The sequence below is a fragment of the Calliphora vicina genome, chromosome 2, assembly GCF_958450345.1.
Source record: "Calliphora vicina chromosome 2, idCalVici1.1, whole genome shotgun sequence".
Taxonomy (NCBI): Eukaryota; Metazoa; Arthropoda; class Insecta; order Diptera; family Calliphoridae; genus Calliphora; species Calliphora vicina.
Window position 1 is genome coordinate 102604250 of NC_088781.1, and position 63872 is coordinate 102668121.

Sequence of the window (63872 nt, forward strand, 5' to 3'; positions counted from 1 at the left end):
ACTTTTTAATTCCTGTAGGGAATACACAAATTCAACATAACCTAAACAAAATTGTTTCTGCAGAAAAAAAAGATAAATAACTTTTTTTCTTGTTTTTTTTTTTGGTTTTTGTCATATTTGGTATCTATGCCTGAGCTTTGCGTGTTTATGCATGTCCATACATGTTGTTTTCTGTAGTTGTTTTTGCTTTATTACTCTCTGTTTATAAATCGTATATCGAAAAAAGGAATTGTGTCTCCAACATTCTGAGAACATTACTATCTGTTTTACCTCTCACTCTCTGTCCCCCCACAACCAGCCGACAACTATTTGAAAATGTTTCCGAACTCACAGGTGTTTTGATTCGTTTCATTTTAAAAGGGGGTTTTTCTTCCTGGGCTTGTTGACAGTTGTATTTTGGCTGAGTTGGAAAATGGAACACGACCAAAAAAACTATACAAAAAAAAAATAAACGAAAAAGTGAAAACGAAATAAAATCCCCATTTTCTGAAAGTTCTAAAATTCTCACAAGGATATTTCGTCCATGTGTGACAGTGAGTGTTGTGTATGTGTGTTAAATATCCTTGCTGTCATTATTAATATTTGTTTTATTGTTGTTTCACTTAGTTTGTGTGTAATTTTTGAGAGTTTTTCTTTGTTTCAAGTTGTGGGTTTTTCTATATTCGAGTTTTGGGTAAATGAACCTTAACTATTTATTGTTCCCAATTTTATTTATTTGCTTCTCCTCTTACATTATTGTTTTATTGTCAATTATTTACTATATTTTCATTTAATTTTTCAATTATTTTTTTGTATTACTTTGAGAATTAGTTAAGTATTAGCTGTGTGTGTGTTCTTCAATTTAAATTGAAGGTTGTTGTATCAAATTTAATAAATTTTTAATTAAATATTGTATGTATTATTAAATTTTGTTTTCAAGTGTGTGAGTAAGTGTTAAAAAGGAGTTGTGGAGTGGTTTGTGAAACAGCTGTTGATGATCTAATTTGTTTGTTTAAGGTGGGTATCTTTGTGTCCAGCCACTATTTGTTAAACTACCGCATTTCATTCTTCAATATAATCTCATTGAAATCCTCACTATATTTCCACAATTATTTAGCTTTGCGAGCTATCTTTTTATGATTCGACAAGATTTTAATTAAACAAGAATTGAAATGGTCTTATCTTAGGATCCGATCTTATAACCAGTATAGGGACGTATAAGACTTCTTTTTTATTACAGATTTTAGTTAGTTCATGCACTGCATAGTGCTCCTAATGAAACTAATCAATCAATTCTTCTAACAGCAAAAACCGCAAAAGGTTCAATAAGCATTTTTGTACATCGCAGATTTTCAGATTGCGATCAGTAATTCCTTCTTAAGCAGAAATGCGTGTGACGAGCAAATTATCGAATAGAAACAAGTAAGAGAGCTATATTCGGCAGTGCAGAATCTTATATACCCTTCACCAAATTATACCTCAAAATAATTTTTTTTAAATATTTTTAGGTAAACAAAATTTAAAAATGTTTGTTTTTCAAAACTTTTTTTTACAAAATTGTTTTTTATTTTTTTTTTTTGTCCAATTTTTTTAATATTTAAAAATCGTTTTTTATGACAAAAAAAATCGGGTTAAAAAATATCTTTCCCGATCTTGACCCATTGTAGGTCCAACTTACTATAGCCTTATATAAAACGTTGCAATGAACTTTTAAATATCTATCATTAGATAGATATCCACATTTTCTATATTAATGACTTAGTAATCCAGATATAGATAAAAAATAGGCGAAAAATCGAGGTTTTCCGGTTTTTTCCTTGTATCTCAACCATTTGTGGGCCGATCTCGATTTTGAATAGCAACCGAGCCGGAAGAATTAACGATATATTGATGTATCAATCATGTATATAAGTTATTTGGGGGCTACGGAAAGTTAATTTCAACTTTCGCTATCTATAATGATCCAGAATATATATACTTTGTGGGGTCGCAAATGAAAAATGTAGAAATTACAAACGGAATGACAAATTTATATGTACCCTTGCCACTTATGGTGAAGGCTATAATAACTTGGCAAAACTACAAGTTTCTGAAGGTAATAAAAGTTTAGATTAAAACATTCTTAAGTCCACATTTGTTAGACCCATTCGTATACAATTTCAATATATTCGTGAAAACCTTAGGACTTGAAGTCTGAGGAGTGTTATGTCCACTTAAGTGAACCAAATTTTACTTTATACGCTTTTGCATTAAGTTATCTTTCCGGATCATATACAAATTTTATATAGTCCGAAGAACATTTTTTTCTAGAAAAGAAAAAGAATGGGCTTTTTTGGGAAAAAGCTTAAAAAATACGGTCCAAGTTCCAACTTTGGATGTATATTACTTTTTATAGGGACGATATAACTGTTAGCAAGTTTTTTTATTTAGAATTTTATCTTTAATATAGCTAATATTTTAAAAATAAATTTCGACTCTCCGTAGGCCTGCCATATCTAAAAAACCATAAAAAGATCGAGCCAAATACATTTTTATTTAAAATTGCAATGGCTTATCGTATCAACTTAAAACGTCAGCTCAGGTATTTTTTTTTTCTACTTTAATGTTTTTTGTTAGTTTTTAGCTATCTAGGATAATATCGAACAGAAACAAATTAAAAGTTAGAAATCTTAGGTTATGGACCATTTTGGTCCATGCAAATTATTTCATTCTGCATATGAGTAAAAGTAAGAAAAAACAATTATGGCGTAGTGATATTTTCGCACCAAGATGAACAAATTGTTTTTCGATTCAATTTGGATACAAATATATTGAATATTATGTATTTGGCACCACATATGGGCTTAGAGCAATTGTAAATTCCCCGTTTTCTATTCAAAATTGTTATATAACCTCTTGTATATGGTACAATATCTGATGAAGATGCTTGTTGTTGAGTCAATAGCTCTGCTGCAAATGGATTTTTAGGTTTGTCTATCCTTTTCAACATGTATTCTTCTGATAGACACATAGCTAGCCGACATAAAAACTCAGGTCTTCTGCGATTTGAATCATTTGCAGCCCTTAAAGAATAAATTTCTGTATATAAAATAAATGCATTCAATTGGAGATATATCATCTATATTTGAAAATACAACATTTGGCCATTTATTTGTTTCTCTTTTCGTGTTGTAGTAGCTAATCATTTGATCAGCAGTATTAATGCCTCCTAAGATAGATAAAGGAAACGATTTTTACCGAAGCGATAAATAATGACAAAAAATTACAAATCCAAATGACCAAAAATTTAACCCATATTGGGCATGCTTTGCAGGCATATTCTGCCTGTTGATGAACATTTTCATGACAGTTATAAAACATTGAAAGAAGAGCTTTCCAATTGTTCCATAATTCGTTAATATGAGCAAACTTGTTACAACTTTTTTGTTGTCTTCTGCTGACAACATCATCAAAGCGGAAAGCACTTGTTATCATTTGACGACCAAAACTTACATCAAACAAACTATGCCTCAGCAATACAAAATTATTATGATAACCACTTTACGTATGCACAAGACCAAACATATTGTATATACCGATAAACCTCAGCAAGAAGTAGAACTCCAGTATATGCCCGCAATGTGGATTTTTCTAAATCTTTCCATTTGTTTTTAATTCGTTTTTTCAATGATTATTTATTCTAATCTACTTAGGAGGAAAAAAGAGCAGAAAAGTAGACCGAATATCATGGAATCAGGTCCCAGCAAAACGTGTTGGACCTGGTGGTAATTTATAATATTCTCTGATGAAGCTCCTATGTGACGTGGTAAAGGAATTTAAATCCATTGCATGTTGTTTTCGTAATGTATATATAGTTTTTTCACCATTTTCCATTTCACATTCACATTTGTCAATATCACTTTTAATATTTTCATCTAATGTGGAAGAAATTGAAATATCAGAGTCACTTTCACTTAGAATTTCAGCAATAGCATAGCTGTTCAAATTTCGTCGATTTTCCATTTTATTTCTATCCAAAGATTTCTGATTATAAATATTTAAAATGTTTGGTCAAAAGAGTTTTATGTCGAATTTCTTATGTAAACTACAAAGTGGACCAAAATGGTCCCTTACCTAAGATTCGTAAGTTTTTTTTTAACCTAACAGCAGGGTTAAAAAAAATAAATCATAGAGATAACCTACACATGTAAGATATACAAATTGTAGATCTTCTCAAGGACTATTTATGTTTAAAATTTCTGCTCATTCGGATCATAAATGGATTTTTGGGTTTTTTTTTTTAAATTGAAACCCGAGGTAACCGACTTTGAGGTCTACGCGCTGGCCCCCATTAGCGCTAGGAAGCTGAGAAAACGTAAATCAACTCGGCTCCAACCATGTGAGACATAACTGCCAAAAAGACGTAAGCGCCATGATTATCAACTTTCGTTTTTTGATAAACATCGATAGTTCTCGATCATTCGCATCATCTTACAAAATACCTTCGCAAAAACAATTTAGACATATGTACAATTTATTGTTTTTTCTACATATTTTGTGAACATGAAGTGGCGCTTACGTCTTTATTAGTTTTAACAAATTAATTAATATTAGTTTCTAAGGTTCAAAACGTTAATTTGAATTTTCGTGCACGAATATAATTTGAACAAAATAAAAAAAATTGAACATTAAGTTGTGTTTTTAATAAAATTGGAAGTGTGTAACTGTCATCGAAAAGGACGTAAGCGACATAAATACCCGTTATCTTGGAAATATATGAAATAAAATAAATGCAGTCAAATTGTAGTCAAATTGTGGAAAACTGGTTAATAGATGCTCGACATTCAAGAACACAATTCTATATCGTATAGACACCCCTAATTTATGTTAGTGCTGCTTGTCTATCAATATCAATAATAACTTGACCTCTTACTGGTTGAATTCTCAGCCTATAAAACACTACATTGGTCAGGAAAGACAGTCACACTCTTTATCGTCTTTGTAAATACCTAAAATGGACTTCACAAGGGAACAATCCAGCCCATTGTATAGAAGCCTGTATGGAAGAAAAGTCTGGGAGTGCTTTAATCAATATTGTGCAGAATTTCCACTAGATACTCAAGTTTATTTCTTTCCATGCGGACGTAAAATGTAAGGTTAATAGGAAACCAATTGATCATGACAAAAAAGGTATGGTAAAATCTCAACCTGTAAATCACTGCATTGGTCAGGAAATCTTAAATCTGTTCATGCACTATAAAATCCCCCACCCACACATTCCATATTTGAGCTATAAGAAAATATCTCAAATGTATTCTCCAAGGGATGAAACCATCCACATACAAACCCTGTATCGAAGGTAAGTCTGTGATTATCAGAGATTTCCACCAGACTCTCACATGTCCAAAGTTTACCTGGTTTCTTGCGGTCTTAGTTTCGAGTCTAATAGCAGGTGAAATGAAAAAACCAGTATGAAATCTGAAAAACATATTGGTTTTTGTTCCAACAATATTAAAGCCCCTACCACACACTCCTTTGCCTTTGACCCATTTCTGACGATTAAATATACTCTCTAGGGAGATATGTTCCATTTTGTAAATTCACCCCAACAAAGCGAAGATTCTGTCGAAGTGCTTAAATCAATATTGTCAGGCATTTCTGACAGACAGTCGATCCAATGATCAACAGGCAACATGTTTATCATCAGGGATGGTTATCTATCAATATCGGTCCGTATATCAACCCCGTATATTCAATAATAATTTAACCTCTTACAGGTTAAAATCCCAGCCTGTAAAACACTACATTTGTCAGGACATCGTCCGTTCGTGCCATTTTCATCGTCTTTGTTTATACCTAAAATGGACTCTCCAAGAAAACAATTAAGCCCAATAATCATAGTAGAGAAGCCTCTATCGAAGGAAAGGTGGAATTGCTGTAGGGTTCCTAATTTCCCGGACTTTTTTCTTTCCCGGGAGGAAATTAATAAATCGTTCATTCCCGGGAATTCCCGGGAATTGTTTAACACTAAATTAAACCAAAAATCAGAACATTTTTTTCGAATAAATTGAATTATAATTTTACCAGGGTTTTAAAAGAAGTATTTGGTTGTTGGTCCAGCCTTTATAAGGTTTCTAATTTAGTAGTGGCATTTGATCGGTATTGTTACAGTCGAAATTTTAATCAGTATGAAATCAATAAATTCTTTGTTTAATTAAAGAACATAAAAATTTCGACCATGTTAAATCTATAAAACTTGCGTAGTTAGAGAAATTTTTCAAATCTGATTGTAGATAAACAAATTTGAAGCACTATTATTTGAACCTATATTATCATTTTCTCTAAATATGACTAATAATCATTGAATATCCCTAAAAGTTGTAATGTTAGGCATCTTAATAATTCGTTTAAGAGCATAAACTTTAAATTTGATTCATTCTAAATAACAAAATTTTTCTGCTGTGTCTTGAGTTGAGTGACAAAATTTGGCTATTTCAACAGTAATACTTCTTTGCTAACTGATTGTCTGTTGCTAGAACCGAAAAAATCTATGGATATAATAGAATAATTCAATTAGACTCCCGCGTAGGAACCCTAGATTGCTGTAATAAATATTATCAGGGATTTCCACCAGACTCTCAAGCACATTCGCATGTCCGAAGTTTGCGGCTGTAGTTTTGAGTTTAATAGGAGATCTGATAAGATCAAGAAGAAGCCTATTGAGCATGGCAAAAAGATCTTTAATGACATGGTAAAATATCAGCCTGTAAAACACAGCATTGGTCAGGAAATCTGAAAGACACAGCCGCTTTTGTTCAAGCAATATTAAAGACCCTACCCACACACTCCTTTGTCTTTGAGTCATAGACTCTTCAGGAGGATATAGTTCCATTTTGTAAAGTAGCGATCAACATAGAGAAGACTCTGTCGCAGTGCTGTTATTAATATTGTCAAGAAAGTCTGCCAGACAGCCGAGCACAATCGCTGATCCGAAGTTCTACCGGTTATTTTGATCATAAGATCAATAGTTAATCAGATCTTCATGTCAAAATTACATGGATCATATAGCATTCTGTAATCATAACTACCAAAATCTGTAAGATTCCCTCAACAACCTACGATGGGTGGCTTTGAGAGGAGCCCTTCAACAAATAAGTGCAACATACATTATTATGGGCTTAACTACCATTTTGAAAACATATTTAAGATGGAATTTATTAGTGTTCGTGGAGTTAAATCAAATAAATAAATTGCCATGTCTGTCCGCCGAATGTTTGCCGCATTGCTGGACTCAATAAGTTTCACTTTATACAAGATCTTCAACATTAAATTAGACCAGCTACTGCTTAATGTTTATTATAATTTAATTAGATATTAAATAACTTAATTCAAATATTAAGTGTCTCATATTTATTTAATTTCTTTTTTAAAGCCCAATGGACAAAGAAAGTCAACAATTTCAAATGGCTGAATTTAATTCATGGTTAAGGGAACTTGCTAAATGTTTTAATTTAATCGAAATGAAACGACAAACTCCCAGTTGATAAAAATAATGATGATAGTAATGGGCTCTATGTGTATCCAGTGTAAACAATAATTTTCTAACAACTTTGTTAACATGAGACATGCATTTGAAACATGACGTCGATGGATGGCAATTAATTTGCAACTTTATACATATGAAACAGTGCATGTGTTTTTTTATTTCTTTTTTATTTCTCTTTCTCTCGACCGACACATTTCAACCGGAAACGTATAAATACAACGACTTGTGTATTCGTGCAATTGTTTTTCTAAAGTGAAAATTATACAGTTTCAATTTCATTCACTCGCTCATTCACTTTATTCTTTCATTCATACGACAATAAAACGGAATATGTTCGTATAATGAAATTATCCTTGCCAATGAAAATTTCCACATAAATGAAATGAAAAACAAAAACAAAAAAAAAGAAGAAATTGAACTCACTTATAAATACAAGAACGAGTGAGTGTTTTCCATGGAATGGTTTAAATTTAATTAACACACTACTGTTCGACCAGAATGTGTGGCAGTGACAGTGAATGTGGTAGTTGGAGACTTGGTTTGACACAAATTGCATTACGTTGTCCTACACAAGTAAATTGTTGTTTTTTCCAACGAATGTGTGGGTTGTTTAGCTAATATTATAGTATTCTAGTTACAGAAGCCCCTTTAATGCCAGGGATTTGAAAATTTATTTCTATAAAGTCAGTCAAATTTTTGTTAAGACTTAAAGTGAATGATAGTGAAATTAATATTGTCATACAAGCGTGTACTTTGAGTGTACATTTTACATGTGTTTTGTTTTTGTTAAAATGTTTGTTACAATAACAAAACACATGAAAAATTTACACTCAAAGTACACTCTTGTACGCACATAAAATTTTATGAAAATAAGCGAATTCACTTAATTGTGAATAAATTCGAAAATAATCAATCGATTTTTATGACTGATATCTCATTTTGTTCCTATTACATTTGGCTTTGCGATAAAGCAAAAAATCTAAACAATTTCTGTCGATTTCGATTTTTCATGATTTTTTTAAAACATAAAAACCGGATATTTTTACATAAAAAATATATTTTTTTCCTTCAATTTGTTATTATAACTCCGAAACTACTGAGCCGATTAAAACGCAATATACATGTAAAAATTTTGAAATGTTTTCAATATTCAATCAATTAAGTTAAATTTTGTAAAAATGAGCGAATTCACATAATTGTGAATAAATTCGAAAAGAATCAATCGATTTTTATCTTCGATACCTCATTTGTTCCTCTTATACTCGGCTTTGTGATAAAGTAATAAACCTCAACAAGTTCTGCCGTTTTCGATTTTTCATAAGTTTTTTAAAACAAAAAAACCGGATATTTTCACGTAAAAAATATATTTATACCCTACACCACCATAGTGAGGAGGGTATTATGCGTTTGTGCAGATGTTTGTAACGCCCAAAAATATTAGTCTAACACCGACCTTAAAGTATGCTGATCGACTTAGAATCACTTTCTGAGTCGATTAAACGATGTCCGTCCGTCTGGCTGGCTGTCCATATAAACCTTGTGCGCAGAGTACAGGTCGCAATTTTGAAGATATTTCGATCAAATTTGGTACATATTATTTTCGGCCCAAGGACCAAGCCTATTGAAACTGGCTGAAATCGGTCCATTATTTCACCTAGCCCCCATACAAATGTCCTTCCGAAATTGGACTTTATCGGTCATAAATGTTTAATTTATAAATGTATCTCCACAAATTGCGCTCCAAATAAGTTTTATATACACAAAATTCATGTCACCAAATTTTGTTACGATCGGTCCATAATTAGTCATAGCTCCCATATAGATCCGCTTCCGAAAATCACTTTAACGTGCATAAATCGCTTAAAAATGTTGGTAAACACATAAAATTCAACATAGTTAACTTTAATATAGACATAAATCACACGACCTAATTTCATGGTGATCGGTCCATAATTGGTCATAGCCCCCATATAAGGCCCACTTCAGAAAATCACTCAAAAATATATGTAAATTATTGAAATTTTAAAAGAAAAATATTTTTGCTCTTTTACTTAGTGTAGGGTATTATATGGTCGGGCTTGACCGACCATACCTTCTTACTTGTTTTTGCTTCAATTTGTTATTATAATTCCGAAACTTCTGAGCCGATTAAAACGCAATATATAAACAGATTAAAGGTTATGTAAATTTTAACTTTTCCGAGTTTACTTCAATAATATCGGACTAACCCTTTTTGAGTTATCATAAATTATGTGGAGAAACATCTAAAAATCTATCCATAGATTTGAAAAATTTTACCATTTTTGTACTTAGTTAACCATGATGCATCAAATCTATATAGTGGTTAGTGAAGCCTTTTTTTGCTGTTGACCTGTGTTATTATTGGGATTATATTGTCCCCTTAATAAAACAATAGTGTATAATTTTTTTGACATTTCGAAATAATTTTTTTTTTTAACTTTTTTATTTATTTCTTGAATCTGCCTATATCATTAGGCCTAACAATAAGTGATTAAATCTTATAACTAAAATTAAAACTAATTGCTCTCTAAAGAGAGCCTTGCTTGATGCATGGACCTCATCTTAGCGGGGTGGTAGATCTCTTCTACAAAGCCTTGATCTGGTTTGGCTCTGTGCGAGAAGCCGAGCAAGCGGATTTGGGTGGGATTGCAGTTTTAGTATATATTTACCGCGGACTTTCTTAAACTCATCCTTCAGTAGTGGCACTTTCAAGTCCCTGTGGATGATTCATTTCCGTCATGGTCCTAAGAATTTTCGACTGGGCCCTCTGTATAAGCTCAATACTGGAATTACTGGCCGTTCCCCACAATTGGATTCCATATGTCCAAATTGGTTTTAAAATGATTTTATACAGGGTGACTTTATAGTCCAGGCTTAACTTTGATTGATCACTTATTAACCAGTGAAGGCTAGATGCTTTTAAGTTCATGTGAAGTCTCTTGGTTTCTATATGACGGCGCCAAGTAAGTCTTCTATCTACAGTGGTGGCCAGGAATTTAAGACAAAAATTGTTTGCTAAATTCCATGTAATTGTCAATTATTTTTTCAAATATTTCCACAAATATGTATGCGTGAGGACTGTTTTAACACACAAGTGTGTTTTATTCGACTGTGTCAATTCATACATATTCACCATGAACACATAAAATTTTTCTACAACTTGACCAAAAATTTTTTTTTAAATAAACATATTTTCTCACATTTATATCATTATATTTTTATTATTATAAAATATTCGGACCAAATTTCGTATTTTTAGTTCCATTAGTTTCGGTCATATCATGTTATTAACAGCGGATGTTCGCTGAGGTGGGTCAACGTATTTCCACATATCTTTGTCCATATATGTTTTACCGATTTTTCCAAACATTTTTCAGAAACTAGAAACATTAATAATAAATTTCAGACCCTTAGAGGTCCTTTTATTTTGGCTCTATCGCACTTAAAATTCAGTTGATGAAAAAAATTCAAGTATTTGTCTTAAATTGGTGGCCACCACTGTATGTGAATACCAAGGTATGTATGTAACATAATCGGACTGAGGTATATTAACATTGTTAAGTGTGACAGGTGGACAGCATCCCCTCCTCAGTGTGAACGTAAAATGTTTGCTTTTTAACTCATTTACACGTATTCTCCATTTGTTTAACCATTGTTTCACACATCTTAGTATACTAGATGCTATATATGGGTTTTCATGCGAGCTAATAATTGCGGTGTCATCAGCAAATGTAGAAATAGTCAATTCATCGCTCTTAGGCAAATCAGAGATGTAAATCAAATAGAGGATAGGTCCAAGAACACTTTCTTGTGGCACGCTGCTCCAATCCTATATTCTCTTGTCACGTAATCATTGTACTTAACTGTAAATATACGGTCCGATAGATAAGATTCCAATAGTTTATGAGTAGATGGTGGCAGCAAACATTTTATGTTATATACCAGGCCTTTGTGCCATACTTTGTCGAAGGCTTGAGCGACATCCAAAAATATAGCTGAACAATATTTCTTTAATTCAAAGGATTTTCTTATCTCTCCGGTTATACGATTAACTTGTTCGATTGTTAAGTGGCGTTCCCGGAAACCAAATTGATTAACTGGAATTATATTTTTCTCATTTAAAAATGGTATGATTTTCTTTTGGAACACTTTTTCGAACAGTTTCGATAAGCAAGGAAGCAAGCTTATTGGTCTATAGGAAGATGGTACGGTCAAGTCCTTACCTGGCTTTGGTATCATTATTATCTGAGAAGTTTTCCAATTTTTCGGAAAAACTCGATGTTTAAAGATCGCATTAAATATTGTAGACAGCACAATTATTATTTCCAGGCAATTTTTTTAATATTATATTATCCTTGATTACTTCGTTAATGTCTTCTGGGCTTATATCTAATATGTCATCATTAGATAATGTTGACACAGGTGGCTCTTCAAGTTCAAAAACAGTTGTTGCCGAATTTACTATCAGTCCCTGAATACACCAAAACGGAAAATTCAACCAGAAAGTCAGAAATAAGATATAACAAGAGAGGGGTCATCTCCTGAGTGCTGGTCCAAGAAAAAAAAAATGAAGTTGATACATCTTCGTTTTTAGTTTTTTTTATAGTAGTACAGTTGTATAATGTTTCCCCCAAATGTTTCCAATCAAATTCCATGTTAGACGAGGTTCCTCTGTTGAGTACAAACACATGTTGTTGCATGGACATGTTTACAAATAATAATAATAAAAACGTCCGACAACTTATCAAGGACATTTGTTATGATTCCGTTTGGTTTTTTTTGTCTCCTTTTTTTCTGAATGATTTAACATTTGAAACGACACATACTTATATGAGCTCATGTAGATAATAAAAGAAACGATAGAATGACTCCAATCCTGATATGTTTTGAAACAAACACATTGACAGTGATTTAAAGTGTCAATGTCGACAATATATTCAAACATATTTAAGTATTTTTAAATACAGCACGAATAATAACTTTAGTACTAGGTTGAATCCATATTATAAATCTTAGAGAATTGACTCCCTTTCAGTTTTAAAAAAATCAAATGAATCTGACTAATCTCAAAATTATGTTTTTTGACAGATGAGTTACGTTTCCAACTTCAACCCAACTATAATGGTTCCTTAGAAAACTATACACAGTTGTTCTCCTCAGTTGCCTGATATTTTAAGCATTTCGTAATTGATTGCCTAAGATGGTTTATAATTGATACAAATTTACATCAGTGTAATGTTGAAGGAAGTTATTTTTCATCCAAAAAAAGTTACAGAATTCCGGATTCCTGTTCCTGGACTAGGATATTCTCAGGCGTAAGCCGTAATTCGTGATGGCGTTATGAACTTATTCGGTCAAATAAACTCTCCTATTTCGGAGGAAATTTAAAATAATCAAATCAAAATAAAATTTAAATTCAATTCATAAGCTTCAAGATTTTTTAATTCATGATGAATTCATTCAAGTTTTAATTTCATTCACATTTTGGGCAAAATTAATGCATTCAAAATATTACATTTCATTGCATAAGTGATTCAAAGATTCATTTAAAAACTAATCCTTCTTTTACAGCTCTTTTATTTGTGTACTCAGTACTCAATACTATCTATTTTGCAGATACTCAATGTCATAAAGTAACTACTCAATACAATTTTCAAAAATTATACAGATATCAGCTGTTTTCAGTAATATCCTAGCAGTTCTTGGTGACTGTCTAGTGATTTTACCTATCACTTAGGGTGACAACTATTTACATAGGTAGTGAGGTGACTAGCTATCTGCACGTCATAAGCAGAGGTCAATTGCTGAGTTACTGTCAGATAGCTCTAGATACACTCTAGATTACTTATAGGCAATTAAGTGACAAATGTCTTCACGTAACACAGTGGTATAGAAAAACAAGTAAGAGAGCTATATTCGGCTGTGCCGAATCTTATATACCCCTCACCAAATAATACTTCAAAATAAAAATTTGAAATATTTTTAGGTAAACAAAACTTATTTTTTTATCCAAAGATGTTTTTTTAAATTTTTGGAAAAAAAAAATTTTCGAATTGTTGTTTATAATTTTAATTTTTTTTTGGTTTTTTCCAATTTTTTTAGTAACCCAGCAAAAATTTTGTGAATTTTTGTAATGACAACTAGTTATTTCATGCATTCTTTTGTAAGGAGTGGTGGTTACCCAGCACATTATTTTATTTACTAGAATAAGTACTTATTTTTATGCAGGTTGGTAATGAACTTTTGCATTTAGCACAGCTATCTAGTGTGTTTGACTGGAAAAAGGGAGGTTAGTGGTTCGCCACCTGTCAAAGCCATTAATTTTTTTGTTCATATCATATTCATTTATATGTTGATGTTAAAACTATTGTTAACTTCCAATAAAATAACTCGTACATGGAGCAGTGAGTTAGCAGCTTGACTATCAAACACAAGCAAATAATGTGACTGTTCGATTCCCACACAAGGCAATATTTTTTGTGTGTTTTTTTTTAGCTACATATTCTTGTTGTGAATTTACTACTTATTTCTCAACTGATTGTAAGTACATTTGTAAGCTTGACCCCTGAATTTTTTAAAAATCTCGAACAACGGTAAGTAGTGTTTCAGTCAAATAATAAGTAGTTATCGCTTTGCTCCAATTATACTTGCTGGCTTACTATTTAAGTAAAGTTTTTGCTGGGAAATATTTAGCGAAAAAAACTTTTGGTGAAAAAAAATCGGCTTAAAAAATATTTTTTCCGACTTTGACCCATTGTAGGTCCAACTTACTATGGTATTTTATACGTCATTGCAAAGGTCTTTGAAATATCTATCATTAGATATCCATATTGTCTATACTAATCGAGGTTGTCCTGGTTTTTTCCTTATATCTCAGCCATTTGTGGACCGATTTTCTCAATTTTATATAGCAACGTAGCGGGAAGAGTTAGGGATATATTGATATATGAAAGTTATTTGGGAGCTTCGGAAAGTTGATTTCAACAGACAGAAAGACATGGCTTAATCCACTCCGTTATCTATAAGGATTCAGAATATATATACTTTATAGGGTCGGAAATGAAAAATGTAGAAATTACAAACGGAATGACAAACTTATTCGATTTTTTCTCTTGTTCGAACGTTTAAAATTAATCGAATTATTCGAATAATTTAATTTTTATTAAAAAAAAGTATTGACAATTCAAGTATTGACAATGTTAAAAAACCTTCGAAAACAAAGTCCATCATTAAATTTTTCGACGTAGTCATTACAAATGTCATCTTCAATATCACTTTCGACGACCGTTTCAAAATCATATTCGCAATCACTTTCAACACTACTTTAATCTAAGTTAATATTTTTTGATTATTTCGAAATCAATTCTAAAACCATTCCGCATTTTTTTTACTAAATAACAAAAATATTATTCCGTACCTTGTATTTTTATTGGTTCAAGTCGTAAATTAAACATTTTGAAAGACTTTTTTTTAGAATTTTAACTTCTTGCAGTAATATTTATACATATATTTATAGGTGGACATATCGGACCACTCATCTATTTGTCGAATATCAGAAACAATAAAATTATTTTAAGTCATTACCAGGGAAACCGGAAATATGCTCTAAAAAAAGCGTTTTAGGCGCTTTAAATATGCAGTAAAAACTTTAAAATATGCTCTTAAAATTTAAGCATATTTTTGCTCGTAAAAAAACAAACTTTTACATAATTTTTAACCAAAAAAAATTTACTTAAATTTTCAAATAAAAATCGTTGTCTATTGGATCTGAAAACATTTTTAAACATAGAAAATGTTCTTTCGACATCAACTAATGTTACAGGATCAAATTTAAAAGACAATATTTCTTTAACACTTAGAACGGTTAAGTTTGAATTAGAACTAAAATTTGATATTTAGATGGAGCTATTATTAAAATAGTGCTTATTTTATATTAAAACAAGTAAGAGAGCTATATTCGGCTGTGCCGAATCTTATATACCCTTCACCTAATTATACTTCAAAATAAAAAATTTTATTATTTTTAGGTGAAGAAAACTTTTTTTTCAGTTTTTTAATTTTTTGGATAAAAAAATTTTTCGAATTGTTATTTTAAATTTTAAAAAAAAATTTCTGTTTTCAATTTTGAATTTTAAACAAAGGAAGTAAAAACCTGTAACACAACAGCGAAAAATAAGTAAGACAAAATTTGTTTTTGATAAACTCATAATATGCTATTAAACAGTAAAATATGCTCTAAAAACGCAAAATATGACATAAATATGCTCCTAAAACAAATATATGCAAAAATATGTATTTAAGGGTAAAATATGCAAAAATATGCACTAACAAATCAATGCCAAAATTCTTAAATAGTTCTGAAACGTGTAAATATCTTATCCATGTGTTCATTAGACTCACCAGAAAAAACATGCATTTGCATATTTTGGTTTCCCTGGTCATTACATACTAATTTCAATTTGGAATTTTGGCCAAACATGTGATTTTCTCATCCATGTTTTGAGTTACAAAACATTTATTTTGAAAGATATTCCACTCGCATCCCACTAAGCCACCAAATAGGTCTAAAAGGAAAATATCCAAGCTTTCTTTTGAGCAAAAAAAAAATTTAAAAAAAAGTGAACAAAGTTTTTGATTTTGCAAAAAAAGTCAAAAATTTCATGTTTTGAGTTACTAAACATTTTTTTATAGATATCAAACTCGCATCCCACTAAGCGATCAAATAGGTCTTCAAGGAAAATATATAAGCTTTATTTTAAGAAAAAAAAGTCCCATTTTGAACAAAAAATTAAAAATGTTTTTGATTTTGGAAAAAAAGTATTAAAAATTTTTTATTTTTTTATTTTTTTTTTTAATTTTTTTTATTTTTTTTAGAAAGATTGAAGAAATAGCTATCTAATCTATTTGGGACACATTTTGCTAAGAATAGGTAATAAGTTACATGGATGAGAAAAATCACATGTTTGGCCGAAATGAAAAATTGTCTGAATTACTATCCAATTGGTCTAACCTTGGTGTAAATTTCACCCCGATCGGAAGACATCGATTTGAAAAGTGTGTTCACTTGACGTGAAATCCCCCATGTACATTTATTCATTTTATTCGATTATTCAACATAAAATTTGTTCGAAGGATTCGTATTCGAAAATGGTAATTTTTAACGTGTTCGAATAATTATTCGTAAGAAATAAGAACATTTCCTTGAGCTAAACTGATGAATATGCTTAAAGTCTCTATTGGAGAAAATCGGGAAATATTTGGACCCGCGGTTAACAAAAAATTGTGGTAGGGTGAGTAAATATTTTGAAAATTTAATTTTCAAATGCGAATATCTCCTAAGCTATAAGAGATAATTGATGAGATTGACGTAATTTTTTTTTTTTAAATCGGAATACAAATACTGTATAGTTTGTTAGATAAAAGCTCAAAAGAAATTATACCTTTGAGTAAAATATAAAACTTCCTTATGCACTTTGATAATAAACAAAAGCATAAGGTTGCAATTGTGTAGAAAATTAACTAATCAAATTAATTATATAAAAAACAAATACCAAAACGTTTAAGTTACTTCTTGTATTTGATGTGACTAAATTGGCTGGTTTTACCATTCATCTCATATTTTATGGACACTTTACACCCGCTATCTCACACATATACAAAGACAAAATGAACTGTTATTAATTTTTAAATTAATAAAAAAATATATTTCGTTGGAAATTATAATGTGTCCAAAATCAATAAAAATGAAAATTTATAACTGAAAATATTTTTGTGTAGGACGAATGAATTAATGTCAAGAAGAAGACCTTGATTATGGGAAAGTTAAGTTGCTACAGTAGAATATCAATTAATGACTTTTTATTTAAATCTAAATCATAGATCTTTAATATATGAAACCAATAAATATTTCCTACTTTTCATAATAAAAACAAGTAAGAGAGCAATATTCGGTTGTGCCGATTTGAATTATACTTCAAAATACAAATTTTAAATATTTTTAGGTAAACAAAATATATTTTTTTTTCCAAAGTTGTTTTTTAATTTTTGGTAATTTAAAAAAAAATTTTGGTGAAAAAAAAAATATTTTTTCCGATTTTAACCTATTGTAGGTCCAACTTACTATGGTTTTATATACGTCGTTGCAAAGGTCTTTGAAATATCTATCATTAGATATCCATATTGTCTATATTAATGACTTAGTAATCCAGATATACATATATGTCAAAAATCGAAATTTTCTCAGACATTTGTGGATCGATTTTGCTGATTTTAAATAGCAAACTTCTCGAAAGCATGTCTGACAGAAGTATTGAAGATTTGGATCCCGAAGATATCTGGGGTCTTCAGAAAATTGCTTTCAACAGACAGACGGACATGGCTTAATCGACTCCGCTATCTATAAGGATCCAGAATATATATACTTTATAGGGTTGGAAAATTATATTGTGGAAATTACAAACGGAATGACAAAGTTATATATACCCTTCTCACGAAGGTGAAGGGTATAAAAATCAGTTGAATAAGATGTATAATCAATAGTCGACTGTATTATTGTCATTGGTTTTGTCCATATAATTGTTTACTATGCACCATTCATAAATCTCCGCCTGCATATGAGCAGCCAGTCTGTCAGTCCTGTGTACTCGAATGTATCACATAAAACATTAATTAACAATTTTAAAAATGCAAAAGTTCTCTTGGGAACTCAAAAACTGTTTTATTCTGTTGTTATAAACAAAAATATATAAAAGTAAGTATGAGTGTTATATTCAGCTATGCCGAATCTTATATACCCACCACCAATATAATATGGGCACCGATTTTTGGACATTTTGTATAAAATACTTTTATATTTTTAACTAGCTGAACCCGGTCCGCGTTGCTGGCCCTTATAAAACATCGGTTTTATATTGCATCTCGATTTTAATATACAGTGTCGGACAAAACTAAAGTACGGACTTACCCTTAAAAAAAAAGAAACGAATGTATTTAAGGCCAATGGGATATTATATTCATGAATTCATCTTAAGGCCAGGGGATATAAAATGTTTCTTGTTTTTTATTTGGAGTAAAAATATATGAATTATTTGATGTGCCAACCACATAGAATTGACCGTATGAAAAACATGAATTTTCCAAATGTAAGCCAGAAATAGTCAATGATTGGCCTTGTCCTCTTTTTAATGGTTATAGCTAATGCAAGACGAAGCGGTAACTGGAGCAGCTTGAATTAAAATTTGTTCTACATTTTTCTTTATATGAAAACTTTTCTATTTCACCCTTTCTGGATCCGCGCCTGAGTTACGGAGAAGCATTATCGGTGATCCAACCTTCAATGTTTATACATTCCGGTTAGTTCCAATGAATTCAAAAATTCAGTTGGATAATTGACGGCTTGTTCTTCGTTTGTTCCTGTGTCAATCGATTTGTATTTCGTTGTTTCGCCAGGCAGTTTCAATTGAATTTGCTCATTGGGCTTGTGCCAAAATTGCACGTTCCCAAAGCCAATCCAAATTTTTTAGTTGGTTGTAAGACTTGGGAATACCTTGAATATTTATTTGCATTTGGCAGAGTTCGGCGGGAATGAAATCTCATTTGTGGCGAGATCAATTGGAATTTGTCCATTCCGATGTCCAACAATTGTTTTGAAAATGTTTCGGCGGAAGCAAATGCACACGCATGTTCGTCGATAGCTTTCGGCTTAAGTAGCTTAATTTCCAATGAAATAAATTTGAAGGAACTTTGCATCATCTTTCGGAAGCTGGAGCAATGATACAATTCTGTGGTATATTTGGCCTTGGACTTTACTGACGTTGTTTACGATATTAGTTGTCTCGAAGGACGTCATTTGAAAGCATGCGATGTACTTTCGAAGGAAGTGCTGAGAAGTCGGAGTGGCGCGGGAAATGTTACTTAGAAGAGGCTCAATAATTGGTGTCAGAAGAACTTTACCGTTCGAACAGCACATTCCCTGGGATTCCTTAGGGAACTGCAAAATGCTGCAATGTAAGCAAAGTTTGTTCATTATGCCAATCCTTGTGATTCCTGTATCATCATCCTTATTGTAATGAAATATCGATAACGTTAAATCGTTTATTTCCATTCGGGAGCAATTGGCTTCTAGACTTTCGATATACTGTTGGAGTGTCTCTGCAGCTCTCGATTGATGAAGATGCAATGCGTCGCATTTGCTGAAGCCGCTATTCGCGTTCTCTTTCCCTATCTTCTGCTCTACACGTAGATGCACTTTCGAGGTTTTTCTCAAGGCTTGATTCGCGTTCTATTTCTGTTTCCGCGTCTCTATTTCTGTTTCGCGTTTCGAAGCTGTTTCAGCTGCATAAATGAAAACATTTTTTTTTTTGGAATTTACGTTATTTTTTATTAAAATTGGAATGCTAAGAGTTACTCAAAATATTTATTTAAATAGATTTCACATTGAAATTTGTTATTCATTCACATTGTAATATGAAAGAGTAAACAAAATTGTTTTATCGCACGATATGAAAATTTGCTGTGTACCGGACATGTGCTGGAATGTATTCCTTTTTTCGCTTACCCCAATCATTCGCTCCAGAGTACACCACTGCGAATTCAAATTTTTAGAATGATGTTAAGCAACGAAATGAAAATTGTCATTGTTTGAACATTGGCAATGAAAAAAAAGGATTTATTTCTCGATTGACTTTACAGTGTTATCCGCTAGACTATTTTGAAGTTTCCCTGAAAATTTCACTAAAATCGGTCCAACCGTTTTTACGGAACATACATACACACATCCATTTTTATATATTTAGAAGATGATATATAGATTACATGAAAATATTTGAGGTCAATTTCACCTTGTAGAATTCATATAGATCCTTCCAATACTCTACTTTGGATTGGACCGTATTTGTTCTTTGTTCTATAACAAAGAATATTTTTGGGAAAATGTCACACCATAAATCCGACCCCTAGGCCCTATAATTATAAACTTATTCTTGGAAGTGGATCTTATGTGGGAGCTATGGCCAATTACGGACTGATCGTCACAAAATCCAGTAGTATGATTTTTTGCATTCGTTCAACTGATCTGTGTAAGATTTTACTTCGATATCGATATTTATAATAAAAATTTATTTTGGTTAATGTATTTTTTGAAAGTGGTTCTTTAGTGGGAGCTATGAAAAATTATGGACCGATCTTCACAAAATTTTGTATGACAATTTTAGTATTATTTATGTCGAATGATAGTGGTATTTATAAGAGATTTATTCGTATTCAAGTGATTTTAGGGAGCGGAAGTTATATGAGGTCAATTACTATTAGAGTTTTTCTATTAGGGAATTCCCGAGACGAGAAATCCCGGGAATACCGCAAAATTTTCAATCCCGAAATCCCGGGAAATTGTGCGAGAATTCCCGGGAATTATTTTCCGTAGTTTTAGGTGATGTTTTTTAACTAGACTTTCTCTAAAAGAAGCTTAAAGCTCGAAAATAAATGCAAAAGATTCATACAGCAAAAAAGATTTAACCCAAATAGACAATTAATAAGTTCATTATTCAAAGTATTCCAAAAACTCAGGTCTTCTATTCCGATCGAAAGTGGAATTATTTTAGTATTTAGCTTTTTCACAAAAAGTAAAATTACAATTTTTGAATTCCATTTAATATTATTGGGGTTTCTTCATGTTTTAATTAACATCTTTACAAATTTTTTGATTTAATAAGCAAAACATTGCCAATTCAAAATTAAAAAACTTATATTCTTTTAAATTTTCGCGAATTAATTGGAATCTAATGAAGGTAGAACAAAATCTAGTGGGTATTGATGCCATTCCGATACAAATGGGTGACAGTTCATCTCTTTGTATTAAATGGTTAACGGATTTTTATATTTGTTACCAATTATATTTTAAAACCCAAGAAAAAAATTGTATAAGCTGTTTAACGACGTCTACCTTCTTAAAATTTAATAATTTGCTCTAGGCCGGAATTCCCGGCATCCCGGGAAATTTCAAACTTAATCCCGATTTCCCGGGAAATGAAAAAGTGCGGGAAAAGAAAAACTCTAATTACTATAGCAATTATGGGCCGATCGCCATAAAATTTTGTAATACGATTTGTATACACATTAGGTCGATTTGTAACCTGTTGATGATATTTTTTAGAGATTTAAGTGCCATGGTAGGCGTTCATATTGTTCAGGTTACGATGATTTTCGTCAAACCACCCGAATGTGAACAAAAGAGCGTAATAGAGCGTAAAAATACACACATTTCATTCAGTTTCTTTATGTTGTTGTGGATATTTTATTTTTTACCCAAAAGAGCACACAAATTAAATGCCTCTTTTTGCCTACCAATGTTTAAGTGTATTTAAGTGATTTTCGGAAGTAGAATCGTTTTAGGCTTAACCGATTTTGCCCATTTTCACGGACGGACATAACAGATCACCTTAGAATTTTATAAGGACCCAGAATATATGTATATACGAGTACTTTTTGTTTCTACGACCAATATCGTTATGTTACAAACAGAATGACAAACGAATTTTTTTTTGTGGTGGGCATACAAGTTTGTACGGATATTTTTGTTGTCATCAAACACCTTCACGTATGTATGATTTAATATTATTTACCCGTATCCGTAGTAAGAATGTGTGGGTTGGTCAAGGTAAGGTTTTTTAGAAAATCAGAATTTTAAATTTCTTTGTAAATGTCGTTTGATGAATTTTGAGGGTCAAGATACATGGGTTGGATAATTAGATAGTGCTGTGAAATAATTAAATGGAAAATATATTATTATCGGTCTCCTTAATTTAAATATGTTCTAGATTCAAGAATCATCAAATTCCTATACATACATACTATAATAATGCATAGAATTTGCAAATTTCCTTCTAACTTCCTCTTGAATATTTCTTTAAACTGCAAAAAGTGTAAAAACAAGTAAGAGAGTTATATTCGGCTGTGACGAATCTTATAAACCCTTCACCAAAAAAAGTTGAAAAACTATTTTTGGTGAAAAATAAATTTGATACGAAAAACTAATTTGGTGGGTTAAAAAATATTTTTTTTTCGATTTTTATCCATTGTCAGTTTGAAATTATCTAGCGTTATATACAGTGAGCCGCAAAAGTGAGTATACACCAAAAATTATTGGATATTTTTTAAGATAATGAAAATTCTAAAATTTATCCATGATTAAAATTTTAAAGTTTCGGTTTGATAGAGATTGGCTTGAATAATATCTTTGGTTGTGAAAAATATAGATTTAAGTCGGACTATAATGATTTTCATGATCTTAAAAAATCAAAAAATTCGCTGCTGTTTACTCACTTTTGAGGCTCACTGTACTTTGTTGATAACATCTCCGTAATCTAGATATAGATAAAAACTCCATTTATGGGCCGATTTTTCGGATTTTATGGAATCCGTACCAGGAATATAGCCTACATTTTTATGTATCAATCATGTTTGTATGTTATTTAAGAAATTCGGAAAATTTATTTCAAAAGACATGACATAGCCATGTCTTTTGAAATAAATTTCGCTATCTATAACGATCCAGAATATATATTTTATGGTATTGCAAATGAAAAATGTTGAAACTACAAACGGATTGATATACTTATATATACGCTTACCACTCATGGTGAAGGATATAATATGGATGTGGTTAATTGTGTCGCATATGATCTAAAGTCTAAGGTGAAAATTAAATTTTTCAGCCAAGAAAACTAAAAATCCTCCTACTTATATCACCCAAGAAATAATTTAATTCATACGAAATTCAAACTATTCTGGAGAGAAATTAAAATAAATAAACTTTATTAAGAAATTATGATTGCTGAAACGATTTATGTAGTAATCCAGCTTTAGCAGTCTCTAAGTCCAATTTTGGCATACTCTCTCCAATATATCGGCCGGTATCTCACGAATAAATTCTTGAATATTTACAAAGAAATCGATGCATGCTCAACATTTTTCTTCATTATTGAAAGGTTTCAATAAATTCCCTATTTGAACTGGCTAAATGATCATTTATGAGCTCAAATCTGGTTGTTGAAAATATTACAAATTTAAAAACCAGAAATTTAAATCATGAGAGGAATGCAGGTATATAGTACATATGCCAAATCCATTTGATTTAAAACCAATGACCTTTAATATACAGTAGTTTCTTAGGAAATTACAATTTAAATTCCTAAAATATTCCATGTTTATCAGTCCATATTTTTCAAAAGTTTTCGTCTTTAATTCGACTTAATGCAGGACAGTGACACAGGTAATGTTCCAGCGTTCCAACCTGTTCCTCACGTCCTGCGTATCGTATTGTCAGATAGACCAATACGAGCCAGATGAGTATTGAACTCTATCTTTCTAGTTGACCTATTTAGATTCATCATCTGTTTGAAATTGAAATTTGGGCGTCTCGAAAATGATTTATATACCCGGCACCACCATAGTGGTGAAGGTATATTGGTCTAGTGCTGATGTTTGTAAAGTGCAAAAATATTGTCCCAATACCCACCTTAAAGTATACCAATCTTCTAAGCATCACTTCTGAGTCGATTAAGCGATGTCCATCCGTCCATCCATATAAACCTTGTTATCAAACTACAGGTGGCAATTTCAAATATAATTAAACAAAATTTGGTAAAAGCTCTTTTATTACCCCAAGGACGAAGCCTTGAATTTGGTTAGAATCGGTCCATTATTTCTCCTTCATACGATTGCCATATCTGAAAATAGTTAAGCTATCATAAATCTCCAAGTTATATAGATATCCAAACCAAATTCAGCAGAAATAAGTTTTATATAAGCCGAACTCGCTCACCAAATTTTTTGATTATCGGTCCACAATTAGTCATAGGTACCATATAGACCCACTTCCGAAAATCACTTTAATTAGCATAAATCTCTTAAAAATTTTGGTATTCAAATAAAATTTAATACAAATAATTATTTATATACAAAAGTCATGTCACTAAATTGTATAACGATCGGTCCATAATTAGTCATTGCTCCCATATAAAGGCCACATCCGAAAATCATTTTAATGAGTATAGATTTCTTAAAAAAGTTGCAATTTAAATATAAAATTCAACACAAATAGGTTTTATATATACAGAAGTCATGTCACATAATTTTATAGCGATTGGTCCATAATTAGATTGGTGTAGGGTATCATATGGTCGGGCTTGACAGACTATACTTTCTTACTTGTTTTAATATGTCGTAGTGGAACTTTTTTTCCTCAAGACAAAAGCTATGAAAAACTTGATTCTTAAAAATCGGCCATCCCTAATGCATACGATTGTTGTTGTTTTATGAAAGTGACATCATCTGTTTACAAATGACGATTGGTCTCAGACAATAACAAAGTTCATGACTCAAACGAAACGATTTACAAAAACCACACATATAGTCCAGGATCAACTTGAAAAATAATTAAGGGAAATACATAGGTACTTTGGAATAAACTTTTCTGTTTAGACGAACAAAAATCAGGTTGAGAAATTGCATTCTTATTATCCTTAACTCAAATTTTAAAACCTACATATAAGTAAAGTTATAAAACCAACAAAACAACTTAATTAAGAATATTTACTAATATTTTAATATGTTGTAGAATTTTCTAAATATCAACAGACAGACGTCATTAAAACTAAGATATTAATAACTTTTAGTTTAAGGTTACAAAGGACATTTACCTTTGACAACTTAATACAAAAATTCGTTAAATCTAAACGATATTCTATGACAATGTGTAAAAAAAAAAGTCCCAAAAAATTATTAAACAATTAAAACAGCAATAAAATCAAGCCGCAACTAAATATTGGAAATTTATTAGAAGACGTTCAATTGACACATCATCGTTAAAACCAATAATGACAATTCAGTTAAAAGAAACTAAAGTTGTAAAGAAATTGGAATATAAATTAATTTTTAATAAGTCCTTCAACACTTTTCATTTTATGGAAGAAAAAGTTAACTTTTTTTTTAAGTCAACTCATTCGTTGACGAGGTGTTGCAAGAATTTTTAAAACTAATTTTCCTTCACACTTATTGAGACAGTGGTATATTGCTTTAACGAATGGATGGGATCTGCTAGAATTGTAAATAGTGACCAATAACACTGTGCATCAAATTTCGAGTCATTAAATCTTTCCCGAATGAGACCAACGGGAAGTGATAGTAGCTCGTATTTTAAAGTTATGCGCCTTTAAAGTTCAGCTTTTTTGAGTAAAAATTTTTCATATATATTTAATTTTTAAAATTTAATTTGTATTTTTTTACATAGTTTATATAAAAATGAACTACATTATATAGTTCGAGGTCTTTTCTGCTCTGGTGGATGCTCTGTAGAACCAGAATTTGAAGTAGACATTTAAAGCAGTTTGTATGGTAATCCCTGACGTCATGTCAGGGCTCGAAGGTTTTGGAACTGGAACATTTTCCGAGTGTTGTATTGGGATTTGAGCACTTAAAACACTTTTATATATTTTACTCCTCGTTTTTCTTCTGTTCATACCAGTTACGGAATTCACACATGCGTAGCAATTTGAAGTCTTATGCCCATTAGGATCTATCCAGATCATCAGCACACCAAACGGCAACTTTGTAATCCTTTTGCTCATCCAACTCATTAGATTAGTATCACACTTTTTGCAAACAATCTTTGGAGCCCATGGCACATTTGATATAACTGGATGGTTGAAATATGTCTCATAAGCAGATATAAATTCTTCTGTAAACGAACCATGTTTTAACATTTGTGGTGTGAAATGGCCACAAATGTAACAAAAATTGTTTATATTGCAAGACATTTCACAAACTTTATTAAATTAAAAATATTTTTTTTAGTAATTAACTTTATTTAAAAACTTCTTTTCACTTTATTAACAAATAATGGTTCACAAATTCACAAAAAGTTGCACTATTATAACAGGTAACTACGATTTGATTTCAAAAAATTAAAACATCTTAATACTTTGTTCAGCAATAGTGCTGTAACATTCTACTACTTTTGATTACTCAATACTACTCAACACTTTTCGTTTGGGTACTCAATACTATTCGATAATTTTAACGGATTTTAAATTTAAAAACGATATATTTTTCTGCTTTTCGGTAATGTATTAGCAGACATCACTCCTTTTTAGAAACATTTTAGGTTTTCAAGATTATATCAATAAATATTTTGAACTTTTTAACTATTATTCCAGTTTTTTTAATAATATTTTATTCTGATTTGAAAATTGTTTACGCTAAGAGTTGCATTTCTAATATTGATTTGAGTTGTATTTATAGTAGAGATGCATTTTTTGCACCATAACCGTTAAATTTAAATAAATTAAATTGTAAAAATACAAGTCTAAAAGTATTGAGTAACTACTTTTGGGTATTGAGTACTCAAACAATATGCAAATACTCGATACACGATACCCACTACTCAATACTTTTACAGCAATATTCAGCAATTCTCCAAAAATTGGTTATTTGCTTATCTAAGTACCAAAAACTATAAAAATAAAAAAATAAATCTGCAAAAAGTGTTAAAATTAATAATTTTTAAGTATATTAGGACTAGAACATTCAACTAAAATTACTTTATATAAATATTGACTTACTTCAATAGATTATTCATAAAATATATATGAAAAATTTTTACTCAAAAAAGCTGAAATTTAAAGGCGAATAACTTTAAAACACGAGCTAACTTTTAAAAACCCTTTGGGGGTTTTGGTATACTAATTATCTACTTTCATTTCCCGTTGGTCTCATTCGGGAAAGATTTTCTTATTGCACAGTGTAATTAAGATTCTGGATGGATGTAATTTTATGTTAAGATAATCGGAATTAGCCTTCAAGGCAATTTAACGCCATAAGATTTTTATTATTTCCTAAGTTAATATTGTGACTTGCATAATCAAAAACATCTCCTTGGCCCCCCGCACACTGTGGTAAATCACAAATCTAGCTGGTCAAAATTAAAAAAAATGTCTGACAACATTCCTTCTGATCGTTTAATAAGCTTCTCAATACAATATGTAAATAAAATATTTTATTTTTTCAAGTAGATTTAAAGCAGTTTATTCCGCAAAGTTCCGCTGTAAAACAATATTTGGGTTAATTTTTCAAGTGTTCACTTTAAGGTAAATCAAAAACATCTTGCACATTTTTGCGACCGCCATACATTTTTTTCACTTTTCCAGTGTGACCTATACAAAGAAAAAAAGTACAAAAAATAAAACATTTCCTTTTTTCAAGTAGAGTTTAAGCTATTTATTCTGGATAGTTCCGGTGTAAAGCTATATTTGAGTTAATCTCTCAAGTGTTCATTTTAAGTTAAATCAAAAACATCTAGCGCATTCTTGCGACCGTTATACATTTTTTCACCTTTCCAGTATGTCCTCCAACCTTTCACGAAAGAATATTTTTGAAGAATGGGTAAAAACTTCCAAAATACATCGCAAAAAAAAGTTGGTTTTTTATAATCGTTTATATATTTGAACTCATTTTTTATATAATTCATAAGTGAGAAGTGAACCCAGCGCGATTTATTAATTTTGTCCAGTTAGATTTACGATCTACCACACTGTGATATTGTGAAGAAAATTATTTTGTAAATTTCCTTCAAATTTGTTTTAATTTTTGCCACGCTCTACTGTCAATTGTGACTTTTACAGTTAAAAATAGGTTGGATGGATAGATGTCGTTATATTGTTGTTCGTTTTGTTCTTTCATCGCAGTAGTCCGTTTAAACAAATACTTGGTTCAGTTAAACGTTTTTATTTACCTTGATTTAATCATTTGTTTATCAATTATTAATTAAGACCTTGACTAAAAAAAGCCATAAGTAAACACTGTTGTTAAACTATTAGTTGGCAATAATTTTGTAATGCTCCACTAAATACAAGTAAATAACAATAATTTTGAGAAATTTAAAGTGTTAATTAAGGGTTAAATATATATTTCAATCTCCTGCTGTGTAATTTAAAAGAATTTTAATGAACCAGCCATAAATGTTAGAATTATAATTACTGTGAAATAGTGGTTAACAAATGAAGAGCCGCAGAAAAAAAGGTACTTTTTGAAAATTTAAAAATTTTGGGAAATATATTTTTTCTAGGGGATTTCAACCCAAATATTATAAAAATACCAAAAAATCAATTTGTAAAAAAATTCGAAAAAGTTCTTTTTGTTCTGCGGCTCCTCAAATGTGGTCACAAATTCGTTTAAATTTCGCATGTCTGTAAGTTCTAAATCAATTTACACTATTTCAACTTCGGGTTTCTTTATACAATTTCTATTCCCGAAAAAGCTATTTACCAAGAATATAATCATGGTTGGGATATGGCATAAAGCTTTAAACATCAAGTTTAACCAAATATTCAGTTTAAGAATTGTGCATCACTGATTAGGAGCCAATATGAAAAGTGTGTAGTCTAGGAATCAGTGACGTAACAATCCACTAACTAAAAGAATAAAGGTAATATCAGTCATTTAATTCCGAATATTTCAGATGATGGCAAAATTAATTTATGGCTTGATTTGATTCACAAGTAATTCAAATTTGTCATAAATTTGGAAAATATTGTAGTAATTACAGTATCACAATAAAATTTGTACACAAATTATATGACTAAAGATAGGATCACACATGACAAATATTTGACGAAAAAGACGTAACCACTAAATAAAATACATTTGAATTCTATTATTTATTTCAAAAACTTATTTTACTTAGAATGATTCAAAATAAAACATTTAGTTTTATTTTATTTGATGCTGTTTGATCTTACAAAACACTTGTAAGAGTAAACACGTCAAACAAATTTGAGATAAAAAAAAGTGGTTACGCTTCTTTGAAATAGGTTTCATAGGCGGGAATATTTTTCGGGAAATTTTTGTTGGGAATTTCATTATATGTTTTCTACTTAAAGTTATAGCACACAGTGGTATGAGAAAAACAAGAGGGAAATAAATCTGTAACTTCTAAACCTTGACATACGTACGGAATGGTTGTCGAGTTTAAGTTTTGAATTTCGACCGCATGCGGCCCCAAAGTAGGACACCTCGGGTATGATTAATTTTTAAAACGACTATTTCTTCGGCTGTGTTCCGATTTCAAAACAATTACATCAATTAGCTATCAATTATCTCTTAGAACTTAGGAGATATTTGGATTTAAAAATTAAATTTTCAAAATTTTTACCCACCCTACTCCAGTTTTTTGATAACAGCGGGTCCAAATATTTCCCGATTTTCTCCATTTTTCTTTTATTGGACTAACAACAAATGTTTATGTCAAACAAAAAAAGAATTGTTTAAAAATCATGACTGACTCCAAAGTTATATACATTTGAATTTAAAAATTACAAAAAATGCAATTTTTCGCTAGTTTTTGGGAAAAAAGTACTTTTATTTTGTTTTTAAGTTATCTAAAAAATTTCCAATTTTAATTAGGAATTTATATTTTTTGAAAAGTTAACTTTGAGCGTGTGCCAAACGGTAGCAAAGTACTATGGTAAATTATAATTTTCCTATGGTGAGAAAATTTTATAATTCTGCTGTGCCAAATGAAAAATCTTTTGAATCTGATAAATTCTGACAACTGTCTAGAAAATTCAAAATACATACCAAGAATTTATACGATTTCCAGTCTGTTTAAATATGTTTGAGTTTTATTTAGGATTTACAAATTAAATAAACATAAAATAACACAAATTCACAACATATCTTATCATATTTTAGTTTGTATATGGGTTTAAAAAATTTTGAAAATTAATAACTTAAAAACTATTACTCGGAAAGATTTCGGGTGTTTCGCAGTTTAGAATACGACTGAACATCAGAAAAGATATACATTAGAGTGTACCAAACAATTTTTTTTTTTTGGAATTTCGGAACGCATACCCTCTAATTTTTTTATATATATAAAACTATAGTTAAATATGAAATTTTGTCTTTCTATCATGATTGCAACCCGTGCCGACTTGCGATTTAGTTTTGTGGTGCATTTACAAGGGGAAAAAATGCAATTTTTTCAGTTTTTGTAAAAATTTTGCAATTAAATAATTACTTTTGCAATTTAATTTAAAAGAATCGAAATGTGTACGTAATTGTCGTTCTAATAAGACATAATACACAAAAATTGGTTAAAAAATGTTAAAGTTATTCAAAAATCGCCAGGCCATTAACGTGTCTCAGGCCACTAGAGACTTGTATATGAGTTTTTGTCTTCGTAGGATACCGTTAACCTATTCGCAGGTATGACAAAAAAAATTATTTTTTTTAATGGCAGTTTCAAAACTCCAATTTCAATTTTTTCAAAAATTTGTTAAACAAATTTCAGATTTTTCATTACTTGGGGATTTATTGTCAACATAATAGGAAATAAAAATTTTAAAAAATTATGTCAATATCTCCTATAGTTTTTCCGTACCTGCGATTTAAATTTTGCGATTTTCGAGAAAAATCAATTTTTTGGCCATATTTTGGCGAATGAGCCGAATTTCCTTACTGTTATGATTTTTAAGTAAAAGCTATTCAGAATATTATAGTCCATGTAATTTTAAATATAGTGTGAAAGTTTTACTAAAATCGGAAAATGTCAACCATTAAATCAAGAAGGTCAAAGGTCAAATTTTTCAATATTTGGAATTTCTCATGGAAAAATAGCGAAATGTTATATATTTTTGGGCCGATTTTGATGAAACTTAAGAAAAATATAACATGAAGTCTAGTATTTATAATAACAGCACAAAAATTAAAATTAACCCTTAATAGCACTTGGGGTTAAAATTACCCCAAACTTCTAAAACCATTCAAAAATAGTCAATTTCAATAGTGCTGATGAAAATTTGATTTTTATAGGAAACAAACTAAATACTAAATTTTGTGGCGATCGGTCCATAATTAGTCATAGCTCCCATACAAAGCCCACTTCCGAAAATCATTTTAACGAGCACAAATCTCTAAAAAATGTTGGTACATTTTAAAATAAAACTGCTAAAAGAAAATTGTTGTCCCTAAATTATTAAGAATTAATTAATCTTTCAAACTGCATTGTTAGTTTTTTTCATTATCATAAAAATTTTAAAAGTTATAAAGCCTTATTTACAAAATTTATGGAAAAATTACTAAAAATTGTAATGTAGGGCACCTTAGTAAGTCGATTCATTGCGAAAACTAAAAATGTTTGCACAGAGAAATAAAGCATGGATATTTTTCTTTTAAACTGTGTCCTCAAAAGTAATGAAAATCGTGGGTCTTGGCAAAATTATAAAGAAAACTCAAAAAAGGCCGACAAACCCGATTTCTAAAACCTCGACCTCTAAACCTCTTCCGAAAAATCTCAAAAATATATAAGCTTTCAAATTATGCTTGAGCCCCAACAACATTTTTTTTTTGGGACACGCTAATATGCATTCTTCGAATTCCCGGAAGTTGAAATTTTTAGGTTAAAAATTTAAGCCCAAAGAGCTAGTGTCCCGAATTTATTCTATTTTGCTCTTTCTCCTTTTGTTTTCGAAACAAAATTGTTTTAAACTTCTAATTTTTCTGTTTTTTAAGAAGCTATGGAATTACCTTGTTTTTCTTTTTTAAAAAAATGCATGGACTTAGCAAGATATAATATAAAAACTTGCAAAGTCTAACTTTTAAATGAGAAACTATATCAAAATTTCGATCAGACAGAGTAGAATGATAGTAAATGAAACGTACTTTCTATTTTTGGTGTTAGTGGAGTTACCTAGTTTTTCCATACGACCAATTCACTTTGTGAGTCGATTTAACGAAGTCCTTCCGTCCATCTGGCTGTATCTGGCAAAAGTTTTGCGCAATTTACAGGTCGCCATTTTATAGATATTTCGATAAAATTTGGTACATGAGTTTTTTGACATAAGGACGAATTTTTGACATACGGACGAATCGGTCCATGACTTCACCTAACTATAAAGAAAAGTTTAAAAGTATAATTTTCGGAAATAATTTAAATAGTAATTCCGGAATAATTTACTCGAATAAGATTCTTGTATACGGAAATATTGATACATAAATTCCATGACGATCCATCTATTATTGGTAATGGCTCCAATTGACCCTGGATTTACTACATTTCTTAACCTACATCTAAGTCTCTTCCCATAATGGGGATCTAACTTTTCATAATTCTTATATATAGAAATACTTCTACTACTTACCCACTAGGTGTAGGGTATTATTTCTTACTTGTTTTATTTCGTCTGCAAAACAAGCAAATAAGTTTCTGTTAATAATTTCAATACGAATACAAAAATATTTACTAAACATTTTATTTTTAGTTTTTAATAAATTGCATATATTAATACAATAATGAATCTTAATGCTTGATATATATACTTATTTATTTATAATAATATTTAACAATTTTATATTATTCCCCTGAGTCTACACTAAATACTTGTACTCGCTCAAATACACTAAATAATAACATTTTAAATTTACATTATTTCAAATTAGAAAGCACTAAGAGACTTAAAATTTATAAAGACAAATGATTATTTAATTGATTAAAATTATTTTAAACCAACATATTTTTATTACCTACTATGGAAATTCGATATACTTATTTATTAAGCTAGATTAAATACATATATACATATAAAAATATATAAGCAGCCCTATTTGCAAAAGTTTTCAATTGAAACTAGGACTTTTGAAATACATAAGTAGGTAAAAAAGTATACAGTGGATGTTATCTAGGTCTCGAAGGAAATCTGATATATATTTTAAATAAATTGAGATTCATATTGTTAAATCAATTAACCTGCTCGTCTATACAGAAGATCCAATATTCCCAAGGGGGAAAGAGAGTGAACGTTTTTTCTCTTTACGATCATGTCCTTGTATTCATCAAGGAAAAATCACGATAGGGTGTTGGCAGATCGGAGATTGAAAGTGCGAGAGATTGTGGAAGCCATTGGCATCTCCCATGGGCTCAGTGGTTTCAATTTTGAATGATCACTTGAGTATGAGAAAGCTTTCCGCAAGATGGCTGCCGCATTTGCTCACTCGATTGACTATTTCCTGTTTTCAAACCTGAAGTAATGGCTCGGCGGAAAGAGATTTGACTCCAATGATGAAATCATCTCTCAAAAAATATTTATTTTGATGACCTCGTCAAATCTTATTTTTTGGAAGATTTAAAAAAATTGGAGAAACGAGTTTATATCCAAAAACATGTCTTTCATCATATATAAAACATCTTCAAATCATAATAATTTGCAAAACAGGGCTGAATTGACTAAATTAAAACTAAACTTAAGTTAACACTGAAAGCTATAACATTCCATTGAACATTTCTTAAACTCTTTAACTAATTTTTGGTAATATTTTCCGAACTCTTTGAGAAAGCTGGATTTGTGTGGCCCTCAAAATTGCCCAATACCATGGAAATGCCCGACGGTGTGTGTTTGATGCCGGTGCCAACATGTTTCTTGGTAATCGGTGGTGGCGCTGTGGTGGGTAAGATGAAGGTGGCATTGTTGAGACGTCGGTAGAGTATTGTCCTTAATTTGTAAATCGTAAATAAGGCCATGTAAACACAACAGCAGAGCAGTATAACACCCACCACAGTTAAACTAGAATTAACAGGTTTATTCCAATCAATCACATGATAAATATAAGGCTTCCCCTTTCTACAAAAAAACAAACAAAAAGAAAATATATTCAAAATATTGACAAAAATAAATGTAAATAAATTTGTGTGCTTTTGTAATAATGACAGAACAATGTTAATATATTTTGGCTACTTGTCACTTACTTGTTATGGCCTCCACATAATTGATAGATGACGGAGAAGAAAGCATAGAACAGGCCAAAACATACTGGCAGAAACATGTGTAAAAGTCTTAAAGGATGAGCAACAATCAGCAGATCGATAAACATGCAAATGGAATTGAAAGCATGTGTTAAAATGTTGGTAGCACTCAATGTATCTTCGCTGGCTGAAATTGGAAATATAAAAACAATTTAAACCTATAAATATTCACATTTAACTCTTTTTACCCACCATCATATAAAATGCCCCAATAGATAATTGTTATCACAATTGATACCACCAAAGTTGTGATATGTATGCCCCAGTAGATGCGGAACGGACTTCTTAAAGATTCCAAATTTAAAAGTTTGTCTAAAGAAACATAATTTAATTTATATCAAGTAAGTAAATACTATATTTATACTCACCCGCATATTCGGGATGAAAATGCCAAATTGTCACTAGAATAGCAGCGTATACATTTGTAATCATGCACAGCATGATGCCCCAATTTGTCATGTATATGAAATACAACCAAAAGTTTGAACTCTCATCTGGATCTAGCATGGACTCGATGACAACGGCAGTAAAAAATATAGCCAATAACCAACGATAAATTAAATATACAATACTTTTGGTGCGATTTTGCCACTGAAATGAAAGAAAAAATACTCTGAAATATAATAAAGGTAATATGAAAATGTCATAGTTTTATAACATAGCTATGGAGCATAGGAGTACAATAAGTCTTAGATTATCCAGATTATAGATAACTTTACATTCGTTTAAATTAGTATTGTGTTTAATAGTTCAATTCAATGACCGCTCTTTCCGCTGCTTTCCGTTTACTGGCCCCAGCTTTGGGATTTTATAACATGTGGCACAAAGTTGAAATTTTGATAAAAAAAAATGTCAAATTCCGAAGGGCGTATGGGCGACATATTCGAAAAATAAGACATGTTTTTTATACCAAAAAGTTCTCCGTTAAGTTACCTTACAGAAAACATAAAATTGTTATATGTTCTTAAAGAAAGTTTTTTTTTTTAAATAAAAAAGATCTAGGTCACCTTTTCGCCCAAAAAATAGCAAAACTCTATTATTTTTATTAATTTATATATAAGTTTGTCATTCCGTTTCTAATTTCCACAATATAATTTTCCGACCTTATAAAGTATATATATTCTGGATCCTTATATATAGCGGAGTCGATAAAGCCATGTCCATCTTTCTGTTGAAATCAATTTTCTGAAGACCCCAGATATCTTCGGGATCCAAATCTTCAATAATTCTGTCAGACATGTCCACAAATGGCTGAGATATGAGGAAAAAACCAGGACAACCTCGATTTTTTACCTATTTTTGACTTATATCTGGATTACTAAGTCATTAATATAGACAATATGGATATCTAATGATAGATATTTCAAAGGCCTTTGCAACGACGTCTATAAAAAATTTTAGAATTTAAAAAAAAAAATGTTTCCAAAAAATTAAAAAAACAACTTTGAAAAAAAATTAATTTTTTTAAATTAAAAATATTTAAAATTTATATTTTGAAGTATAATTTGGTGAAGAGTATTTAAAATTCGGCACAGCCGAATATAGCTCTCTTACTTGTTTAATTGAAAATCGTTTATTTTTGGATCAATAATTGATATTGCTATGAAATCGTTTGTATATTATCAGTAATTTAGTTGTCTAACTAACAAAAAAGTATGCCATTCGGTCCAAAAGTACGCCCTATATTTTAAAAAAAGTGGACCAAGAGGTTGGCCCACTTTTAAAATTTAAATTTTGAAATGCTTAAAACTCGGAAATTATAAGAGATAAATAGCACGCAAGCATGTTTTTTCAAGATCTAGAGGACTTTGAAATCTGTTGGGAAACAAAAAATGGCACGTATTTCAAAATTTTGCATGTGGAAGGTGACCTAATTTGAGCCCCCATAGCGCAGGCCCCTAAGAATTTATATTGCTCATTTTAATAAGTCAAACTCGAATACTCCTTGGCTAAGCTCACGTCCAATTTTATCCCGATCGGACCAGCCATTTAGAAATGCCAGATTTATTTCCAAAAAAATTTGATACTGCCCCATTGTGTGTTGTCATGATGGAATATTACGGATTCATGTCTAGCCGAATCTTCTGGGCTTTCGGCCAATGCTCACTTCAAACGAATCAGTTGCTTTCGGTACTGGTGCCATGTGATGGTCTGTCCAGATTTCAGCAGGTCATAATATATAGTACCCTTTTGATCACATAAAATACAGAGCATTACTTTAGCAAGTAGTCATTCCGTGCAAAATGAATTTCTTTTATGGCGTTCAAACATCATTTCCGACATGCAAAATCGTCTTTCAAGGTTTCTCGACTTCCATTCGTAAAGTACACAATTTCCCTGCTTTTGGATGAATCCTGTTGATCGCAATCGTTTTGAAATTGCTGGTTGAGTAGCTCCCAATGATCTATTGTAAATGCCACATTTTTAAGCTCAGAATAATATTTGATGGTGAAAATAAAAAACATGAAAATCACTAACCCCCATATTCTTAATATTGTAGAGAACTGTCAGTTTATCGTCACGATAAAAAAAATAACCAGAGATTGAGAAAATGGGGGTAAGACTGTTTTTTGCTATTTAGAGTTTCAAAATCAACAGGTACGTTCTTAAGGAAAAACTAACTACAAAATAACGGTACAGAATAGAAACGTTTCAGATCGCTAAATGATTTTATGAATATATTGATGTAATAGACATTTCAGAAAATAGCCATTTTGAGGACACAAATCGGCATATCGTAATATGACAATAAAAAATCGTTAAAATGCGGCCAATCAATTCAATCGTAATTCAAGTTTAAATTATAGCTACAGTATCACGGGATATCGGACAGAGATATCCATGGCCATTAAATATCTGCCGATTGTGTATATTACATCGAAAATTGTTAAAGAATGCCATTTGATAGCGAGACATTCTGGGGTACTCACCGGTATCACTCACTTAAATGGAGACTAGAAAAATTCATCCGGCCTTGCAATAAATCAGCCTTGATTGCAACACAGGGACATCATAACACGCTCAAAAGCTGCGACTCCCTTACAACAAGTTACAACCGACTAAGTTTATGAAAACTGAGTAGTTCTATTTCACTGTTCGGCGTTTTTGGTTCTTAAGACGAAGAATGTATGGTCAGCAAATATTTATTCACTAGAATAAAACTATGCTACACTAAAAATATGCTGGGGTTCTCATACAGCAATTCTGCATTATTCGAGTCCATAGAGTTCGAAAATACTAATAGTTTTTCTCGAACAGTACAAGGTATCACAAGGGGACCATTGTTTGGACACAACTAAGATTCTGGCGTCTGCCAATTAAACCAGACCTAGTACTGTAAAGCGTACAATATTCCTCCTACTACAAAATTTCAGTATATTGACAAGATAACGAGTGTGTATTAGAGTACTCCAAGATTGTATGCACTAGAATTGTTCCATGTATTGTAGAAACACGTTGTGTAAAATATTAGGATGATAGTATAACTTTAAGTGGTGCCGCAACGATTCTGAAGTTTTGAGGTGCATTTACAAGGAGAAAAAAATGCAATTTTTTCAGTTTTTGTAAGAAGTTGGCATTAAATAATTACTTTTGCAATTTAATTTAAAAGAATCGAAATGTGTACGTAATTGTCGTATATAAAAGATATAAAAGACAAAAATTTATTAAAAAATGTTGAAGTTATTAAAAATTCGTCAGTATCACTAGAACAAGAAATGTAGAAACAAAATGAACATATTTTATGAAATATTAAAATAAAAGCTTATTTTTATATAAAATATATCCATATTTACTTGTATATGAGTTTTTGTCTTCGTAGGACACCGTTAACCTCTTTGCAGGTATGACCAAACAAATTTAATTTTTTTAACGGCAGTTTCTAAACTCCAATATCAAATTTTTAAAAATGTTGTTAAACAAATTTAAGAATTTTTTGATCATCACATTGGGATTTATTGTGAATATAATAGGGAATAAAAATATGAAAAAATTATGAAAATGTTTCATATAGTTTTTCCGTACCTGCGATTTAAATTTAGAATTTTTGGAGAAAAACCAATTATTTGGCCATTTTTTGGCGAATGAGCTCTATTTCCTTACTGTTATGAATTTTAAGTAAAACCTATTCAGAATATTATAGTCCAGATAATTCTAAATATACTCTAAAAGTTTTACTAAAATCGGAAAACGTTAAACCTTAAATAGTGAAGGTCAAATGTAAAATTTTTCAATATTTGGAATTTCTAATTTGGGCTGATTTTGATGAAACTTAAGAAAAATGTAACATAAACTCTCGTATTTATAATAACAGCACAAGAATGGAAATTAAGCCTTAATGGCACTTGGAGTTAAAATGACCCCAAACTTTTAAAATCATAATTTCTTTATGGTCATTTTAAACTTAGCACTTCGGTAAATTTAAATGTTTCTGCTATTTTTGTAAATACTAGGCTTTGTATTATATTTTTGTTAAGTTTCATCAAATCGCCCCAGAAATATACAACATTTCGCTATCTTTCCAATAGAAATTCCAAATATTGAGAAATTTGACCTTTGACCTTCACGATTTAAGGTAAAATTTTAGTAAAACTTTCAGAGTATATTTAGAATTACCTGGACTATAATATTCTGAATAGATTTTACTTAATGTTTATAACAGTAAGGAAATAGAGCTCATTCGCCAAAAAATGGCCAAATAATTGGTTTTTCTCGAAAATTTAAAAATTTAAATATATTTAGCTTTATTTATTTATTTTTTTTTAATTTTGTTCCATCGTTTTTTAGTTTTTTTGATATGTCGGGCCTACGGTGCACAGTGGTATGAGAATAAAAAAAGAGGGAAATAAATCTGTAACTTCTAAATCCTTACGCCGATTTGAATGAAATTTCGCATGCGCAAAGAGGAAGTGTAGTCGAGTTTAAGTTTTGAATTTGGACCTCATGAGCCCACCAGGAGCGGGACCAGTGGTTCCCAAAGTAAGATACCTCGGGTATGTTCAATTTTTAAAATGATCCTATTTCTTCGTTTGTGTTGGTACATGTAAAAATTACCGTATTGGATACAGGGTTAAATTGTCTTTGGCCAACTACTACGTCTGCAGAAAGCGAAAATGGTGCATGTTTAATAATTTGTATCTTATAAAGTGCAGAAAATCTAGGAGATGACTTTATTAATGACATATTAAAGACAGTTTCAGAAATCAAACAATTAGTGTTAGTATGAATCAGACCTGGAGATTGAAAATATCAGCTACTTAGGTCAATAACCAAAAAACTACGTGACCTATATCAGAATTTCTCTCAAGGATAATGACAAATAATATTTGTTATGTGCTTCAATTTCACAAAATAAAATACCAGAACAATGACCTAAATTTTCCTAAAAAATCAATCGCTGCATCTTTAATGTTGTTGACTCAAAGGAATTTATTAATTGGAATGAACATCATAATTCCCCTTAAAATGTTGTCTTAATTCAAAATGGCCAAGGTGACTCAATGACATGAATTCATGTTATTCCAAGAGAAACTCCTTCTTTTATGGGGTTTTGATTTTGGAGGTTGTTTAAAAAAAATACCAAAGACTAAAACCAACAACAAAAAAGGATTGAATAAGGTGTGCGTGTCTTAATTTTCAATTTCAGAAAAAATGGAGTGGTGGGAAGTATGTTGTTTGTGTGGGTTTTGGAAACTTTTGGACATTGACCCAAATAGTAAACGCACTATTTAGGAATTTTCTTTGATTTAACTTTTTTTTTAATTTTTAACTTTGTGATTTAAAACACATGTTTTGTTTTTCAATGTTTGCTTCGAACTGGTTTGATTCTTGTTAGATTTACACTGTAAACTAACCTTCAACTGTTCAAATTATAATTAAAGTTATTATTTAGTTTTTTTAAATAAAGTTTTAATAATTCTTTATCTTTGAAATTAAATATGAAAATGTAATTGAACTGTGGTTATATTAAACCTTGAACTGATTTGTCAGTACATTGTTATTATTTTAAATATTTTAATATAAAAAAGTTATATATAAATTTAATACTCACTTGCGACTTAACGAAATCATCTGGCGGCGTATGTTCAAAACCACACTTTTCACGCCGAAACTCCTTTTTCACTGGATGAAAAACGTCCTTCAAAGCCTTCATATTTCTTATCAGTCGTAAATTTTTAACTGGTACTTCGAAATGATTGCCGTTTAAAACAAATTCAAACGATTTTTTTTAATACCACAATAAAAAACAATATTTTATACATTCAAAATGCTGCTAAAATTTGTTTATCACAGTAGGTTTCTAAAAGCTTTAAATCAATTAGAAAATTGTGGAAATTTTTATACCATATTCCACTTATCGAATGAAACATCAAACTCGTGCATCAGTAGCAGTGACATCATCAAAATTATTTAAACAAAATTTTGAAGAGCTAAAACAAAAAAAGTTGATATTAAAAATTATATTTTATTTAACTAGTTAATAAAATATATCAAAAAATGCTAAATCATTTGAGGTAGGAAGTGAATAATTATAATGTTGGTATTAGTTTTGAAGTACATAGTTAATAATTACATGTTAAAAATAAATCAAATATTTGATAGAATATTTAAATTCTTGTTATAATTTGCATTCACACAGAACATTTTGAGAAACATTTCTATTGAAACTTGAATCAAATGGGAATATTCAACAAAATATTATTATTTAGTTCAGTTCAGATTTTAATCTCGATATTATAATTAAAAGATTGACCCTATTTTGGCAAAATTGTTTAAGTTTTATTCTTTAACTAAATAATTCAAACCGAGCGTTCTCCCCTAGAATTGTAACGTGATCAGACTGTGGGATGTTCACGATATTTAGTGTTACTGGTGGACTTCCTCTCCTTTTTATTGTCTCCAATTTTTTAGCCACGTCTCCACGTGCCTGAGATAATTATCTAGGTTTCTAAATGCTATTTAAACCAACATGAGAACTATGAATTGCAGTGTCATCTGCAAAGGTGGAAATGTTTATTTCTTCGGACTCGGTCAAATCTGAGGTGTATAATATGCACAGGGTTGTTCATAGAACACTTCCCTGAGGTATTGATTGCATAGTCGCTTGTCACATAACACAGTGGGACTGGATCAAAATTTTTTGGAAATAAATCTGGCATTTCTAAATAGCTGGTCCGATCGGAATAAATTTTTTAATTTTTTTTTTTGTAAGACCAGAAATTAAATTATCTAAAAATAAAAATTAGTTCGGAATAAATGTGGATCAAATTGGTCCTAATATTTGCAATCCAATTAAAATTTTGATACAAATTTTAGTTTTAGAAACTCAATAAATATGTAATAAAATCTTTATTTATTAACAAAACTCAATGAAATTTTCAATGTTTTTTAAATTTGTTATTCTAAATAACAAAGTGTAGAAAAACTTGCCCGCAATTCCTAAAAATTGGAGCGAAAATTTCAAAAATGGTATTTTTTTACAATTTTTCCCATAGGGATAACTAGTGAACACATCCAGGCTGCTTTCCGTTTTCTGATCGCAGCTTTGGGATTTTAGAACATGTGGCCCAATTTTGAAATTTTGATAAAAAAAAAATTGGTAAATTTCCGAAGGGCGTAAGGCAGACATGTTTTAAAAATATAACATATCTTTTATACCAAAATGTTCTCCGTAAAGATATCTTACAGAAAAACATAAATTTGTTATATGTTCTTAAGGAAAGTTTTTTTTTAATAAAGAAAAGAGTTAAGTCAACTTTTCGACCAAAAAACAGCAACAAACTACTATTTTTTGAATTTTTAAATTGAAAATCGATTATTTTTGGATTGATAATTAGTATTGCTCTAAAATATTTTGTATATTATTGGTAATTTAGTTGTCTAACTAATTCGGTTCAAAAGTACACCCTATATTTTTTATTTTTTTATGCATATAACTCCGAAATTGTAAAAGATAAATAGCACACACAAGCATTTTTTCAAGACCGAGCCGAGCGCTTTCCAAAAATATAAAAATCTTTGCAAGCGGATGGGAAACAAAAAAATGGCACATGTTTAAAAATTTCACATGCCGCCCCTGGAGCATTTGTAGGGCCTATTTTAATAACTTAAACTTAAACTTGGCTACGCCCACGAAATTCCGCAATTATTTCGTGATTCTCACGGAATACGAATTGATGATCTGGGATAATCTTTTGACTATTTAAGAATGTTAAAATTTTCCCTTGGATTATTTTCTCAAATAGTTTAGACAAACAATCCAATAAGCTAATCGATCTGTAGGATGATGCCAATGGTAAATCCTTTCCCGGCTTGGGTATCATTATAATTTGGCAGATTTTCCAATGATTCGGAAATACTCCTAGAGATAAGAACTAACATTGATTAGTTCGGAGTCAAATGTTCTTATAGAACTTTGACCCTCTATACCGGTGGCTTCATGTTCTTAACTTCCTTCTAAAGACAGAAGTTTGTGTGCTTAGTACTGGTTAAACTTTCAATAGAGTTTCGATTTCTGCGATCCGAATGAAGGGCTCTTTTTAGTTTCTTACTTGCAGTGGACAGCCTCTGCTTAGCAGCAGGAGATCTGTTGTATTGCCAATCTCTTCTATATCTCATCTTTTCGAGGAGGAGTTTATTAATTTCTGTATTAGAAATATACATTTTAGTTTTAGGAGGAATTTGGTTTAGTATAATGGTTTAGTATAATGTAATAAATTAATAAATTCCTTGATAATAATCCATTAGATCATTTTCTAGGATCAGAAGGCCAGTAAGTAGGCTGACCAGGTTAAATAAAATCGAAGCTATTTTTTCGATGAATTAGAGTTCTGTACAGCTATCTGCCTTTGTGATTCATTAATCTGGAATCCCAATATGTATGCTTAGTGTTATAGTCACTACAAGCCAGGAAACGATCTCCTAGTGTATTAAAAAATTCTTCAAAATTTACCTTAGTCACAGAAAATCATGGGGGGCAATATATTGAGCTTAGAGTTAAATCTCCAACTCCGTATTCTTGCAAATAGTCTTTGGACAATTTTTCTAGGGTACAATGATTTATCTTATTCCTAATTAAAATGCCAGTACCACCGTGAACCTTGTCATCAGTATGATTCGTGAAATGAAATATGAAACCTGAAGTATGAAAATTATATATATTTATTAAGTGGATCTCCGTAAGTAACAATATATCTATTTTATTTTCGTGGATAAATTTAATAATTCAAAGGTTCAAACTTCAAAATTATTTCAATTTAAATAACAGCTTTTGAATGAAGTTAAATGATGATGTTGGGAATGGATTTATGGAATGAAAGGCTGACATTATTTATATCTTTAATTCACATTATCATTCACCCCAATCGCTAATCAATATTTCACATGAAATATGTTCCCTTTTCCCATTTTTCGTTCATCAACTTTGTTCAGGTGAAAATATTCCCCATGTTGTGAAATTTTTAGATGGAATTTTGTAAATAATAATCTGCTGTTTCGAACAAAATCAACTATTGTGAATGATATAAATTTTCCCTTCGAGGGAAATGGATATTTCATGGGAACATAAATTTCACATGTTATTGCCGTTAAAAGTGATTATATAATTCGGGAATACTCGAGAACCCGGGAATGTAAAAAAATCGCGATTCCCGGTAATCAAAACAGTTCGGCAAATTAAAAATCCTACCTATCATATATTGTCAATTCAGAAAAATAGTCTGAACGCCAATAAATCTCTTAATATTGTAAACAATTACTCCAAATTCAGCACTGATAACTTTAATTTAATTGAAAATTATGCTTTAAAATTTTAAGAAATTTTATAAAATTTCAGAACGATTTCAGATTATTAGTCTAATGTTTATTGTCTTTTAATCAAACTTAATTTTGTAGCGATGTATGTATGTAGATCATGTATGAACGTTATTTGGGGGCTTTGAAAAGTCGATTTGAACAGACCGAAAGGTGGACATTGCTATTATTTATAACCTTTCCAGTCACGGTGAAGCTAAATAATTAGTTGTTGGTAATGGATTTATGGATCAAAATCAGAAAATTTGTATCGTTTTAAATGTTGCATATACACGAAGTCCAACACTTTAGTGTATTTTGGCCAGTGATTATCTACAAGGTCCAAATTCAAACGCTAAACTCGACTATAGCCATGTTTTATTAAAATCAAATTATTCGTTTACATATTACAGCTTTATTTCCACATTTTTTTAAATTGCCCCCACTGTGCATCTTATATTTATTTGTTCCAGAGAAATACAATTTTTAATTTACAATTAATTCTACTCCTATATATCATACATAGCATTTTATCACCTTTTTTTGATTAAATCTAGTTATTAAAACATCAGCTACATATGTTGTCTGTCATTCAGATTACACAGAAAACAAACAATCCCACACTTCGTTTTATTGAAATTATAATTTTATAGCAAATGAAAGTGAAAAAGTTATTCGTTAGAAATTTAAATTTCAATTTAGATATGAAACTATAAGTTTTGCTTGTTTACAAATTGTATGCAAATCATAATAAAATAATGTTAAACATTTAATTCATTCATAAATATTTTAAATATTTAGTCATTATTGAAAACCTTTTGTCTACAAAACTAAAGCTGTGATATAACAGCTTCAGTAGTAGTTATTATGGGAGAAGTTGTTAGTAAAAGAAATTTTAATTAATTAGTTTTTTATGTCTCTGTCAATTTTAGTATGAGTTTGTTTTAACAATTTCACTATTAATGAGATGGACAAATTAAATAGTTTTTACGTCGACCCACTAATACTTTAAAGTACAGATTTATTTAGTATTACTTTCATTGTATAGTTTTATTATGCCCTTCACCATGAGTGGCTAGGGTAAAAATAAGTTTATCATTCCGTTTGTAATTTCCTTATTTTTCATTTCCGAACTCATATATATTCTATTTATATCCTGGATCGTTATAGATAGCGAAGTCTGTATAGCCATGTCCGCCTGTCCGTCTTTATGTTGAAATCAACTTTCCGAAGCCTCCAAATAACTTGCATACATGATTAATATATCAATATATCTGCTATAGTTTCACTAAGGCTGCTATTTAAAATCGAGAAAATCGGTATATAAATGGCATAAAATCCATTCTTTCCATTATTTTTTTTTCACCAAAAATACCTTTTAATAGTTATTTTAAATTATACTTTGGTGATGGGCACACAAGATTCGGCACAGCCGAGTATAACACTATTACTAGTTTTTAATGGATTTTTTCTATTTTCATTTGAGATCTTTGATTTGTTTTTATAGCAGGTATTTTAGTGTTGTTGCGACCTCATTTGAACTTTAAATATCCCAAAAATAAAAACAATAAGAAATCTAAAAATTAACCCCTTTACAAAGCAGCAGTCGGCACTCATAGATACATAGAACCGAACGCCATCAACTATTCAGATACACAGAGCACGAATGTTAAAATGACCAAATTGGCATTAACAGCTGAATCAGAAATTCGTTTTTTGCAACATTAAAATACATTTACTAAAGTGGTAGGTTCTCTTAGTGCCGGTCACAGATGTAAGCCATTGTTAACCTGTATAACCCAGGGCGACAACATTTGAAAAATCTCGAAATCCAGTGACCAAAAGTATACAGTCTATAACTTCTATACTAAATCTGGCCTCAGGATTTCTACATCACCTCAGGTTTCCGTGATAGCTTAACATAAAGCTTGAAGAAACTTCGTTCTTCACCATATTCAAGATAATACAGTTTTGAAGTTTGAAAGCCTTTAAAAAACAATGTGAGAGAACTTATAACATCCAAAACTCAATAAGTTACACTAAGGGAAAGCTTTTATGCTATCAACATCTACTGCTCAATGTCAATCCATTTGCGGGGTTGATATTAACCAAACAAATCTCCTGGTTTGGATATTATCTCTCTCCAGAATTGCTTACAGCCGACTGAACAAGCAGTACACGACTGCTGGAACCCATTATTAAAGCATTTTGGGCTCATGAATCTTTGCCTGATCTGATGGAGTCATCATAAATCTTCCCAAGAATGGTGATAGATCAATAGACTGAATTGGGTAGGAATAACCTTGTTAAGCATGGTAAATAAGGTCATTTCACATATTATAAACTAATGGCTCATGACAACAATGCTCCCATGTTGACCAAGTAAATAGTCTTTGGATTATCGTTGAACAATCAGAGGAATGAAGATCCCCATTATACCTCGTATTTATAGACTTAAAGAAGGCCTTTGACACACTAGATCCTTGTTAAATATGGTTTAAAAATCGACTAACATTTCGAAACAAACCAAAATCAACTGCCTGTTTCACGATGTCGAAAGAATTTTAAAAACTGAGTGTTTTTCATACAAATTTGTTCTACTCATTTTTCTTTCGACATCGTGGAACAAATTATTTAATTGAGGCCTGGAACATGGCACCATGTGACACACAATATATTCAAGTGTTTCTTAACAAATGCCTCCGTAATATCTTACGGAACTTCTGTCATGTAACAACCAATTTTGGATGAAGGACAACTAGCTGCCTATTAAAACATAATTAAGAAAGCGGAACTCCAACTTAGTTGGATAGGCCACACCCTTCGAAAACCAGAAGATGAGGTGCCCAAGAAATGCATAGAATGGAACCCACAGAGAAGCCGACGAGTTGGGAGACCAGCTCATACCTGGAAACGGCAACTAACAACAGAACTTTCAAGATTGTGGATAAAGTGGAACGAAGACTAGAATCGAGCCGACGATAGAGATTATTGGAACCACCTTGTAACGGACCTATGCTTCCTCAGGCAATGAATGTTTGAAAAAACCGAATGTTACAATGTTTTAATAATTTGTTTAATGAGTATAAAGTTACATTTACTTTTTTTCTCATTTGGAATACTTTCCGGAAAATGTTGGAGAATTCAGTGAAGAGATGAGTGAACGTCTTCATCAGGACTTTAAAGAAAAAGAGAGATATTATCAAGACAGATGGGACGAAACAATGATGGCGGACTATTGCTGGTATTTAAAAAGACAAGATAACTCTAGCAATCATAAGCGTAAGTCTCTCCAAGGATCATTTGAAATGAATGGTGAACATTTTCATAACACAAAACAATAAGTTCATTCTATAAATTTCAAGGGACAATATTTCAGTAAATAGAAGAGATATCTAAATCATTCAAAAAGCATTTTTATGTGAAAAAATAGGACTTCAAGTTGTGATTTATAAGTTTGCCAACAAATATAGGCGAAATGTTGCGAAAAATCTGAATGCAATCGATTTTTCGCAACATTTAGCTTCAAACTATAGGTTACGATATCTCAAAAAAGAAGAAACAAGATATAACAAAGCTTAAACCTTTATTGGGAAGTCAATTGGAAGAACTTTCAGACGACGTGCATTCCCACTGTTATAACGTCTCCAATATGGTGAAACTCTATATTGGAGCAAAGTTATGTCGAAAACTTGATGTGATGGGCATATTCTACGCAGCTCAAACCAAAAGTATACTCTTGTTTCAGGTTTAAAAATTTGTTGGCCCGTGTAATTAAGTAAGAATGCTGGAATAAATGTATCCCAACAGCTAAAAATCGAATACTCTTATTCTCTTAATTCCCATGCTAAATGTAGAATAAAATTCATAAAATATGTTTTCTCCCACATAAATTGCCGCTATTTCTCTGTTAACTGTTTCAATACTTGGCAATAAGCTTATTAAACCAATATTACTTTGAAATTTTGTTTTATTCAAAAAAATTTAAAGCTTCTTTAATTTATAATTCATTTATAAACCGATTTCTTTAAACATCAAACCACAATAATAATAATGATAATAATTGCTTTCAAAAATTATAAAAAGAAACTCTAACTCTCGTACTTCACACTTCTGAAAGAAGTACACATGCTAACCCACAAAGTTCAACTACCTTCTTATTATTGTATTATTTTGTTTCCAACTCGGAAAAAATAATAAAAAAAACATAATTCGTGTTTTAAATTAACCTTCAGAGTCTTTACAAACAAAAAATTACTAGCCATTGTAATTTAATATTAAATACTTTAATGAATACTTAATGTCACATATAAAAAGCTACTATAAAATTAAAGTCCATTGAATAATCATAGAAGTTAGTACTTATGTATGTACTTCGTTTAGTTATTGTAATATTTAATGCATCATTTGTATTTAATGTTAATTATAGTTGCAAGTACTTAAAAATTAAGTAGATAGATTCACATTTGTTATTTATTAGAAACAATGAAAACCATCAAATTTATGAAATTTAATTATATGTGTGGTTTATTGAAGAACAATTATAATTTACGATTAAAACATCTGTTTCTGTTTCAACGGAAATTTTATTTCCACTTCTACTATCTTATGGAAGGAAGCCTTGCCATAAATTCCAGCAAAATCTAACTCATTCTCTTTACATGATGACTGCTTTCGAATCCATAATTTTGAACAACACCAAGACGAATTCTACTGACTGATTCAAATATTTTGGAAAGTTCGGTTTTTTTATAAATGACATGTGATGTCAAAAGAATCTCTAATCTAACAAGAGCACCATTGGAAAGAATTGCTCTATAGTTGGAATAGTTTTTCTCGTGTTAAGAGACTAGTTTTCTACAGAAAATTTCTCTAATAAATAGACTAGTTTTCTATAGAAAATTTCTCTTGTAAAGAGACTAGTTTTCTATAGAAAATTTCTCTTGTAAAGAGACTAGTTTTCTATAGAAAATTTCTCTTGTAAAGAGACTAGTTTTCTATAGAAAATTTCTCTTGTAAAGAGACTAGTTTTCTATAGAAAATTTCTCTTGTAAAGAGACTAGTTTTCTATAGAAAATTTCTCTTGTAAAGAGACTAGTTTTCTATAGAAAATTTCTCTTGTAAAGAGACTAGTTTTCTATAGAAAATTTCTCTAAAGAGAATAGTTTTCTATAGAAAATTTCTCTAAAGAGAATAGTTTTTTTAGAAAATGTCTCGTATTAAAAAATTAATCTATTTTAGTTTTTCTGCTATAAGTTTATACTATTAAATATTTTTATAATTAAATTAACTTGTTTTTTAAGTGTATTTTTGTTTCAGCTACTGCCTGAGGTAAAATAAGTGAAACTTTAAAATTTAACAAACATAAAAAAGAAACAACTCTCAAAAATTTGTAACTGAAATTCAAGAATTTCATTGCATATATCTGACAGTATCTTATCTTAACTAATAAAAAAATAAATACTTTGTATTTTTTATAAATTTATCTTTCAGGCATTTTAATGCCATTTCAGTTTCAATTTCAGTTTGTATGTTTTTCTGAATGTATGTCAATGAAAAAATTGTAAAAATTCTTGTGGCAAGTTTAAACGTTTTTATCTAACATATAAATCATTAAAGTCATATTTGGCATATTGTATGTAATTGTTTTTTAATTTAGTTTGTATTTTAGATATACCAAAAATTTTAATAATAAAATTTACCTTGAAAATGCTAAACAGGGAAATACAAATTGACCGATCCTATAAATTTGTTTGTGAGAAACAAACAGTAATAAATAGTTTTTAATATGTATTAGCTGTTAACATTTTTATAAACACTTGAAATAGTATAAATATTAGTAGTAACATGTTAGAATAAATAAAACTGTAGTTTGTACCTCTTGTAAAGTTACTAAAGGTACTTAAATCATATCGACTGATCAGCCTCAGGTCGTTTTTCCTGAGAACATTGGAACAACTATTGGACAGTTACATTAGTGAGAGGTATCTCTCGATAAATTCAATTTGCCAATAAGAGTAGCAAATCAAACGGTAACTGAAACGGTAAAATGCTCTGGTCTTAAATCAAATAAACTCAATAATTGACCGAGCGTTACACCAACGATCTAGTTATGCAACACACTCTGCGTATAACCTTCGAATGATGAGTAGAAACAGCATAATATTTGCTGTAATAAAACCCGGTGATTTGGTAGGGCATTTAATATGAAAGATTAGACGTTACCTTACGAATGTTCACCCGTTCGCCATTTTGGAGAAATATAGGGAATTTAAAATATTTGAGAATTGTTGGCTAACCGTTTTGCTAATATAAAATATATTTGTTGTTCTTATATTGAACAGAAACCAGTGGTCTAACCAATATCGGTGATATGAAGTGGCTGATCAAGTTCTTTATATAGATTGACTCAAGTCTCATTTTTGTCCGAATTTTTTGTACGAAATTGGCGTGTTTCACTTAAAATACCTTTTAAATAATTTTAATCGAAACGACTTCATATTGTTTTCTTCAGTAGTCTAGACGAAATACACAATTCCCTCTGTTTTGTCCACCTTTGGGGCTGTCAATGTCGATTAACCGTTAGTCGGTTAACCGATTAATTTTGTACGGTTAACTGTTCGAATAATTTGAAATTGCCGATTTTCAAATAACAAATAAACCGATTAATTTGTGTCGATTAACCGAAATTCCTTTTTTTGCACTTTAAATTTTTGTTTGTATTTATTTTTCCATTTCAATTCAAATACAAATTTCAAATTTAAATTAGATATTTTTTGAACATCCAATAAACATTTTTAGTGAGTATGTACCTATAACAACTGACATATTTAATTTACATGTATTTGAAACTTTGTTTGTATTTACATGTATAGACGAAACTTTTTTTTTGAAATGAGTCTTTTATCATAACTGAACGAAACTATTAAATTAATCAATATCTAAAACAATCCAAAAAGGAATATTCTTGATTTCACCACAATATACAATCAGCGAGAGAGTTTTTTCCAAGAAAAGTTTTATTAAATCTAAAGAAAAAAATCGTTTAAATTATATTCTTTTTATAAAAGATTATTTCATAAGATCTCACTAAAACTATAAAAAACTCACACATCGCTCATTTGCTGCAACAACGTCATAATTCAAAAAAAGTCGTTTCGAGAAAAACATCTTTGAATATTTTATGACATTTTACTATTTCTTAAATAAATTTTCAACAAGTTATGCGATTTCAGAAATTTAAATAAGAGATTTTAATATCTTTCTAACCTGTATTTAACCCAAATTTTTACTTATCAAATATACGAGAAAACATGAATTTTTACAATGTTTACAACAAAAAAAACAACCTCACACAAAAAATAATTTATTTTTTTTAAAACTGATAAAACTATATGAAAGATTATAGAACAGCGCATATTTTATATTACTCAGTTCAATAAACACGGATTTTGAGTAATGATGTTGTTGCAGCAAATAGGCGATATGTTTACAAAAATGATCTCAAATACCTTATTTGCCATTTTTTATGTTTTTGTATACAAAATTCGTTGTTGTATTTTCAATTTGAAATAAAAATATAAATTATTCGGTTAATCGAATAATTTTAAATTAACCGATTATTAACCGATTAAATCTAAACCTTGATTAATTATTTGCTCGATTAACCGATTAAACCAGAAACCCGATTAATTGAATACCCTATTAAATATACACGAAACTTTAATTATATAAGTTGCGTGTAATGATATCAGCAAAAATTTCGGATTCAAATACACACAGAGTCTCACACTTTGGTCATAAATATTGGGCGTCACTGATAACAGAAGTTTTTACGGGACATTACCATTCGTTCAAACTTTTAGATCGAAATTTTCCCTTAAAAGGTTCAACAATTATTCAGAACTTTCCGCAATGATTTGTCATGAACTGTATTACATATCTGAAACATCAAGGAAAGCACAACAACTTAGCGAACGGAATAATTGTTGGGCCATCAAGAGGGCTTGACTTTTTTTTGCACCTTTTCTGGTTTATGCAATAGATATGCTAGGAGAAAGTACGTTTCACAAGTTAAATTGGAGAATTTTTGTCACTCAGAAGCCCTAAATGGGTATAGATTAAGCTATTTATTACGCCATAAAAGGTAACATCTCAGAAGTTGTAGTTTATAAAATCACGTTCTGGGAAAATATTCCACTAGACTGTTCCGATTCTGTGAGACAAAGTAACGGTATGCAGAGCAGATCCTTAGGATCGTGGTGCTTAGAGTCTCTTTAATCTTCGCAGAGTCTCTTAAACATAATGCTACCATATTTCATCTATCATTGTTAGATTATGGGTTCTAACGATTCAGAATTGGTGTTAGATTCTCCTTTAGTGATGAACATATATCCGTATATTATGCTGATGTCAACCCGGAATGGTTAGTAGATAGAGGGATTTTAAAATTAACACAGATTAATCCAATTGTATAGTATACTCCAAGGATTTAAATCTGTACATTAAGAAAGACACAATTGAAGCCCGGGAAGCATAGTTTTTAAGGTTGCTAACAACTCCTAATGAGGTGATTGTACAGAGACATAGGGGAAATATTAGGTATAGAGTATCCAAAACCGAAAACCGGTTTTTTCATCTTTGTAAACTCCACCGGTTTCGGTTTTTTGACAAACCGGTTTTTGTATGACGGTTAACCGGTTTTAATGAAATATATTTTCTAAAGCACATTCAAACATATTTATGAAAAACTTTGATACCATTTTTAAAAAAAGATAAAAAATAACTGCATAAACAATTCAAAAATGCTAAATTTCCATTAAATAAAAATTTAATATAAAACGGTTAACCGGTTTTTTTAAAAGACAATAATCGAAACCGGTTTTTTCAAAAACACACTTTTTCGGATACCGGTTTTTTAAATTTGTTGGTTTTTTGGACACTATAATTAGGTAGCACGTGCTTGTCAGACTGAGCACTACCTTACGGATTCCACATGATATGAAAAGTTGAAAATAAAATTTTAAAAAATGTTTGTATTCGGTATGAAATCATGGACCGATATTGTCCATTAACAAACCTTATCAACACAGAGTATTTGTGGAACATTTCAGCCAGCTAGCTGCTTTCGTTTGATCCCTACCGTGTTTTCAACAGATGGACGAACATAGCTATATCGTCTTAGAATAGTATGAGGACTCAGAACATACTATATACTAATGTGGGTCTGCGACAAATATTTTGATGTGTTATAAACGGACTGACATAATAAATATACCCTCATCTTTTTTGATGTTGGGTATAAAAACATCTCTATATAATATTTTTATACCCTTCACCTTCGTAAGAAGGGTATATATAAGTTTGTCATTCCGTTTGTAATTTCCACAATATAATTTTCCGACCCTATAAAGTATATATATTCTGGATCCTTATATATAGTGGAGTCGATTAAGCCATGTCCGTCTGTCTGTCTGTTGAAATCAACTTTTCGAAGCCCCTAAATAACTTACATACAGGATTCATACATCAATATCTCCGGAATTCTTCCGGCTTGGTTGATATTTAAAATCGGTCCACAAACGGCTGAGAAGGAAAAAACCAGGATAACCTTGATTTTTGACCTATATCTGAATTACTAAGTCATTGGTGAAGGGTATATAAGATTCGGCACAGCCGAATATAGCTTTCTTACTTGTTTATATTGATTAATTGAGCTAAATTCAAAAATACTTCATATCTTCTAAAATTCGTATATGGGGATTTCATGCAAATAAACCAACTTTTGAAATCGATGTCTTCCGATGAGGATGAAATATTTAAATTTTCTTCTTTCGAAAGATTGAAGAAATAGCTATCTAAATTATTTGGGACACATTTTGCTAAGAACAATAGGTAATAAGTTACATGGATGAGAAAAAACCCCTGCTTGGCCAAAATGTCAAATTTTTATCTCCTCTAACTCTAAGAGTTCTCGACCGATCTTGTTATACCCTACACCACCATAGTGGGGAGGGTATAATGTGTTTGTGCAGATGTTTATAACGCCCGCAAATATTAGTCTAACACCAAATATTAGTCTACAATATATAAAAAATTATGCAAATCTTTAGTGCGGTTAAAATGTTGTTGTTTGAATTTTAATTTAAATATTTGTTATTGGTTTAAATTTGAATCATGTACATTTATAACTTCAATGATATCATTGATAAACCTTTTTATGATTTCAATAAAAAAAAAAGAAAACTAAACATTACTGAATAATCATTGATTAATTAAAATTTGTTACCAAATTTTAATCAAAATATGAATCTTTGTGTCTGTTACTAAAGCCAAAGTGCACAAACGTGTTTAAGCTTAAATTGTTTGAAAAACACACATTGAGATTTTTGTTTGGCTACAGGTATTTTTAACGATATGTAGTTTTAAAATGTTTATATGCTCACTTGAACAAAACAATTTTGCCTTGAGGCCATTAAAATTTGGGAGGAATAAACAACAACTAATAAAATGCTGTTTTAACAAAGAATTGAGTCCAAAACCAGACATACGTTAAATAAATTACCCAAACTATCCAAAATAATAAATGAAAGACCAAAAAAAGAAACAAAACAGCATTAACTGTTTAAATAAAGAAATGCGAATATGTTAAAAATAAAACTGATGAATTAAAGAAGAATCAGAAACAACTTGAAATTGCTGGAAAAAACGTGTAAATGTCAAATCCTGTAGTACCAGTAAAGTGCTCATTTAATTGGGTTTTTTTGTTTGCTTTTTTGGAAGCGCCACATTAAAGTGTTTTTAATGTTATTTTTAAAGAAGTTACAGTGAAACGAAACATAATTCTCACAACAATTTTATTCAATAAACTATAAAGGAATAAAATGGAGATTTAAATAAGTTGTATTAAAGAAGAAAAATTTTGAGGAGATAAAATTTATGTACTTTTTGTGCATTCCCAATTTTGATTAGTCAAAGTTGTCAAAATATTATTTCTTTTGCGATACCACCTTTATTCATACGAAAATGGTTTCCCTTTTTGAATGGTTTTGTTGACTTATAAACGCTCTTCGAACTATCATTTGAGTCCAATAATGAATTCAAATCTTGTCAAACTCCTCAAAATAGTATTTATTTTGCGATACTCTTTTAACTATCTATTTAGTTCAATAATGGATAGGAAAGTTTAACGTCCAGCACGACTTTTATAAAAGAGGGTGGGTCAATAGGTCCGGGACTGTCAACAGGCATCTGTCAGTTGACTCCTGTCAAAATTTGATCAAGCTGTGTCGTTTAGTTTGTGTTTGACAGCCATTGATAGCAGACTACCTCGTAACTTGAGGAGAAATTGGAAAAATGTAAATTTAGTCTACTCATTAAGCATTATGTTTTGCGGAAAAAACCCATCACTCAAATACAGGCTAAGCTTGATAAATACTCTGCACCAGCAATTTCAATGGTAAAAAAGTGATTTGCCTAATTTTTTTCGTTCTGGACGCCCAGTTGAGGTCTCTACAACCGAAACAATTGAAACAAAATCACGTCATGGTGTTGGCCAATCGAAGATTTAATGAGCGAGAGATTGTGAAAACCATTCTCTTGATTTAGACCCGAGTGACTATTTCCAAACCTGAAGAAATATGTCAAAATATGTCAATGAAATCATCTGACAAAAAATACCTATTCTGATAACCTTAACAAATCTTATTTTTTGGAAGGGATAAAAAAATTGGAAATAAAATAATTTTTTATCCAAAAACATCAGTTTCATTCAAAAAGGAACGGACTCTTTAACCGTGTTAAAGTTAATCATGACTTGAATTTTTGGGGATTTGAAATTTTATAATATTTGGGTACACACAGCCCTTCATACAATTCTGTAATGGTGTAATCAGCTGTCTTAACAATGTCAATTGGCGATCTTAGAACTGTAGGTGTCTTTAAAGATGAATATCGTAGGTAGGTGTCTTTAAAGATGAATATCGTACAAACCATTCGTGAGATAGAACTGGAAATCTTCAACAAGGTCTTGGAAAATATTACTAAACCAGTGGAAAAGTTTGACCTTTCTTATAAGGCAATAATATATGAAAATTAATGTAGTTTTGTGGATGTCATTTAAATTTTTAATAAATTATTCTAGTGGATGGACCACCCTGTATATTAGAGGTTTAACTTGATGCATTTCAAACCAAAAAAAGCTAAGGTCACATTCAATAATTTTCACTTATTTTCATTTCAATTGCACTTGTGGTTTAGAATATACACAGTATTTACCGCTTAGTCGGTCCCACTATCTGTCGTTTTGAGTTTGTTAGATTATTAATAAAAAATCTAGCTTTAGACCATATTTTAGCTCATAACTCCTTTATTAACCGAGTAACCACCTTAAGTGTCTGCACAAACATAGAAGAGCGTTAAATTCTCAGATGTTTATTTACCTAACACATCGAAATATTGGTCGTAAACTCACGAAATTATATATTGTAGGTTCTTATAAAAGACTATGATCTGACTATGTCCGTAAAGCTACGCAATACGGTTGTCAGATTGTCAGGAACATGCTCAGAAAATGGTTAACACAACCATGAGAACATATGGGTGTTAACCATTTATTGAACATTTTTCTGACAATATTGTAAGAATATGACAACCGTGTATACGTAGCTTATATCTGTATGTTCAAGGCGGACTTACGGACTTTCCTCTAGGGCCTAGAGGAAATATTCTCTGTTGATCTTTGTTTGGTATTGAAATCGGTACAACCAATAGGAAATTTATAACAAAATGTCCGGCTAAGAGGAAAGGACCTACGGAGATGAAATTTTCCCAAATATTATATGTTGATCAGAAATGTTTGGTATAGAAAATAGGCAAAATCGGACCAACCAATATGAAATTTATAACAAAATGTCTGTCTGACGTTTAAAAGCAATTAAAACACGATTGGTCCTAAACGAAATTTGGCACAAATAATTATTGCTAATAGCTATAAAGTTTTGCAGTTTTTTTTAACATTCAAAACGTCATATTTTTAAATCGGAAAGACAAAAGTCCAATGATTTAGTGAACACTTTCCATATATGGGGTATTTCACGTCAAGTGAACACTTTTAAAATCGATGTCTTCCGATCGCGATGAAATTTACAACTAGGTTAGACCTATTGGATAGTAATTCAGACACAAATTTTCAACCGATCTTGTTGAAAAATTGTGTCTGAATTACTATCCAATAGGTCTAACCTTGGTGTAAATTTCATCGCAATCGGAAGATATCGATTTTAAAAGTTGATTCACTTGACGTGAAATCCCCCATATGTATAAGAATTCTGGTAAGGGATAGTTTTGAATATATAAATTGGGGCATGTTCTATAAAGGTTGGGAAGGAAAAAGTTTATCAATTTAAAGCAAATATGTGTCTAATTATTATGATATTAAACTTTAATATCATTTTGATTGTGATCATTAACGATCATTGAATTAAAAATTGAAGTTTATAGAAGCAAAGGCTGCAATCTATAGAAATATAAACAATTAACCACAAAAATTACTAAATATTAATTAATACTAATTACAAATTAATGTCATGTCTTAATTTCAATATGGCAAACTACAATCAGATAAGGAATGTATTCAATTTGTAGCAAACTTCATTGCTAATGGTGTCATAGCTAATATTTATTTTTGCATTTTAATTAACTTGTGCTAATTTAAATTTACGCAGACATTTTTAACATTTAACAAAAATTATTTAAACAAACTATTTTTTACAATTTCAATAAACAATTTGCCAAAGCTGGCATTGAAGGTGGCTGTCAATAATAGTGTTTGTATTTAAGCATTTTTTTTTTAAATTTTAATTTTAACACACTTTTTTGTTAGACAAACCATTTTTGTATGTATATTCCACTTTTGTTTATAATGAATTCATACTTTAAATGTCTGTTTACCACTATTAGCAGCGATCGCAGTAGCAGCAACAATAACAACCACAACACCAAGTAGGTCAATTACATGCAACAATAAACTTCCACTAGATTAAATAGTTTTTAGTCTTTTTTTCAGCTTTTTGTTTTAGTTTTATTTTATTAACTGTTACAACAACATTGTTGTTAATATTACTTTGAATTTAAATATTAACAACAAATACTTTTCGACCACATTGCTTAACTTATAGAAGCAACAATTAGTTGGTTTTTTCAAAAGAAACACCACTAAACAGACAACTATTTAAAAAAACTGTCCTGAATTATTACCAACTGATCGACCACACTCTACACAAAATCGCGGAAAACAGCTGTTTTCTTTCATTATTTAGTTTTATCTTCAATTTTATTATGACCCTTTTTTCAACTTTCAACTGATGGACCACTTGTTTTGTTTGACCTTTGATTTTATGTCAAAGTTTCTTTATTACGATTTAATTATTGCTCTTGCTGTATTCACTCTTTCGAAGCTTTAACTTCAAGTATTCATTAACACCCAATCACACACACCTGTATTTTAATCCATTCATTTATTTCCAACGTGCTTTTTATTGAAGTTTTAGTTTAATTTTACGCGCGTTTAACATTCAGAATCCGCTGTGCGATCTACGAAAATCAATTGCAACTATTCGTTACCACTCTCAATCACAGACTGACTACTTGACTGTCAAACAAAAACTGATTTTGTTTACAAAACAACCACAACAACCACCAAAATATCACACGCAACCACTACCACTGACGAGATCAAACAAATATGAATAATCGTTATGATCGTACACTCAACGAAAAATCGTACATATTTAATTTAAAACAAAAAATAATTATTGTAAGCGGTAGTTGAATACTTTTCAAATCGGTATTTTGTGTACTGAAGCATCCATGTCAAACCGTTTAGAAAACAGCAACGTTTCAAATACAAATTTTTTGGTATGAAAAAGTGCAATATTTTTGAATTTAATTGAGATATTGACTTTAATTTTTTTTTGTAAGACCAAAAAAAAACTTATCTATATGAAAAAATTAATTCGGAATAAATGTTGGTCCTAATATTTGCATTTCTATTCAAATTTTGATACATATTTTAGTTTTAGAAACTCAGTAAATATGTAATATGTAATAAAATCTTTATTTATTAAGAAAACTCAGTGAAATTTTAAAAATTTTTTTAAATTTGTCATTCTAAATAACAAAGTGTAAAAAAACTTGTCAAAAGGAATCCCACAATTCCTAAAAATTGAAGCGAAAATCCCAAAAATAGTATTTTTTACAATTTTGCCCATAGGGTCCACATTTCCTTCGGGGCTGGGAAAATACTTTGGGGATAAATAAGGAACACATCAGGGTTTCAAAAGCTGCTTTCCGTTTTCTGATACCAGCTTTAGGATTTTAGAAAATGTGGCCCAAAGTTGAAATTTTGATAAAAAATAGGTCACATTCCGAAGGGTGTAGGGCAAAATTTTAAAATTTAAATTTGGAAATCCCTATAACTCGGAAATTATAAGAGATATATAGCAAACGCAAGCATGTTTTTTCAAGACCTTTGAATCTGCTACCTTTCATCTGCTACCTCATTTCCCTGTATGTTACAGTGCCTTGGTACCAAACACAATCTTATTGAGTAGTGTTCCAATAACTATTCAAGAGCTCTCCTGCAGTCTTTCGCTAAGCTAGAATGTATTAAATGACATTTCAAAGCCTTATGTGCCGCCTGACTGTCTAAATAAATAGTCACTACAGACCCCTCTGTAACGTGTGCTTTTATCAACTCAACAAGAGTCTATATGACCGTTTAATATCATTGTCGACCATATAAACCCCGGCCCCTGTACTAGATCCATCAGTTAAAACTTTACCCCCTTCGAACAGATGATCAGATCCAACCCATTCATTCCTGCTGGGGAACTCTACTGGGGGTGGGACATCGAAGTTAAAGGTCGCGACCCTATTATCAGATATTCTCATGGAAATGATGTACTGACCGATAAGACCTGTCTCATACAATATCCTAGTGCGACCTACCCGCAATGGTTTCACTAACGAGGTCTCAAATAGTGGGGTGCTGCCAATGGCACCTGTTATACCCAGGCATGTACACATCTGAGCTTTGTTGAGTATAATCCTATAACTTCGCCTCCTCGTTGACTCCCACCACACCATAAGTAATAACACTATACAACAAAATCAAATTTTTTCCAAAATTACAAGGTCCGACCAATAAATTTTGATAGAGGCGACAAAAAAAAAGACACGTGTATCGGCGTTTCGAAAGTTTACATTTGAATTTCATTTGAGGGCGGGTTATAGTTTCCAAACTCTGGCACATTTTTATTGTTAATCGTCATAGGAAACCATGTGATCCTTACATTTTAGGTATAAAATGTGTTCAGCAAATTTATGTAAAATGTTACGAAGAACATTTTTGTAGAATATGTTAACCCTCTAAATCCCCAAGACATGGGTCTTTTTTGTCCTTCTTTTGAAAAAGAGCAACAAACACCATTGAAACAGGGATTTTTGAAATTTTACTATAAGTCATTAAATACACCAAAACGGAAAACTCAACCAGAAAGTCAGAAATAAGACACAACAAAAGAGAGCTTACGGTTAATTTCGTATTTATTAAGAATTTGTATAGGAAGTCTTCATTAATTACATTTATTTAGCTCTAGGCAATTCCACTTCATTACCATACGCATATTTCAGCTATAAGCGTTCTTCTGTGGGTGCGCAAGTTAAATTTTTGGGGTACTTTAAAATAAAATTCTTAATAAATTCGAAATTGACCCTAAGCTCTCTTTTGTTGTGTCGTATTTCTGACTTTCTGGTTGAATTTTCCGTTTTGGTGTATTCAGGAACTTATAGTAAAATTTCACGGACAATATTTTTGCGGAACATTTTAACCCCTTAAATCCCTGTTTTAATGGAGTTTGTTGCTCTTTTTTAAAATAAGGACAAAAAAGACCCATGCCTTAGGAGTTAGAGGGTTAATATATTCTACAAAAATGTTCTCCGTAACATTTTGCATAAATTTGCTGAATACATTTTATACCTAAAATGTTCTTTAAAATAAAATTCTTAATAAATGCGAAATTAACCATCGGCTCTCTTTTGTTATGTCTTATTTCTGACTTTCTGGTTGAATTTTCCGTTTTGGTGTATTTAGGGACTTATAGTAAAATTTTACGTATAATATTTTTGCGGAACATTTTAACCCCTTAAATCCCTGTTGTAATGGTGTTTTTTGCTCATTTTTAAAAGAAGGACAAAAAAGACACATGCCTTGAGGATTTAGGATTTTATTCTACTAAAATATTCTCCGTAACATTTTACATAACTTTGCTGAACACATTTTATACCTAAAATGTAAGGATCACATGGTTTCTTACGACGATTAACAATAAGAATGTGCCAGAGTTGGGAAACTTTAACCCACCCTCAAATGAAATTCAAATGTAAACTTTCAAAACGCCGATACACGTGTCTTTTTTTTATGTCTCCTCTATCAAAATTTATTGGTCGGACCTCGTAATTTATTTTGGTGTTGTATAGTGTAATAGGTCTAACAACAGATGTATAGACCAAAATTGGTCGCAACCCATTAAAGCCCTTCAATATGCTTTCACGGAAGGTCCCTAAATACTTCAATGTTAATGTTAGCTTTAACATTTAATGCTGCCATACCCACAAACAATGTTAATAACAGCGTGTTATTAACATTGTTGATAAGTAGAAGATTCGAGCACTAGAAATGTTTATAAACATTACGAATGTTGCGTGCAGCCATTACAGAATGTTAAATTCAAATCGTTAGTGCAACTTTGTAACAATATTGACACTCACCTTGAACCGATTTTTGTTCCACCATATATTTTTTGAGTGTACTGCAGTATAACAGCACAAACACTATTAAATATAGTTGTTGTTTTCATATTTTTGTTATTTTTACCAGCAACAACAACAATATACTTGTTTTCTTAACTGCCAAATTGAATTGTATCAAATCGTATTTTACATTCATATATACATATGTACGTGCTGGCATTTGCTAAAAGTAACGTCATCGTTAGGTTTGTTTTATTTGTTTACCTTTTCCATTAGTATTAGCTAATGAAGATCATATTCATCATTATGACGACAACGTCATACTTCCACTCTGTTGAATGTGGACTTCATTCTGTTCATTTTGGATAACTATGACCACTAGCTCTTGGCCTAAAGTTTAGGCTCTGGCCTAAACCATGTTAAGCAACAACACTGTTGCGAATGTTTACAAAATAATTGTGCGAAAAAAATAAAGTTCTTGTATAAAATTGAGAGTCAGCTTTTATGAGAGAGCAGAAAATTAACCCATTGTGTGGTAAAACATTTGTTAAGTGAAGGTACGTGTAATTCAAAAAGGGGAAAAGTAGTTACTGCGAAGTTGTATTTTAACAAATTTATAATAATCACTACATGTATATTTAAGAAAACGCACATCGCGTGTTCAAGACTTTAAAACAATCATTTTTAAAATAAGTATGTTTTCAAAACAATAAATTGTAGATAAAAAATCTATAATATATGCAGTTGTTATTTGTTCTAATTACATATTCCAAAATTATGATGACTGTGACAACATGAATAATACTGATTAATTTAAAATCTTCACAGGATTGTTTACGCTACAACTTCGTATCTTTTGACAATATCAGTGCTGAATCCACAAATTTCTATTACATTATTTTTACATGTTCATTACTAGAAATTCCGCATAGATTTAACTTACCTCTTATAGATTTAACTTACCTCTTATAAATTCGACCTATAGTATTTAAAGGGGTTTAAACACAACCAAATAAAGACAAATTCGACAATAATATTTTATAATATTGGTCTGAATTCTACCGGTATAAAAAACGTAAAACTTACAACATTTTTTTTGGAAATACAGTGAACTCTTGGTAATGTGAACTAATTAATGTCGAGGTGTTATTTCATTCTGAGCATAAACAGATTTTTAAAAATCAGCTTTTATTTATATTAAAAAATAAAAATAAATAAAATAAACGATATTCCTTGAGCTTTGTTAATGGTTACACCAAAAGGAAAAACGAAATGGGAACTGGAGTCTCTTGAATTCAAATGATAAGTTGTTGGAAATCATCGGTATGCGTGGAATCAGTACGGCTTCGCTTTTGAATATGCCGCCGATGATTGTTGCCTCAAATAAATTTGGTAAACATTTCTAAATGGCCAATCTTGTTCCATTATCTGTGATACAACCTTCAATGTTAACACATTGGTGGCATTCCGGCTAGTTCCAATGAATTAAAAAATTCAGTATCAATCGATTTGTATTTAATTGTTTCGCCAGACTATTTTAATTGAATTTGCTCATTGAGTTTGTTGACATCATAATTTTTTTGGTGCCAAAATTCCACGTTCCCACAGCCAATCCAAATTTTTGTAGTTGGTTGTAAGACTTGTAAATACCTTATCGACAACGGCTTGAATATTCATTTGCATTTGACATTCTGGAACGAAATCTCATTTGTGGTGGTATCAATTGGAAATTTTCCATTTCCGATGTCCAACAGTTGTTTTAAAATCGCGGGCATAGATCGGCCAAATTTTGGCGGAAGTCACCAGCAAGAAGAATCAGAGCGCCACCCATCGCTCTTCGAGTAATTTCATTCATCCCAAATGATAATTTTGCACATTTAAGAATAGGTCAGTTAA

At 30.6% G+C, this 63872-nt stretch overlaps 1 protein-coding gene across 1 annotated transcript; it reads right to left on the minus strand.

Moving 5' to 3' along the window:
• Positions 1-33142: 33142 nt before the first annotated feature.
• LOC135951434 (protein rolling stone) lies at positions 33143-58803 on the minus strand. The gene is made up of 6 exons (XM_065501091.1): positions 58662-58803; positions 40426-40804; positions 34745-34967; positions 34569-34688; positions 34320-34503; positions 33143-34194 (listed from the first exon to the last, which is right to left on the minus strand). The coding sequence occupies exons 2-6, from the start codon at positions 40525-40527 to the stop codon at positions 33873-33875; spliced, it is 951 nt and encodes a 316-aa protein (XP_065357163.1). The 5' UTR covers positions 40528-40804; positions 58662-58803; the 3' UTR covers positions 33143-33872.
• Positions 58804-63872: the final 5069 nt, after the last annotated feature.

Excerpts from the sequence above, each read along its gene's own strand:
- LOC135951434 (XM_065501091.1), bottom strand. The coding sequence starts at position 40,527 with ATGAAGGCTTTGAAGGACGTTTTTCATCCAGTGAAAAAGGAGTTTCGG. Across the intron at positions 34,504-34,568 it reads TTGGGGCATTTTATATGATG|CCAGCGAAGATACATTGAGT; the intron begins GTGGGTAAAAAG and ends TTCCAATTTCAG. Across the intron at positions 34,195-34,319 it reads TTATGTGGAGGCCATAACAA|AAAGGGGAAGCCTTATATTT; the intron begins GTAAGTGACAAG and ends GTTTTTTTGTAG.